Here is a 70,468-nt window from a genome sequence, read left to right on the forward strand (position 1 = left end):
GGATTGGGGACATTATTTATTTATGCATTAAATGTACAGGATCTTTTCCAAATATAGGTACTAAATATAGGTAATATAGGTAACTAAATATAATAAATCAATATTGTAAATAAATTAATGAAAATAAAAAATACATAGACATTTAGGCTATAATGTTGGTTCCTGACAACAATTCAGTGTGTATATAATGATGTTGGTGGATTTAACTTTAATTCATTTTCTGTTCTGGCATGTCTTTACACAGCAAGCCAACTCTGTTTTATTTTTTAATGCATCCATGGAGATGATTATGACTGAAATAAAGCATATGGCAGCTGTCACTTGAAAAGGGGGTCAAAAATGATAAATTATGTATCTTTGAAGTTATACTCATTAAATACACACAGAGTAGTGGGGGGGCGTACATGACAATACAGCATTGTGGAGAGCTTGTCTGTTCTCCATTGCCTCTCTACTGTTCATCCCATAAACTCTACACCATAGGAATCTAAAATGTGAAAGGTGGGAGGGAGGGTGGGTGGGGTGGGGGGGGGGGGGGCACAGAGGGGACACAGAGGGGAGGTCACAGTCTCTCTGCTGGCACCTCTCCATTACTGTGCCAGATGGATGACATCAGATCCCGGGCTGCAATATCTACCACACTGTGGCTCACCCACACCTTTCAATGGAGCTGTTTCTTGCCAGTGCCAGCCATGCCCCTGTCCCTCACCACCCTCTGCAGCGAAGAAGTGTCTATCAGTAATGTCCAAAAACAAATGTACATTTGGCCCTGGAGACATGGTGCAGTCCATCAAAGTCACCATGTGTACTGTGTGTATTGGTACATGTTGCAGTTTCAGTTTGAGTTCTGTAGCTACAGTAGCTGCTCTCAATTGTCAATTATTAACATCTCCGGACAGCGTCAAAGAGGTAAATCTCAACCCAACCCATATCTCCTATTTTTCTCCATATCATAAATCAGGACCAGTTCTAGTCTTTAACTCTGGAAATTCAATTTTAGTGTCTCACAAACTCAACACAGACACTGTTTATTTGTAAGACACCTAAATGAGATGTACATATTTTGTTATCCAAGAAAGGGCCGATGAAACATCTGCTACATAAACATATTAGGAAAGTACATGTATCAGTCAAAACTTTCATGAGCTCTTAATAACATTGGTCATTTGTAGATCTTGAGTTCATATTGAATTAAATATAAAGCAGTTGTTTTGTATAGCTATTGCGAGCCATAGCTGAGCTGCAGACATTGGAGACAGCATTCAAAGAATTTCCATTCAATTACGACTGTGCTGGTGATCTCAAAGTCTCTTTGATTGCCAGTGTAATAGGTCACAGACTATTTCATAAGTCAGTCCAGCTGTCTTTTACGGCTCCAACATTAGGGCTTGTGTAAACATGGCATCTTTACTCTCTATCCTCCAGCACATTGCTGCAACTTGGGGGAGTTGGATTTCCAAACAAAGATTTCTGGTTTTCAGCAAAGTTTCCACTCAATACATCTAACCTATTGATCACAGTTGTAGCATGTTTTGAGTGAATGAACTGGCATTATCATAAGATTACACCTGTTAGACATATTTAAAGGTGCATCTGAATCAAGACGATGTTGCCACAATTCAGTCAATTGATGGTAATGGTTTTCCAGGATCACAGAAACATGATTCATCTTCAGCAGCAATTGGGAATGTGTGGATTCAAGAAAAACATTATACAAGTGTGAAACTAAAAGGGGTGCTTCACCGATTTGTTTGAACTCATATTCATTATCTTAAGCACCATACCATTGCATATGTGAAAACCATGAGTTTCTCCATTTTGTAGTCTAAAAGATAAGAAAAGGTCCTCAGTCAATATCACTGTATGTCATCCGGTGTACTCTTTGTGACAGCATGTTTCCAGTCAGGGTGGGTGCGTTTGTGCCACTGAATTGTGGCTTGGCCATGAAAGACACATCATAGAGTGTCATTTCCTGAGGAAATTTCTTCCTTATCTTTTTGACTACAGAATGTCGAAAATTGACGTTTTCACATATGTAGACACTGTTATGGTGTTGGAGATAAAAAATAAATATGAGGTCCCAATCGGTGAAGTACACCTTTAAACAATAAACTATAATACTGCATTTCAAATATAAAATTATTTTTCTGGGTGTAAGAATAATCATATTTTTGAATTATCCTTGAAACCTGTTATCAGCAATGAAAATATAACAGTTTGGCTTTGCTAAAAGCCTCGATAACATGGTTTTCATCTAATTCTGCAAGCTCATCAATAATAACTGCCAATTTGCAAATGATTAATAAAACCAACATTGCATGTGAGAACGCATGGCTTTGCTTATCACCATACGCAGTGATAGCACATACCATATGGTGGTTGTGAGATCAATATTTATCATCTAAAGCAGTGATCCCCAACCACTTAAGAATTGATCCACTGTTTGTAATCATATTAAGGTTTACATGGTTAATACCCATCATCTATCTCCGTTAGGTCGCATTGTCTTTCATTGAATGTGTGTCTTAAGGATAATTAGGTTCACGTGTGCAAGGATCAAGCTTTGTCCAGCTACATTGTAACTGTAGTGCATCTCAAGGCTACTTTAAATGTGTGACAGTGTACAGATGAATCTGAGGGAAATAAACCAATATTAGCCCATGTGCTACTTTTTAAGGTTTAATCTGAAAGAGACCAGAAAACTGGTCAATTGTAAATGAATTACTGGGAAATGTTGAAATAATTGCGGAACTGTAGTTCTTCTACAGCTATGATGAGCTACTGTAGGCATTAAAGGTCCAGTATGTACAATATTTTAAATAGTGCTAAATCTGTAACGATCAAGGAATGAGATCACATGATAAAGAAGATTGTGTTTGGGTCCCAGTGAAGATTGTGGTTGATTGGTCCCATTCTGGCACTGGCCTTTAAATACCTATTTTACGTTTTCTTTGTGTACACGTTTTTGTGTACACGGTTTTGTTTGTGTCGCTTGCATCGATAAAAAAGTAGCATATCTACGTTTTCAACCTTTAAACATGGCATTTAATTTCTTTAAAGCATTGTACTCAATATAGCAGGAAAAATAGTCAAACTTCTAACCTATTGTCTAAACATGAAGTAAAGAAACATATTGGGCTAATCGCTGCCAACTTTGACCGGGGATGATCGCGTGATGAAGGGTACAGAATTGGAACGCACCCTAGTATAACAAGCGATCATCACCCTGTTAAAGTTTCCAGCAATTGACCCCACTGTACAGAAAGCAGTGAATAACCATATCTACATGTAATTATATGAATATATGGAGGGATATTTAGCACTGACAAAGTACTGCTATGCAACATTACACCTCTGGTCCTCTGGCACCTCTGGTACACCTACAGTCCATTCTCTCATGACAACACAATTTATTGCCTGACAGTATAAACAGATTTGGTCACTGACGAAGAAAAATCAATTAATGAGGCAGCATGTTTTGAGCAACATTTTAACAAGAGTTTAAAGAGAATTAAAACAGCAGATATAAAGTTTGAGAGCGGGCAACGCAATTGCTGCTTTGGAGCGAGCAATTAAAATATCAGCTTCAATCAGCCCATGGATCCATCGCCAACTGCCCTGACCTTGCTTTTAGACTGCAAAAAAAAAAAAAAAGGCTGTGGAATTTTCCGGCCCAGCTGGCAATGAAGCTCGTCTGCTGGAGCTGAATACATTGGTGCTCCCCAAGGATCCACCTCAGTATCCGCTTCTGCGGCACATTCAGAAGAATATATTCCAAAAAGAGAGTGAGGGAGACAGGAGCCATGTTGCTGGTTGTTTATTTTGGTTGGATACATACATTTATTTTTCAATCAATACAGAGCAAGTTTTGTTCAAAATAAATCTATACAGTAGATACATCTATACTTCAGTATGTGCAAAGCATTAAACCTGGATGGTAGCACAGACTTTACAGTGCTGTATATTAACCAAGAAAGTCCCCTACATATGATACACTACAGTAGCCAGGCCTAATACAAATTCTTGTGCTTTTCTCCCCCTTTTTCCAAGTTAAATGAATACCTTTCCCCATTGCAGTTTCTACAGTGACCGCACACAATGCTTACGCAACCACAGGTGCAAAACTACAGTACATAAGAGAAACATTCAAACTGAAATCCCCTACTCACCGTTCACACGTTACATTCATGATTTCTATAGAGCTCATGCCATCAACTTCTATTCCCAATATCTATTAAAAGTGAGTTATGCGAAGACATTGCTTGCACCCAAGAAACCCTATACGACACTACAGCAGCAATTCACAATGATAATGGTAAGAACATACTACCTCAGGTGTCCCCGAGTTATGTCAGTCATAAGCAACTGATTATGCTTTGAATGAAAATGTAGAGTCTCTTATTGGAGTAGCAACAATTCAGATTTTCTCTTACAGTTATACGTTTCCCTTAGAATTAGTTGTCCCTTCAGGCTTGGTCCCTGCGGTGAGGTAGAGTAGGTGCTGTCTGAGGCTCTGGGCCCAGGACAGCTGATGTTGATGGCCTAGCTTGGCCAGGAGGACACTGTGTTCAGCACTATTGTACACATTGTTGTCCTGCCCGGGGTCATCCTTCAGCATGTACAGCTCCCCGCCATGGACATCTGACAGGTTAGGCTGGAAGCTAGCGGGGTCGAAGCCCACCCACAGTGTGTAGCGGTAGTCCCAGGAGCGCAGCGAGTAGCCCATGACCCGGATGTCTTTCAGGTCGGGGAGGTCCGAGTTCTCCTGGGGGGTGTCGGCGGGTCGGGGGTACTGGCTGAAGGCGATGTCCTCCTCGTCTTTGCCCCTCTCGTGGCGGGTGAAGGTGTAGGCCAGGTTGCTGCCCTCCGTGCAAAGGTCCACCTTGAAGGAGATGTCGGGGCAGTGGTGTGGTGTCCTCAGCCCGGCCAAGTAGGACACGGTGGGGAAGACGTCCAGCAGCTCCACCACGTTCCTCACCACGTTCCCTGTGGAGGAGAGGGAGGGAGAACCAGTGATATAGGATTTCTATGGTCAGAAGAACGCCATTAACTTTCCGTAGATGCTAAGTGGAACCCCTTAGGACGACCCTTCCATTAACTCCAACCTTGTTTATTCATTTAGTTTATTAGATCCTGAGATCTGATGCATTGTGCCAGAATATAGCTTACAGCAAATGCTCATCTGCGGTTCCTGCAGAACCTTAAACTTAACCCTTACCCTTTTAAATCTCAACTTCAAATGGGGTGAGGTCATAGTCTGGCCATCCCAATGTGTCCCATATGTTCTGGGAGTCAGACAGATTGTCAAAGGCACAGGTAGAAACTGTCTCTCAATACTCCCATGGCTTCCTACCCTTGTAGGAATGAAGGCTAAAAGGACTGGATAATACTATATGATATTGCTTCGCTCTGTCATGTTCTGCCAAATCAGTGAATGTGACAGAAAGCACACATGGGGGGGAAAAAATAATAATACTAAAGACAGTATTGAGACAGCCGGTATACAGTTAACTGTGTGTGAGTGTACCTTGTGTAAAGTGATGCTGTGATTGGCCAAACACATCTATGTAGGGGAAGGTCTCGTCCTGCCATGGCCAATTATGAAGTGATGTCAGTCCTGGCACATAGAACATCAGGGGCACACGGGTGGACACATCAAAGTTGCTGTATTTGGCCCACTCCCCATGCTCACCAAGTGACCAGCCTGTAACAGGAACAAATCACATTTAAAAGGCCCACATTAGTCAGTTTGAAGTCTTTCAGCTGATATGACATCCTGCTGCTGCACAATGTTATTGCACAATGATTCAAGTCAGAAAATTGCCATTTAGGTCAAAATATGTGTATTTTGGGCGATACATTGTTTATTTAGCTCCTTCTGTTCTTATGTTCTCTCTCTGCATTTTATTCAAGAAAAGCCAGGGAGCAAAACTGGCTGGCATGGGACTTAACAACATGCATGTGTAAATTTAAATGTATTCTAAAGGAATGTTCCATTAAAAATACAGGCTGTCATGAATTGTCCTTTCATCTTGGCTATAGATGATTCTCACTTACAGTTTCTCAGTATACATTTAATTTTTCAAAATGATTGGGGCCCCATGGTCTGCCAAAACACGATATGGCTGTTAAGTACAAGCAAAAACACTGTCTGGGAGAATCAACTACAGGAAAATGCATGATATGTTGCAATGCATTTTAAGTGAGACATCCCTTTAAACATAGGGTCAGCCCTAATAAACAAGAAAGGAATCATTCTTACAGTAACAGTATGATTACATATGGACATGGAAAATGTTAACCTAATAACCACCAATCATTTGACATACATTGATTACGCTATATCAACATACACAGGTTACGGTCAAGTGAACATATTCTACAAATGGATTCAGGCACATATCTGATGAGGTCTTTGTCTGCTCTGGACTGTAAAGGAAGAAGTTTTATGTTGGCACGCCCCCATCTAGTGGATAAAGAGGTCCTTGCATGCAAATCTCTGTTGGAAAGTAAGTCAAAACTTGATGCACCCAAAATTAGAAATATATGTTATGTCTGTGTATTGATAGATTGCATAGAAACCGTGTGTGAACTGTGTAACACGTATTGAACTGCCATAAGCCTAGTTTCATGTATGATGCGCTATTGCACATCATAAGTTCTCTCAAGTCTCTGCGGAAAACTCTCCCACAAGATATTGGGGAGTACAGCTCCACTGGTGGACACCTCAGCTGGCTTCACACTCTCAGACAAAGAGACTGTTCTGTTTACTATATTGTACCTTTCTTTCAAGAATCTTATCGCTTGGTATGGGGTGGCGTTTTCATGGGAGTACACTTGGAGAGCTACAACTCTCGTTTTTTCATAGAACTTCACTCAGTTTCCGACTATTTGGTAAAAGGCTAACTTATCTTCTAAGAATCTTAGTCATCAGTATATCAGTGCAATTATAAATGTTGATAGTTTTGAATGTAATTATTCAACATTAAATATGGATGTCAATGTTATTATTTAATGTGCCGTGTATCGTTTAGGAAATACTGGAGAAATCAAATTCAATTGAAAATGTAACACACAAGAGTGTCATTGATTTACCATGATCCGAGGTAAACACCACCATAGTGTCTTCAGCTAGGCCTAGATCACTCAGGGCATGCAATACCCTGCCCACCTGGGCGTCCATGTATGACACGGCTGCATAATAGTGCTGTCGAATCTTGAGCTGAAACACACAAGCGCACACATTTTACAATGCATAACAACATCATGCAATCAAGAGGACTGGAGAATATTTGCTTCTTTGCTTGAAGTGAAGAGCCATACACTAAGACTAAGACTAGAAAAAATGTATTGTTTTTTAGTGCAGGACTAAGCTTAATCCGGGTGCAGGACACTGACGTTATGTCGAAAATGCTTTGCTCATACAAAAAAAAACTATTGGTAATCAACCTGGAATTCCTTGGGGATTGGTCCATATGGGAAGCTGATGTTCAGAGCATGGACATCTTCCCTTTTCCGGATGTCAGTCCAGGGATTGTAGGCCACACTAGGGAGGCGTTTGGGAACATCAATGTCTGGAGCCAGAGTCATATTTTCCAGCGGATAGAGGTTCAAGAACTCCTTGAGACAGAGTTTGCGTAGCAATTTCAGAACCAACATACTTTTTAGGAGTGCAAAGACGACATCAGTTTGTAACCTACAACCCACATTCTATTAAGTAGAAATCATTGTAATACATGAAATGGAGCCTGCTCTCCAATTTCTACCTCCACCAGGTAGGCACATCTTATCTATTAAATCAGTGTTATCTGGCTGCCCCCCTCATAGTACAGTACAACAAGGTAAGCTGGGCAGCTGAAAGTACCTGTGGAATTCTGAAGGGAATGTGAGGTTTGTGGTATCCAACAGCCATGAAAAAGCGACTGTCAGCATCTTTCATGGACTTCAGCAGCCTAATGGCCTCCTCTGTGCTCTCAATGTCTGGTAGTGTCCCTAGGGGCATCTCTGACACGTTCACCGCACACAGGAGGTTGGCATGCAGTTTGCCATCACTGCCCTTGCAAACCTAAACATACGAGCATAAGGCATGTCCCTTGGATGGCAGCTAAGCAACAGTCAATCAGTTGAGAGCAGGAAGAAAAAAAGAGCCTGTGAAGCATCTAGCCTTACAATTCATAACAGTATGGGCCGATAAACGGTAATAAGAAAAAGTACAATAAACATTAGTAATAATAGATCTTAAGTGATGTATAACATAAAGACGACAACAAAAAGGCTAAAGTGGCATAATGGGATTAGTGGGAGGCTGAACAGCAGTCAAGGCGGACACTGACCTTCCCCTTTTCATAGGTGAAAGAGGGAGGATGATAGGGAGGCACAGACCAACTGTACGGGTAATCATCCGAGTGATTGGAGGCAATGCCTTCAGACCAAACACAAAACATGTTAGCATGACAAACTCAGACAGTTATCGATTCAAGGGGGGAGACACATTTTTACAAATAAGCAGGGTCAGGGATACATTTGAGAGCAATTTAGGGTTAGCCTAACCCTAATGAATATCGGCCATTTGAATGCAGTTCTTTAATATTCACTGATTTCAATGTCTTCAGACAGCGCAGTACAGGCTGATTTGGCTCTTTATTTAAATATATGGACAAAAAAAACAAAAACTACTGGAATGTCAAATCAGTCAATTCAGTCACTCAGAGGAACACAGTGGATGGTGAACATGGTGGACAAGACAACAGAACAGTCTCTCTTAGTTTCACAAAATAATAGACTGATAAGTCCATTTATCAACAATAAAAAAGAAGGTCAAATAAGACAAATAGCTTCTTACCTGGATGGAAAACCTTTCCAACTGACATAGTAGTGTAGCCCTTTGACTTGAAGTATTGAGGGAGAGTTGTGTAGTTCCCAGCATGGACTCTCCAATAAGAATTAAAGTCATATAACCTTGTTGTGTCGGGTCTTCGACTTGTTAGAAATGAGGTCCGACTCGGGCCACACACCGCTTGCTATAAATGCAAATACATTTGCTGAAATTATAGGCGAGAATGGAATAATTACAGAAGTTGGAATTTTAGCTCATTGATTGAAATCCAATCAATGAATCTGCTTCAATTCTACACAGACCTTTACCTGGGCATAAGCGTTGTTAAAGACATTGCTTTTGGAAGCAAGCTGATCAATGTTTGGTGACTTCACAACAGGATCCCCGTAGCATCCCAATGTTGTTCTTAAATCATCCGCGATAATGAGCAGAACATTGAACCTGTCTGAGGAAAAAAACATATATTATACCTCAATGAGAAAACCGCAGATTAGTCCATGTTAAAGCCACTGTCAGCAATATGCATTTCATACATACAGTACCAGTCAAAAGTTTGGATACACCTTGCCAAGAGTGTGCAAAGCTGTCATCAAAGCAAAAGGTGGCTACTTTGAAGAATCTAAAACATATTCTGGTTTGTTTAACACTTTTTTGTTTACTACATAATTCCATATATGTTCCTTCACAGTTTTGATGTCTTCAATATTAATCTACAATGTAGAAAATAATTTTAAAAAATAAAGAAAAACCATTGAATGAGAAGGTGTCCAAACTTTTGACTGGTACTGTACATTCATACATTTCAAATGATGAAATGGCTTTAATATGATGATTATTACTTCTAATCTCAATGAAGATAGCATAACCGTTACCTTATCATAACCAAAACAACGAGGACCAAATGCTACATACTCGAATGTTTAGGTTTTTCTTGACGTGAGACAAACAACGAGTTTAGCTTCATTCATGTTTGAAATGGGTACAGCAGGGCCTATGCTGTTCTCATGGAATGTCATTCATGAATTAAGATGCACACATAGAAACCAAGTGCTACTTGCATGTGAAAGTATTTTTTCTCCATTATTTACATGATGATGGTGACCGCGTATGCATGCGGAATCACTGACTGGGGCTCTAATATGGAGGCCACGAGCAAAAACAATGAAAGGATCTTTTGCCACTTATCAACTTGAACAGGTAGCAAGCAGACTGTGAAGCTAACGTCAATCAGCTGCTTCATCAGCTAGTGACATCAGCTGCTTCATCATCAAGACGACACAATTCACCACTTCTTAAACTAAAGCTTGCTAGTAGCAAGTTACAAGTTAGTTACCTCTTCCTGCAACAGCCACAGGTGCGAAAATGGACAAACTCAGGACGCAAAGCCATTTCTGGGCAAACGGCGACATCATAAGGTAACACAGCTGTTCCGAAATTAAAAGAATGTTAAGCTAATGTAGTTTATACATTCTAGGGATGGCATGGATGTTGGCTCCAATAACAAACGGAAGGCAGTCATTCACGGTTCCTGTCAAAACATAGCAGCATGTCTGCTGAAATAACTTCCTGGCTCATAGCTCCTCCTCTTTGCTCTGTTTCCATTGGTAGACACGGAACCTGAAACTCAGACGCTCCGCCTTTCATTAAAGGTGGCGTACAGTTTGAACAGATACAATTATATATTTTAGCTATTTTGTAGTCCTATCATTTACAATTTGTTATAAATTACTCTTTATTTAAACAAATAACATTTTACACTTTCTGCTTAAATATCAGGGACGTATTGTAATTGTATAAAAATAACATAATTTCTCTTAGTGCTTGTAAGTACGTGTATGTGTATGCTTTTGCATGATTTTAAAGCTCATATGCACCAACGCACAAGAACAACTAAACGCTTTACACACATCCATAGCAACTGCATTGTTATTGTGGTTGCTAGCTACACAGTATTTTGGTAAAAATGCCTGGACCTGTCAAATGGGCTTCCTCTTCCCTTCGTTTCGACCACAGCTTACCAAAGGTTTACCAACCTTTCACAATCAAAATCCCCCCCCTCCACACACACACACACACACACACACACACACACACACACACACACACACACACACACACACACACACACACACAGACAGGGGAGGCAGAAGGGATTAAGTAACTGGGATTAAGTAATTATGTCATCATTATTGACTCATTATTCAGCCTACCTTAAAGGGTTCACATTTCCAGGAACCTCCAGTATCAGGAAATCGGCAAGAGAAAACATCATCATGGGTGAGCTCTGTTCAGCATTATCTAATCACATACACATAAACTCTTTATATGGTTTGGTTTCACAGTTTTATAATGTAGGATAATGCGCCAGTTGAAAGAACCATATCTTATCATTTCTTGTACCTAAGCCTTTCTGATTTACTAATTTGGCATAGGCAAAGGCATTGATATGGGACATGTACAAAATGTTCACATCAGGAATTGTTTATCTAGTTTTGAAATGTGTTGATTGGTCTAGACTTTTTGTGACAACTTGCTTAATTTCAGCCTCTAGTTTTGGAGACATTACAAAAGTTGACACCAGTGGTGCCTCAGAGACAACAGCCAAACAAGACAAGCTGACTGTCCAGGGTATGTCTCAGCAAACCATGATTACGAAAAAGTCATACTATAACTCATAACATCCATCTTACCCATGCAAACAATTTTACAGGCCATCATTGTAAATGATCATTTTATTTCCTAATTTGCTAATTAAGGAGTGGCTGCCTCTCACAAGCTTGCAGAGCATGACCTGAGTAGGACGAACAGATACAAGGATGTCATCGTCAAAGTGGGGAGGAAGCATGGAATCGACCCTGCCATCATCAGTGGGATCATCTCAAGAGAGTCCCGGGCTGGGGCGGTACTGGACGATGGCTGGGGGGACCACGGGAACGGCTTTGGGCTCATGCAGGTTGGCACTCTGATGTGTGTGTGTGTGTGTGTGTGTGTGTGTCTGTGTCTGTGTCTGTGTGTGTGAGGACGAGGAAGTACAAGAAATGCACATTGAAATATGATCGTAAACGGGAACAGGAGTATGAGGAAGAGACTTTCATCTCAAAATGCATTTGACTATTTACCAACACAGCCTGGAAGTGAATATTTCATGGTTATGAATGGCAGGGATAAATGCTTGCAATGTGCAATGACCTAGGACCATCGGCACATACAGTGCATTCAGAAAGTATTCAGACCCCTTCACTTTTTCCACATTTTATTTTGTTACAGCCTTATTCTAAAATTGATTAAATATTTTTTTCCCCTCATCAATCTACACACAATACCCCATAATGACAAACATAACAAACATAACGTAACATAACAAAATGTGGAAAAGGTTAAGGGGTCTGAATACTTTCCGAATGCACTGTAACTTTGCTGAAAAGTGTTTGTGTGTGTGTGGGGGGGGGGGGGGAGGGGGGGGGGTGGAAAACTTCTACCCCCCCGATTGAAAAGTGAGGTAGCAGTTGCCTCATTTGCCCTATGATGCCAGGCGGCTACGCCTAGGACAACTGACTCACAGTTGGCAGCAAAAAATAAGATTAAGCAGCTTAACCACTGTCTGAATACTTAGTGACTATTAGTGACTAAGTGACTGTATATTTATTTGACAATGTATTAGAAGTGTTATCTATTGATTTCTATAGTAGATGGATCTCTCCTTTTTGTAGGTTGACAAGCGCTACCACCAGCCATTGGGGAAATGGGACAGTGAGGACCATATCAGTCAAGGCACAGAGATTCTCATTGAGTTCATCCATAGGATTCAGAAGAAATTCTCTCAATGGCCCAAGGAACACCAGCTGAAGGGTAACAAGTGCCTCACACTCATAAGTCTGTATTTTGATTTTGTATATTTGTTATGTAAGCAATTGCATAGGCAACATGGCCAACACTTTCTATGTTTTTTTTTCAGGAGGGATATCTGCATACAATGCTGGGGACAGGAATGTTCAGACATATGAGAGAATGGACATTGGCACCACTGGGAATGACTATGCCAATGATGTTGTTGCCAGATCTCAATGGTTCAAAAGTCATGGTTATTAAGGATACTGAGGGGTTACTTTTGACTGAGGACAGACTTCAGTTCCAACCATTGTAAAGACATCAGAATCAGAATCAGAATCAGAATTATTTTATTTGGTATTTTTTTAATTATATTTGCACATACAGGAAATTGACTTGGTGAGGTTGGTGCATGGACATAAAAAACAAATATTTGGCAAGAAATGTACAAGTATTAACAGAAATAACAAATTTACAAATTTACAAAAAAGAGCAGCAGAACAATACATCAAGAGGCTGTGAAATGGTTGTGGGGCATGTACACTATAAATTAGAATAACTTTATGTCCTTTATATTCTGATTAAATACATTTGAAAATGTTGTGGTCAGCCTCATCCATTTCTTTAGGTTTTGAAGTCTTCAGTAACCTAATTCTATCATGAAAGATTCCAGACAATCCAGGCTCTCAAAGTTACATATGATATAATATAGTTAGATTCACAGCAAAATCCTCTATGGTGCATTTATTCAAAGCTGCCACTAGAGTGCATTGTCACCCACAGATGTTTTCTCACAGTTCTTCAATCTCTCCTGGCATATTTCTTTCCTAGGGATATACACTCACTGAACACCTTATTAGGAACACTATACTAATACTGGGTAGGGCCTCTCTGTGCTTTCAAAATAGCCTCAATTCTTCGTGGCATTGATTCTACAAGATGTTGGAAACATTCCTTTGAGACTCTGGTCCATGATGACATGATTGCATCACGCAATTCCTACAGATTTTTCAGGTGCACTTTCAAGCTGTGAATCTCCCGCTCTACCACATCCCAAAGGTGTTCTGTTGGATTCATATCTGGTGACTGGGAAGGCCACTGAAGAACACTGAACTCATTGTCATGTTCATGAAACCAGTTTGAGACGACTTTTGCTTTGTGCATTATCATGCTGGAAGTAGACATTAAAAGATGGGTAAATTGTGGCCATGAAGGGATGCACATGGTCAGCAACTCAAATAGGCTGTGGCATTCAAGCAATGATTGATTGGTATTAATGGGCCCAAAGTGTGCCAAGAACCCCCCCCCCACACACACACACACACACACCATTACACCACCATGAGAAGGTGTACAAGTGTTCCTAATAAAGTGTTGGGTGAGTGTAGGCTAACTGAATCTTTATTAAAATGTCCCGAAATGACCATACACAGACAAGTACATTTAATTGATTTAAATGATTTAAATGGAACAGGGGCATACTAATAGCTACTGGGACCAATAAGGCAATACATTATACAGTATTTTATAAAGCACTTTTGAAGTATTGATCCTTGAACCTAATTGCTCTATGTTGGAATGTATTGGTTTTCTGGTCAAGGACTAAAAGCATCAGACTTCGCCATTTGTGCATCTATCAAAGAGTGGGCCATAACATAAATATTATAACATAAATGGAGTGTGCATTTTCACATACCAATTGCACTTAAAATGTTTTGAAGATATCATAACAACGTCTTTTTAAAAATAACTAACTAACACAATGTAGGTCCATTTGTTAGATTATGTAAAAGTAAGATTTTTCATATTCCTTAAAATCAAGGTAGGCTACATCAAGTTATAACTGGAAAAATACTGCGGTGTGAAAGTTAAATCTACAATTCATCAAGGGTGTCAAATTCTGTAATGGCAAGATAAAAGGTGTAGTGTTGTCATTAGTGTTGAAAGTATTTGCTGTAGGCCTATTACCTTTTGTTTACGAAGATCTAAGAGCTCTTTAGCGATATCGTTGAGAGCGAAATTCCAAACTGGTGCACTTCCTTGCAGATCAGGGGCGGTCCGTAGTTGAAGACAAGAGACCTCTCTGGGGCAGTAATCACAAATCACTAATGCCTTGACTCTTTGATGGATGACTGCAAATATCCTCAGAAATATATCTCCTTTTGTAAGTACCTGTTATTTTCACGAGGAACTGCGGTAAAGTTAGGTAGCCTATAGTTAGTCACAGTCTACCATATGGACCAGTTGCGCTTTTCGCGAATAGGTTATAGTCTCTCAAACTTTACTTAGATTGATACCCCAAACTGCGCTCTCTCGTATTGCGCATTGTTACTGCGTTGTATAGCTTGTCATTGAATTATCGCTCTCATACGATCCAACTCGTAGCCTGCGAAGCAAGTGGGTCTAGCCAATGTGCCTTTCATAGACTTGGGCTATGCCATTATGTTCTGCATAGAGTATCATCTTTGCAACGCATTCATGGTTTATATTTCTCTAACTGTGTCAGATCATTCTCTTTATCTTCTTTGACATTTGAATCCGACTCAATAACAGGTCTTAAGTTATTTATTGATTTTTTGTATTGTGTGCAACCCGAATGAGAAGCAGTCGGGTTGCAGTTGCAGCTATACCAGATGTTGAGGTACAGTTGAACTAAAGTCAGTTAAGTAAGTTGTACTTCAGTCATATGAAACAGATACATTGGTATGAAACCTGAAGTGGTACAGTATATATATATATCAACATCTGTTCACAATAACTTATTTGAAATTCGTGTTGGCATTTAATCTGAACACCCCATCAAAATCTACATTTACATTTAGATTTACACAGAAGAAAAGGCTGTTGACTCAGAAGCTTTGGTTATTGTTGTGCCAGAGTGCTCTGTTTAGGTCCATGTGATCTGACTGTTTCCCCCACATTCCAGAGAGCAGAATTCACATATTTTTGTTAATGGGACACAATGGATTTTCACAAATAATATGCAGTACAGTACTGTATATCAATCTTATTATCCTATTTAGTGGGACCATTTTCATCTGTGGTCTTGTCCTGTGTAAGGGAGGGTCGCTACAGTGGTTCAGTAGGGTTGATTTGACCCTCTCTGAGGAATGAACACAAAGGGAAGGGTCCAAGCTCAGTGCAGATGTTCCAGGCAGGAGCACTAATAACCTGGAAGTTGGCTTTAGGTGCACAAGTCGGCATAACTCAACACACATGGCTGCGAACACAAAGCATGTGTAGTCATCTGGTGGTTGAGAAAGAGGATAGGTAGTGCATGGTATCCAGTCCAATTTTGTGGTTATATAAATTGAATCAAAGTATTTCAGTATATTGGCACAACTAGAATAGTTAGCCCCCATTGCACATTTCCTTATGGTGCTTTCAACAGGTTGAGTACAGTATACTTCACTGGATATGCGCCAAGTGATCAACTTAACAGTTTTGTTGTGCCTTTTCTCTGGATTGTTGTGGCAGTTATTTCTCATAATTAAAGCAACAATCTGGTGTCCTTGGCTGGGAGGTTTTCTAACTGTGGTATCCTAGAGTGTTATACCTAAGCAGGATGCCATGACGGGAGCTTATTGGCCGTGTCAGCTAGATCACAAGGTTGACCAGTTTAACAGGGGGGTTATTGTGTACTGTATTGTAGTTGCAGTTGTCCTCTGACTTGTTACCTACTCAGCTGACCAGTGTGGGATCATTAGCTACATTGAGCTTCACTAATTTCATGTTTTCAATGGACCAACCGGGGACAGAGGACATACAAAAGAGGTAAACACCATTAATTGCAAGCTGCAATTATTTGATCATCACCATGCAATTATACTGTTTGGCTAAATCACTCGCGTGCCCTCACAGCTGGCCCACACATACTGTGCAACATTTCGAGTGGAAGGAATGCCCAGTGAAACAGTCACAACTGGAGGTAAAAGGCAGGCTTGAGGGGGCTTTAGCAGTTTTAGCAAGCTATAAAACCCAGCAGGGTCTCTTTTCATGTGGAGAGCGGGAGAGCAGAGTGGGTTGTTTCAGGGGTCAGCTCCAAAAGGTGTCCAGCGCCATGAGAAGATAACCAGAGACCAGACAAGCAGTTTTTTGTTTGTTTTTTTTGTTCTAGTTGTAAACACACCCGTCAGTGGCACGTTTGGTCTCACCCACCCAGCATGGACAGCCTCTCAGAGGAGCTGTGGGGTATCATTTTTTGAGTTATTTACAGTTGTGCATACATGGCCTTAATTAGAACTCGGGCCAGCGAGCTGCCTCAGAAGATGTGTTCCAGATGTGAGCAGGAATTCCGAGAGCTTTGTGTAAAGAAAAGAAACCGTACTCTACAGGGGTTGACTAGAGAAACTTGAGTCAGAGCAAACTGTCGAGGGGACAAGGGGGTTTGAGAGAACAGGGGAAACAGGGCCTCTCACTCAATCATGGGCACAGATTTAACTCTTGAAAATAAAACGTATTTCTAGAAGTAACCATTTCGAGATAAGGTTGTGGATTCTTCTACTCTGCTTTTTAACCACCTTGGTGATCTGCAAATGTAAGGACAACAGTGTTCCCAAGGATGGCTTTGCGCTGTAGTAGAAATATAGGATTTCTAATAGTATGATAGTGCTACTCTTTGGGCGCTCACCTTTTGGGGACTGTGTGTTGTAACTCCTATTTGACATTATGTGGAAGAACGGCAACAGCTCAGGCCAACTGGAGCTGGCTGGGATGTTATTCCTATAGAACTCATAATGGAAATGATGCAACACTGTAATGCTCTTAAACACATGCAAACAATCAAAGCCTAAAGCAAAATGCCAGCATACACCATTTGCAAGCTATATTTTATATTTATTATATTTATATTTGCATTGAGAAATAATCGCACTCATTGCTACTGACACATATGTACTCTGCTTCTCACTATGGCGAGTTGCTCTACTTTCTCAGTTGAAGTCAAGCCAAGCAAGTATGGCTTTCTGTGGGGGTAGTGTAAAAATGTTTCAGGAAATACCAACTTTTTTTCAAGGAGGAAAACTGACCGACATTCCTCCTAGCTTTAAAAACAAGAGGGATGTATGATGGATGTGTTTTGGAAATTAGTTCACATATACTTTGTATGAATGGAGACTCGTGCATGATGTTGTCACTTGATGTGATGCTGATGATTAAATGGTAGAATGCTCATATGAGCTAGGAACAATGCACAACTGTCTGCTGACTCTGACTGGTTATTGAAGTAGATGTCAAACAGGCTACTTGTGATCAGAAGACATAGTTAACAGTGAGTTCATAAGTGAAGTGTTTTGATTTGCCATGTATTTATTTAAATAGTTTTTTTATTAACCCAAATAGTATTCTTCTGGAATGCCAATGTCGAGTATAACTCACGCTGAGATCACTCTCTGTGTTTACATATTCAGGATGAGGAAAATATTTGATTTTGCAACAGAACCTCATAGGTCTGTAGTTAATAAACTTAGAGTCTGGCATTGTTTACATAAACACATTCTCTTTTTCCCATGGCATTTTGGACACTCTCCGAACAGATCTGGCCATTTTAGTCGTATTCTGATCCAGCTTTGCCAAATTCTTTACATACTGGAAAATTAAACCACAGTTCTAGCTCCCAATCTCACAGACCCTTTGGTTCTCCCCTGACTTAAATACGACTACAAGTAGAAATTGTATCTCCCCAGTGTCATTTAAATGCATTTACATTCAATTTTATTTGTGCCATAGCATCTTCTTTCAAGAGAGATTATCAAACCATGTGGATCAACAGCCTCTATGTTGACTCTAAACATAGTCATCCATTGGACTTCTCCATCCCTAGACGATTAAATTGAACCAAAGTTGTTCTTAGAGCTTGAGCTGAAGACATCTGTTGCTTGTATTGTTGACACACTGGCTCCAGGCCTGGGTGGTACCAGTGGCAGTGTGTTTTCTGTTTTTTTTGTGTCTTTTTTTCTGATGAGATTTGATGAGAGTTCTCAGCCGGGACAATCCCTGTGTCTCCTCATGCCCCCTACCCCCCCCCCACCCCCTTTAACTAATTATCACCAAGACGTGGGCCAAAGTGGCTGTAAGTAAGTAAGCCGCCTGGTTCAGAGACAATAGCTGTGGGCTGTGGGCTGCTGGCCGGCCAGTCAGTCGGTCTGGGATTAGGCTCTGTGAAGGAGAGAAGAAGTGGGCGGGAGGTGGTGTCGGGGGTGGGAAGAGCAGCTTGGGGCGGGCTGTTAGTTCACACTCGTGTCCTCCCACTGTCTGCTGCTCATCATTTGGGGAGGGCAGAGCCTCAAATCCAAGTGAGCAGTGTGTATGTGTGTGTGTGTGTGCGTGTGTGTGTCTTTATCCTGCCACCAGCTGCACTGCTATCTTGTCTTAACTTGTGTGTCTGAAGAAGTGGGCTGTTTGTTTGTGTGTCGTGGTGGCCATTTAACCATTGCAGTGTGAGCTTGTAAAGAGAGAGTCTTGTATTTGTCATCAAGTCTCTGGGAGCCTGGTGAAGGATGAACTGAGAGAGAGAAGAATCCCTTAATAGCCATATCTAAGCTTTTTTTCTCCATCTTGAAACCATGGCTGGATTTTACGGCTGCTTACGGGGAAAGAAGTAAGTCTGCTCTACTTCAAATGTGTTTGATATACTGTCAGGCTGTTTTGAGGACTGAGGAGATCTCATTGGGTGTATCGCCAAAGCTTCTATCTGAAGTGAACATGCCCCTTCATGCTGCTTAGAGCACATGAAGTGTTGTTGTCTGTATTAGAAATGGTCTATCATTACTGTACTAGCCCTGATATGATAAAGTAGGCATACATTCATTTGTAAGTCTTAGCCTAGCAGGACCAATGCCATTTGCCAGTAAACCTCTCGGTTAAAGTAGGCTTTAACTACCAATGAGGGCACATTGTTGTAGCCATGTGGCCTGGATTGTGTCTTTCTTTGTATGGGTCAGTTTATTTGCTGTGTCGGAGCACGATCACCCCTTTCTCCTTTTAGTGTCATGACATTTAAGACAATAAAAGCCTTTTATAGTCCCCTTGCTTAGTTCATTGACAACTATGTGAGAGTCATCTCTTTTGTGAGCGACATCTAAACTGAGTCATTTAACAGTAACCCAGCTTAACAGGGGTCGGCTCTTCTCTCCATGGTGAATAACAGGCCAGCCATAGTTTATTCACATCCATCTCCACATCCCACACAAACCATTTCATGGTTCCTATCAGCTGTCCCACACTAGTTCCTCTTAGTAGCAGCAGTCTGATGTTGTTACTTTTAAGTGTCATCTTGTTCACAGACTGACTTAGAAACTGAGACCATTTATGTACTGTACACCAGACATGGATCAAGTACTTGTGTATACATCAAATACTTGTATGACTACACTAGTATTTAGGTGTGCCTCATTGGTTCCATTTTTAAATAGTTATTTGGAAGTATTTGACATGCCTGCGCTGTACAGTATGTGTTTGACCTAGGTCTAGTCTGTGCAGTAAAACAGGTACTGGAAAAGCGTATTTGGCTTGAATAAGATATGTCGGACACCTGTGGAGTTTCACATGGCTGTCTGCTAACCTGGTGTATCACCCAACCAGAACAGTTTGAGACCTCTCCCATCTTTTCCAAATATAACTCTCGTCTGATCTAGTTAATGCCAATATGTCTTTAAAGTAGGGCTGCCTGAAAGGGTGCCTAATGCAAAACAGAATGTCCACCCCCCTGCCCCCTCCCTTATTTATGGATTAATATGTTCAAACTAGATTAATGCATTCAAGCATGTTAAGCCTTCTTGCCCATTAACGTGCACACACAGAATGGCTTTCTTGCCACACGCCTCGTATTTGGGCCAGATGTGTAACCCTTCCACTTATAGGTTCTTTTTTAGATTATGTACAACTATGTGAAATTATTTATCAGGGTCGGGGTGAATTCTGTTTCAAGTCAGAGAATTGAATTCAAATTCAAATTCCAGAATTAGAAAATTGTTGTACATACAATTTCCAGAGATTTCAATTCACTTCCAGAATTGATGGATTTGAAATGGAATCGACTCTAACCCTGGAATACATATATTTAAAACAACTTCATGAAGCCTTTTTTTCAGTCACTCATTCCTTTCATTTAGAAACTGGGGTGGGGGTTAAGGAAATGCCATGGTTTTGTGGCTCTGGCTTTAGACAAACATCAAGGTATGTGAGGGTTTATCCAACTGCTGCAAGAACTTTGGGGAAGAAGAACTATGTTGTGATTATCCGACCGCCACTTCAAATACAGTATGCCGTCTCATATGGGCCCCACCCAAATAAAACGTCTTTGCAAAGCATTGCAGAAAGCATTTGGTTTTAGGCCAATACAATCCAAGACACATTTTCCATTCTCTGATAGCCTACCATGCTATTCAATTTTATACAGTGCAAATATTAGTAGTTCTTTCAGGCAGCAGTGGCGGTAGTCATTTTGTTTGGAATGTGCTGGTACATTTCACTGGATTTCCTGTTTGGTTGTTGTAGTTGTTTTGATATTAAATGACACAAATACAGTTCTGTGGAATAGTTTGCTGGGGCTGAATATGGACATAAGGAAATTATTTGCATTCGTTTTCAACATTGCATAAAGTCTGAAAACTCTTTCCTGTGCTTTCTAAGTTTACTTGTTCTAAATGTATCTTCAGCACCCTATGCTCCGCAGGCAATGTGTATAATTTCAACTGCCAAAAGACTCAGTCTCGCCAACTGAAATTAAAGGCATGCCCATACAAACTCCCTAACAACACCCTCAGTTTCATAGCTTGGCAGCTCCATTTCGTAACAGTCTTCACATGGGCAGTTTTATTTTTACCATCAAAAACAGCCATGGACAGTCTGAGGATTTGTGATTGCGCTATTCAACAGTTAGTGAGTGGAATGTGTTGTGAACATGTAATGTAATAATGTACTCATGCCCTTAACCCAGTATGTGGTTTGCACTGGTTCTTAATGTTTAGATTTGTCTGATACAGTACATTGGATTGACTTCAGGTACTGATTTGTTAGTTGAGGTATAGAACTCGCAAATCTCTCTCTTTTTTGCTCTACTTACTCCCTCTCTCCCTCTCCCTCTCCCTCTCCCCCTCTTTCTCTCTCTCCAAAATATTAGAAATGTCCTAGATGTTGACAAGACGGTATCCAGGGACACATTGCACAATATGTTCAGCACAGCCAATTTTGATTTGAAGTGTATGGATTTGGGCCTCCGTTTTGTCAACATCATCTGTTAAAGACTTAGGCCAGATGGCACTGTACTGGAGGTGTGTGTGTACGTGTGTCTGCGTGTCTGTATGTACGTGTGCGTCTGTGTGTGCGTGTGTGTGTGTGTTAATCAAGTTGTTGCCAATGTCTGGTGAGACAAAGAGGCCTGTAATCCTGCATTGCATAACATAGGTGACACATCTGTAGTTTGGTGTAGGGAATGGGCGAAAACAATGCACACACCTGGTTGTGTCTTCCTTGAAATAGGCAGGCGTCTACCTGTGTAGTCGGTACGCCAAATGATTGTGTCAGAACATGATGACAAAAAAGAGGAATGGTCAACTCAACACACCACAAAAATTGGGTTTACTCATAAGATCTTAGGGTTGTAGTAAAAAAAAAAAAGGCATTAATCCTTTCATTGCTTTTGTCAATAAGCATACTGAGTCTTTAAAGTTCCATATAAAGTTCATCAGATGTTTATACTACTGCAGTCACCACTCCAATGCCTCCCAGTCCCAGTGCTCAAATGCATTCTCACCAAGCAAAAGAATGTGTTCTGTTGATCTAACTAAGTGTTTTGATCCTGTCCTTCCCACCAACTCTCTCTCTCTCTCCTCCCTCCCCCTCAAATCCTCCCTCAAAGTTAAGGGATGAAACGAAGGACGTCATCGCATGGCTCCAGTGTTGGAGGCCGTCCAAGGTCAGTTCATTGGCCCCCCTGCTAGTGCGTACTCAGTTGTGCTCTCCACTTCTCTGGATGATGTTTCCCCTGTGAAAGCGGAGCGGTGTGACTGGGGGGTTTAGGTCACAAATGACGACTGTGGGAGGTTAAGGCCAGCTGTGAGAACAGCCGCAGGTGGCGTCTCACCCCGCCATCCCCCAATGTTGTTTGTCACCAGCACAACTGGGTCGCAAATAGGAGGGTGCAACGTCACAAACGTTGCAAATAGAAATGTCCTGAATAGAGCTGACATGATTCCTTACTTACAGCCATGTCTGTTCTAGATTATGTATTTCTATCAGAGCGTTCCACAACATTGTGCCCTGCCCTCCCACTCATCTCCAGATCCCTCTTCTAGATCCCCATTCTGCTATCTCCCCTCTAGTCTTTTTAATCAAGTGTGCGTGAGTGACTGCGTGTTTGTGCTAGAGATATAGACTTCCTTGTTTTTGTGGTTTGTGTCAGTCACGCATGGTCCCAAGGTAATAAAACCACGTATCTCTGAAGTATTGTTTCTCTGTGGAACTGTGAACCGCGGATTGTGGACGCTTCCTCCTGAGCGTGGCAGAGGAAATGAACGGCAGCTATCAGATAAGAGAGTAATGGTAAAAATGGCCGCCATCCAGGGAGACCAGCCTCTCATTAGGTTGGAGCTAGCTCTGCTCTCATGTGATGGAAGTCTGCTTTTGTGTCCTTGACTAACATTGTGGAATGTTTCCACTCATTAGAATACACTTTAAATATAAACACTGCCAATATAAACTTCAGTTGAGAAAAAAAAATTAAACATTCAAACAGGTAGCGCCTCTGAACTGTTTCTCAGACGTTTTGTTGTGTCTAAGTAACTTTAGCTTTGGTTGAAGTATTCCCAGTATTCCCATTCAACACACGTTCAATCTCTCCAAAGAAGCTTACTGTGTTTGAGATTTAATCTTTTCCCTTTCATACAGCATTTGCATGGATGGGATTGACCATGCTTTAAGTTAAAGTTACATCATGGAAGATTTGCCTTAGACAACAAGGGGCACAATGGATTGTTTGGTTGAATGAGTCAAGAAATTAGTTGATATTGTGTCATATGAATATGATAACCATATAGTCAACACTCAAGCAAAACATTTAGGTCAACAATAACAATAAGCAACTAAACTTCCTTCAATAGGAACAGTCCTGAATCCAGACCTCAGCTGGGTTATAACTGTTATAACTGTACATATATATCACGTAACCACACACACACACACACACACACACACACACACACACACACACACACACAGGATGCTTGGAGCTTATGTCACACATCAGGAAGTGTCTTACATACTGCAGCTGCGTATTCCCATGGGGCAGTATGGCCTGGAGTTTCTCATAGTCGTTTATATTTATTCTGTCCCTCTAGTATTTGGCCATGCTGGGTGTCATTATTAATACAAATGTCAACATAGTGACCTCTCGCCCTTTCTTTTACTGTTTATGTTGGGTGTCCCCCCCCTGTTCTCATAATCATCATTGCCAGACCTAAGATAATATGGAAATGAATGAGTCACTAGCTGAGAAACAGTCCAGAAATTGCTCTACCTTTTATTTCAACATCCCCAAGGCCATAGATATTAATTTGCACAAACCATATTACTCCAATAAAGCTGAACCTCTCATCAGGCCCTTGACAAACTGGACAGGAAATCATACATGCAGAGCTAATTGCATTTGAATCATCTTCATTAACTTGTTTTCTATGCGGGGTCGAGCTCCCAAATTGGCTCCACATCCTGTTTAGCCATTCCGTTGGGCCGGAGGCTGCCGCTGCCTGTCACTGACCCCTCTGATGGCTTCCTCCTGCTGGTCTCCAGCCCGCCCTCCAGTTATCTGTCAGAGACAGCGGCTGCTTATCACAAGCTCTTGCTGTGCCATGTGTTGGGTGGTGCCAGTGACACTTAGGGCATCCTGGGACTGTAGAGACCGTGGCAGAGTGGTAGAGACTGAGACCAGTCCTCTTCATGTAGACGGCAGGGTTAGATACGGGGTTAGATACGGGGTTAGATACGGGGCTAGATACGGGGTTAGATACGGGGTTAGATACGGGGTTAGATACGGGGCTAGATACGGGGTTAGATACGGGGCTAGATACGGGATTAGATACGGGGTTAGATACGGGGTTAGATACGGGGCTAGATACGGGGTTAGATACAGGGTTAGATACAGGGTTAGATACAGGGTTAGATACCGTAGAGCTGAGACCCACCTCAGTATGACTGGAGGGTATATATGACAATGTTCCAATAACCATACTACTCAGTCAAACTGCATGGACAATACATGACTTCACTCTAAGTGGTGCGCTAGTGTGTGGATATTGGAAGATAGCCTATGTATATATGTGGCCCTCCGTGGGGTGTGTGTGTACAGTTGAGGAACAGAATATCATTGTGCTTGTGGGAGATCATGGGTTTGGAGAGCAGGGTTACATTTGTATCTTTATACTTATAAACAGAAGAAGCCCTTTGGCTATCAGTCCTAACAGTCCATAGTCACATTCATGTTCTTCATTCAAACCCCTGAAAGGCTGAGCACTCTGAGCCTACAGATTCTCCTTTTCCTCCCCACTAAATGGCTCATTCCTTCTGATTCAGCATATTGATTTCTCTTTCTGATCCAAAGTAAATGTCTCTTTTTCCCTTTATGCCTACTGATTCTCCTTTTCTGCCATAGTAAATACCTCCTCACCCATGTGAGCCTTCAGATCCTCCTTTTCCACCATAGTAGTAACTAGAGTAAATAACTGTCTCTCTCCCTGTCAGCAGTGACTGCAGCACCATGGCCACTGGACCTCCAGATGTGATGGTGACCAATCAGGAGCCAGCAGATGCCACTGAGGAATGCCCAGGTAAAGCCCCTTTAACTGGCATTCAGATGCTGAATCCCAATCCAACCCCTAGAACCTGGGCCCAGTATTTAAAAAATGTCTTATCTGGATCAGAATGATTTGGATAATTTTTTGCATTGATCTGGCTGACTTCCCCTATACTACTCAAAATCACCCGGTTGATCTGATCCTGGATAGCAAAAAATAATTCTGATCCATATTAAATGTTTTGAATACTGGGCCCTGTAGATCTGACAGGATTGGATAGGTGTAAGTGCCATGGTATTATATAATGAGGTAATTTCATGACATTATTTCTGACTATTTAGAGGACCCCTTTTGGTTCAGGAGTATCCCCAGAGGCCAGTCTTCCATAATGTTTATATTATTAATTCACAATTTAAATGGTTGTTCCCATTTCTCTTGTCCCTGGTAAATATAAACCTCTGGTATTTCACTACAAATCTGCGTGACGACAGATCCTATCTAGATCAGATTTAGCTCCATCTAATCTGCAGAGTACAGTGACGTTACTCCCTCCTTGTCCACACAGCTTACAGGGCTTCATGCCTCCGCTGAGGATTTGTGTCTGAGAGCTGTTTTGTCGAGGGTTCATAGCAAGTTGAAGAAGTGAAAGGATTTTGTGATGATGGGAATCCCTCAAAGTGATCCCATGCAGAGGTATCAGCATTCTCCATCAGTACTTTTAGAGTTCTCTCTGAAAACCAATGGCTTCAGTGAGTATCAGGTCAGGCTTAAGAGAGAGATTTTCTTGCAGTTTTATTGGCAGGAAATGAAGTATGAAAAAAGCTCATAATTTCAGCTCACATAAGAACCATAATCTGTCTGTCCGCCAACCTCCCACCACTACTACTACTACCCCTGCTGTGTTGCACCATGGGAAACAGGAAGTCACCGGGCAGCAAGGTCACAATTAGCCTCGTCACTACGGAGGGCTAGCCGTGACATGGATTAGCCATTTCCTTGGAGAATAGGTCACACTGACAAGATGGGATAATCTCCTCTATCGGATTGAAGTACGAAAGGGGACGGGGAGGGTGAAGTCCATTAAATTCAATTAAAATCAATGGCGGAAGGTATGCTAGGCGACGAGCCAGTGGATAATGCCTCTGTAGCCCGACGGCTGCCCCGCGGCAGCATCCTTGTTGCGGCCGGAGAGGTCAAAGGGCAAGGGAGGCTTGGAGACTTACCTCAAGCTAAATGATCTGCTGAAATCTGACCAGGGAGTTAAGCTATCGTCAAGCCTGGCAGACCTTGGTGCTATACCATTGGTATCTAATTCCTCAAGGGCCCTTACTCATGCCTTTACTTATATTTCAGTGCCTGCCCAGTGCTCCCACTTCCCAAAGGTATTACTGCACCCCATGACTTGACACAACAGGATGTAATTGAATTAACTTCAACTTAAGATGGGTGACCTGGTTGGATTGCTCTTTAGACCAATGAGGATGTTCAGTGTCCAGAACGTGTCTTGTCTGTTTCTGTCCATCTTCTGTTCATGTTCCACCATCAAGCAACATTTGTTCCGTCAGCCAAAAAAGCCCATCTTCTGTCCCTCAATGTGAGAATGTTTTAGACCCTAGTCTATAGCTAGGTATGTTTATCTGTAAACTGTACATTTTTGCTTATTTTTTGCTTTACATTTTGCCCATAAATCCCTAGTCCTTCTCCTACGGGGATTTTCTATTCCCTTCAGCCACACTGAATGCCCCAATTTAAAGACTTCTATCGTGCCAGTGGCCCTGCTCTGTAATTGGATCTCAAGTGTTTTCCAGTCAAGAGCATGTGAGCCGCAGGATTGTGTGGCTTTATATAGAAATATAGTCGGAAGTACCAACCTTCACTCCTACATGCAATCGCTCTTTAATCAGAGCATTGTCTTGGCCGGTAAAGGTCTTCATCCTTAGATTGTTCACATCAAGGTCATCCCCTCCCAGATATTGACAGCATTTCTATGGATCTAACTAGCTTGACCTTCTCCTTGAGCATTGGCCTTTCTCCTGCCCCAAGTGTAAACCTTTCTCGTAATGACGTATTTCTTTGTTTTTTAAAATGGCTCCAGCAATGGGTCAGATTAATGAATGATATTGTAGGCTCCATCTTACCCCAAGCTAGCCAACAAATGTGTTTGACCTGCTATTATTCCCACCAAAGATTGGGGGGATGGGGGGGGGCGTTATTACAGATGAAAAAGTGCTTCAAGTCGTTAAAGTGAGGTGTTGAGTTTTTCCACTGTGGTGCTAATGTTAATGGAAACACTGTGAGTGTTTTTACTACCTTACTCATTTAGGCTACCTGAGCTTTATGACCAACAGAGGGTAAATTACTTCTTACAGGAGGGAATCGTTAAAAATAGCAGATAATGATAGTCTATTACAAGCTAGGCTTTCATTTAGATGGTCTTACTGTGCTGCAGGAGGAGAAAAGGGAACAATAGTGAAGAGGATTGCTCCTACTGTCCTATTGTCCTGTCCGCTGGTGAATTACATTAGTTATACTCTAACTATGACATTCACTGTTTGCTGCTCCAAAGCCTGATCTTTTGAATTATGCTTGGTTAAAGGATCATGTTTGGGGGCAGCAAGCAGTGAGCGGACATTGCTTTTACATGTTTTACCATGTCTTTACCTCCTGTCCCGCTCTTGTGAAAAACTAGATGTGCATTATAGTCTCATTTCATTGCTGTAACTATGACATTCTCTTCATATTAGGAAAGAAGAAGTCCAAGTTCCAGACTTTCAAGAACTTCTTTGCTAAAAAGAAAAGAAAAGAGGCTGCCACTCCTGTCGGGGACAGTGGGCTGAAGTCTAGCCTTTCCAGCGACAATGTCAACACCCCAGAACCCACACTCATCCGCTCTGAAAAAGACAAGGGCTCTGGGTAAGATAGTACTACCAGGACACAAACTATTATTTCATTTATCATATAATTATTTTATTAGCATTATTTTATTAGCATGTTTGAAATTGATTTAAATTACTTTAATTATTCAGGCATGAAATTTCAAACATGCTAATTCAGGGTCCATTGACTTCTTTACAAATTCTAACAGTTAGAGGTTAGTGACAGTGACCAGATAAACAGATCCAAAGTGTGGATTGTAGTTTGTCCTTGTCCATAGACTGTTTTGTGGTAAGGAACCAAATATGTGATTTTGTAATTTGGGAGAACTATCCCTTTAAAGCCGATTTACTATATATACATTATGACTACTCCTGGACTAGAAATCCCTTTTAATGGAGATTCCCTTTTAATGGATTAGACTTAATCTGTGTTGTGGTAACTAGCAACAATCTTGATTTTCTGCTAGAGAGCCTAAAGTCCTCATTGGGTATGTTGACAACTTGAAATGTGCATATTTGTCCTAATATAGAGTGGACCGCAGGGAATTAACATTCTCCCTCCCACTCATTCACCTGAATAAAAAACGGACTGTTCTCCTCCTAATTTTAGGTCTGAGTGAATTTTTGCTTGTTAAGTGTGCAGCCTTATACTGCAGGTCCTCCCTTGAAATGGCAGCAGTGACTAAGCATTTCTACTCTTTTTTGCTTTTTAAACAAACTTTATTTGATTTATTTCAACATAATCTAATGGAGATGACCCAGTTATATCCTGACTGCTTCCAAGGACATTTAAAAAATGTTGCGTTAATGTTATGTTCCTTCTATGGTGGAAAGCTCTCAATTTCAGAATTGTTATCGTATATGAAACTTCCTATTTTTTTTGTTCTGTTTTTCTCTGTCAAAGGTCAAAGATGAACATGGGAAGTAAGGCTCTGTCACATGACAGTGTCTTTGTATCTGACTTGCCGGCATCAGAGGGGAACCAGGGTCTCGGAGCCTCTCAGGACAGCATCCAAGGGAAAGTCAAATCTCTACAGGTGAGTAGTAGGACAGGAAGTGCTTTTCATTACTCCATGTGGGAGAAACCTGCACCCACTATAGTGACATAGAATAGCACTTTATTGTCCATCCAAACAGTGTCTTTACTTCAAAGATGATACAAAATCATAACACACAAGAAAACAAAACATTACATTATATGTACTCAGTCAGCATTACGTCAGGTGAAAGTAACGTGTCTCCGGCGTAGTTCATGTTGGTGTCAAATTCAAAAGTTCAAAGCTCTTTATTGTCACATAATCTACCAGCAGAGCAGCGAGAGGCTTGGTTCACGCAGGGCCTCAACAGTCTTATACACATACAATAAACTTACTAAAGCTAAAATACACTCTAACTAAATACAATATATAAATACAATGCAATGCAATGCTCAATTGCAATAGATAATGACATTATTATGTCCTGCTTTCAACTCTTTTAATCTGCATTGGAGTTGGCACTTTGTGGGACCTGGGTATAAATTTAGATAGCCTCTTGTCTGTAAGCTCTCGGACACTGGGCGCCAGCTATGTGAGGCTGATCCCTGGGTCTTACTGCCTGGGGTGTGGAGGCCAGTGTCCAACACTGGGGCCGAGGCAGACTGCCTGCCAGAGCTGTTACGTACTGTAGTCTGAAGCACAACAACACAGCATGGCCTAATATACTGTAAAGTGTGTCACAACAATAGGTTAAAACAAGGGGAGATTCATACATGTTCTGTTGTTGTCTAGTCTAAATACATTTGGAGGAGTCCCTAAACTCTGTTTTAGAAGGAAACTAGAGGGAAGGTTGTCCTTGAAAAAACAGCTCGGCTCACACAGATAAAGTATCAGTTTCTGTTTGAGTTTCTGTGATAATACTCTCACTACACTACATCTAGTGTTCAACGAGAGTGGAGCTATTGCTGTGTCACTCACTTTGACTTTGCTGACTATATCATTCCACTTTGGCAAGAGTTTTCTACCACACAGGGCATGCTCTCAGAGGACACTTGATCTAAAAAGAACAGCCACTCTCCTCAGTGCACTATTCCTGCTTACCAGACATTATTAACTGCCATCCTTCATAAACTGCCATCCCCTATGACACAACTCTTGAATGCCAGCATCTAATCTCTTGTTTTGTCGTATTTATTTGTTTGGTCGTTTTACCCTTCTAAAATGTATCCCATTCATCATGCAATTCAGAGGTCTATGAAATCTGCTATGTAAATGAAATAAACACTTTAACTTTATTAAAGTTATTATATTTTAATATTAATATTATGAATCATATAAATTATTATGATATAATATTATGTTATTACGTGAAGTTATGAAGTTAAGTCCAGTTATATATAGAGTGCATTGTAAAACAGTTTCACAACCATTGCGTTCTCCTGCAGCTCCAGTTGAAGCAGGCCATACGGCTAGGATCCCCTCCCTCTCTGATGTGTATGAAGAAGGGAGATGACGCGGGGACCCTGTCTGAGGATGATGGCCTCCCCTGCAGCCCACCAGAGTACTCCACCCTGCACACTGTCCTAGCAGGGGGGTCCCACAGGGTACGGATCAGCGGTCACCGAGTAGTTCACACCTGTATATCTGTGCATAATAGGGATATCTGAACATACCACCATGAATTTGGATGGATGGATGGATGGATGGATGGATGGATGGGTGGGTGAATGGATGGATGGAAGGATTATAGAACTTTATTAACTTCACTTTATTAATGAATATTATCATTGTTGCCGTTGAATCTCCGATGCAGTGCTGCACAGCAACAGCAGGTGTGTTCAATCAATAGGTTTATTACAAACGAGTTCCAACAAAGAAACAACGCCCTCCATGAGGACATTTGTTTTGCACCATACAAAAGTATCCTGAAATGTAATACATACTCAAGTACTTAACACATAACATAGACTTTAAAAACATGCTAGTGACTACAGATTTGTTATTGTCGGCCATCTTCCTTTCACAGTGATTCATCCTATGTGTTTTTCCTTCCAGTCTTCCAAGCTGGTGCAGCGGAACAGCTCCCTGAGCCTGGAGGGAACTGACAGTGATGAAGACCAGGTAGTCCTATATAGTCCTCGTACATCCATGTCCCTGATTAGCCTCAAAACAAACACAGGGACGTTTTCCTAGACACAGATTAAGTCTGTTTCAGATATCCAGTCATATGCTCTCTGTCCAGTGGAAATATTAGAATTTCCTCCTGATCATTTGATCGTTTGATTATTGCTTCATCCTGAACACTCAACATGAGTCATCTGAAAAAGGAGGCGACTTACCGTCTGGTTAATGAGTCAGACGTGTTTCAATGGGAATTAATCACAATGAGTGTGTTGGAACGGAATGGAGGCTGGTGGAGGTAAAAATCAGAGGACGGGCTCATTGTAATGCATGTAATGGAATGAGGAATTGTATCAAACATGTGTTTTTGATACCATTCCTACCCATTCCATGCATTACAATGAGCCTATCCTCCGATTTCTACCTCCACTAGCCTCCACCGGTGGAACACTATTGTCATTAGATTAGACTGAGAGGAATTCATGTCCCTCAGATGTTCTACAAGAGTCAAATGTTTGGAAGTGCTACAGCTGTCCTCTGGTTGGTTGAAGCTGGTACTTTTTCTCTTTGAGAAATCAAAGATTGTGTCTCAGACTGTGTTGAGCAGAAGGAGTGACTGAGGGCGGAGACATTTTTGAACTGCAGACATAAACCATACGAGACCATATGTTGGTTGGGCTCAAAGCATATACATAGGATGTGTAGACCATACGTAGACCATATGTGTACACAATGGGGTGTTTTACACATCAGAATGTAAGATCCCGAGGAGCTGGTTTTGTCTCCCTGTGTGACTGATTTGGATAAACATCTCGTGATCAGACGTAGTTACTGCAACTTACTCATGAGATCACTTAAACAAGAAGTGACTCGCTGTGTGAAGCTCACTGGATGTTAATGATGTTATCTACGCTTGCAAGGCGCGCTCTACACAATGGAGCCATTGGAATAGATAGTTGGCATACTTTACTATGAATGCTGATAGAATCTTTGTAGAGTTTCTCAATTTAACAGGATTGGAAGGAATGAGAGATGGGAGAGGAATGTCATAAAGGAAGACAACAATCAGTATTTCATCATCTCAAATGCATATTATATCCTAAAGTGTTATTTTCAACAGTAGCATCTGCTACTGCTAGGTTCTGTGTATATGGAAGTGTTTTTGTCCTTGAGCTGTCTTCCTGAGGGGTGAGAGTAGGGAGTAGGAAACCACAGAGATAACTCACTGTCTTCACATTCTAACTGTGGCCCTGTGGGATAACTGCAGGAAGATGGGGGAATTCCCATTCCTGTAACTTATTAGGCTCAGTGGCCTTGTAGTTAGAGTGTGCACCCTGAGTGTGCACAACCATCGGAAGGTTGTCAGTTCGATCCCTGCCTGAGTCATACCAAGGACTTTAAAAAATGGGACTGGATGCCTCTCTGCTTGACATTAGGGAGATTGATTGTTTGATTGGTGTCCTGTCCAGTGGGTGTACTTGTACATCAAGCTGCCTCTCGCTACAGATACAGGAGATGGATGTATATCCCATTAGAACTAGTTAACTATCTTGATGATGTAGGATTTGGAGTAGTTACTGGTTGCCCCTGACTGCCAAACACAAAAACACACACACACAGATGCACTTGTTTGTTCCCCGGAACTCAAAATAGTTGTCATGTGCTACTTGTGTTATTGCCTTGCTTGTTTGATGCCCTCAGCTGGGCCTTGGGGCTGTAACAAACTAGAGATTGTTTTTCAAGCCATATAAGATTAGATTAGATTAGATTCAACTTTATTGTCATTGTGCAGAGTACAAGTACAGAGACAACGAAATGCAGTTAGCGTCTAACCAGAAGTGCAAAATAGCAGAAAGTGCAATGAACAGTATTTACAGGTAGTGCAATATATGATCAGTAGTAGTGCAGTATGATATAGTATAATATAAGCAGTATAATATAGCAGTGCAGTATAGCAGTATGTGAGTAGCAGTAGCATTATAGCAGAATAAATAGTTACAGTATGAGCAGTGTAGCAGCATATGAGCTGTATGGGTAATGCAGTCTAGCAGTATATATGTATTAACAGTAACATGAGGTAGATGCAGAATAAATATAAAATGGAATGCCGTATAAACAGTATAAACAAGTATGTACAGTATGTGCAGTAGTATTAAAGAAAATATAGGATATGTGCATTATGTGCATTATGAACAGTATGAACAGTATGAACAGGTATGTACAGAAGAGCAGTGGTATTGAGTAAGAGCAGGGGAGGGGAGTAATAGTGCAATAGTGCAATTGTCCGGGTGGGTGGGGGTTGCGGGGGTGGTCGGTTGTCAGGTAGGTGTAGTGTTCAAGTTCAGCAGGGTGACAGCCGCAGGGAAGAAGCTGCCTCTGAACCTACTGGTTCGGGTGCGGAGAGACCTGTAGCGCCTCCCGGAGGGGAGTGGGGTGAAAAGTCTATGGTTGGGGTGAGAGATGTCCTTGACGATGCTGCGTGCCTTACGCAAGCATCGTTTGCCCTGGACAGCCTCGATGGAGGGGAGTGAGGAACCGGTGATGCGTTGGGCAGTCTTCACCACCCTCTGCAGTGCTTTCCGGTCCGATGCCGAGCAGTTGCCATACCATACTGTGACACAGTAGGTAAGGATACTCTCGATGGTGCAGCGGTAGAAGTTCACCAGGATCTGAGGAGATAGATGGACCTTCTTTAGTCTCCTCAGGAAGAAGAGACGCTGGTGAGCCTTCTTTATCAGGGTGGAGGTGTTGAGGGTCCAGGAGAGGTCCTCAGAGATGTGGACACCCAGAAACTTGAAGCTGGTGACTCGCTCCACCTCAGTCCCGTTGATGAGGATGGGGGTGTGTGCGCCAGCTTTAGACTTCCTGAAGTCCACAATGAGTTCTTTGGTCTTCTTGGTGTTGAGAGCCAGGTTATTGTCGTTGCACCACACTGTTAGGTGCTGGACCTCCTCCCTGTAGGCCGACTCATCGTTGTTGCTGATGAGACCGATCACCGTTGTGTCGTCTGCAAACTTAACAATGGTGTTTGAGCCATGTACAGGTGTGCAGTCGTAGGTGAAGAGGGAGTAAAGGAGGGGGCTCAGCACACAGCCTTGTGGAACGCCGGTGTTCAGGGTGAGGGTTGAGGAGGTGTGGTTGTGAAGCCTAACAGACTGCGGCCTGTTGGTCAGGAAGTCTAGAATCCAGTTGCAGAGGGAGGGGTTGATGCCCAGTTGCCTGAGTTTGGAGATCAGTTTGGAGGGGATGATGGTGTTGAATGCTGAGCTGAAGTCAATAAACAGCATTCTCACATAAGAGTTAGTCTTGTCGAGGTGGGACAGGGCGGAGTGAAGTGCCGTTGAAATGGCATCCTCTGTACTCCTGTTCTGCCGGTAGGCGAATTGAAAGGGGTCCAGTGTGGGTGGTAGGCAGGTCTTGAGTTGAGCTAAGACCAGCCTCTCGAAGCACTTCATGATGATGGGCGTGAGTGCCACTGGTCGGAAGTCATTTAAGCTCGTTGCAGTGGAGTGTTTTGGCACCGGCACGATGGAGGTGGTTTTGAAGCACGCGGGGACAGCTGCTTGGGCTAGGGACAGGTTGAATATGTCAGTCCAAACCTTAGTCAGCTGCACAGCGCAGGCCCTGAGGACGCGTCCGGGGATCCCATCAGGACCAGCAGCCTTGCGTGCGTTAGTCCTGCTCAGTGCCGCACACACGTCGGTGGGGGATAGAGTGAGGGGCTGGTGATCCGCAGGGAGCACAGCCTTGATGGCCACCTCCTTGTTGTCCCTGTCAAAGCGGCCGTAGAAGTGGTTCAGCTCATCAGGGAGGGAGGCGTCAACGGAGAGGGGTGAGGTGTTAGATGGTTTGTAGTCAGTGATGGCCTGGATGCCCTGCCACATGCGTCGGGGGTCAGAGTTGTTTCTGAAGTGATCCTCTATCCTCAGCTTGTGGTTGTGCTTGGCCTTTTTGATGCCCCTCTGCAGATTAGCCCTGGATGAGCTATAGGCCCGAGCATCCCCTGATCTGAAGGCAATGTCGCGTGCCTTCAGCAGGAGTCGGACCTCACTGTTCATCCATGGCTTCTGATTAGGGAAAGTGGTGATCCGCTTGAGTGTGGTGACACTGCTGATGTTGGAATTGATGTAGTCCAAAACAGATGAGGCATATGAATTAATGTCTGTGTGGGAGTCATGCGTGGCCTGAGTGGCAAACACACCCCAGTCAGTGTTTCCAAAACGCTGCTGGAGCGCTGAGTCAGCTCCCTCTGGCCAGACCTTGACTGTCCTCACTGTAGGTTTCACTCGTTTGATGAGTGCTGAGTACTTGGGCAGTAGGAACAATGAGAGGTGGTCTGATTGACCTAGGTGGGGGAGGGGAACGGCTTTGTACGCATCAGCCATACTGGTGTATACTTGGTCCAATGTCCTGTCTCCTCTGGTGGGGCAAGAGACATTTCGGTGGAATTTGGGCAGTACAGTCTTTAAGTTGGAGTGATTGAAGTCACCCGCGACAATGAAGGCTGCCTCGGGATGCAGAGTCTGTTGTTTGCTAATGGCAGCATACAGTTCTTTCATAGCAATCTTAGCATTAGCATCCGGGGGGATATAGGCTGCCGTGATAACAGTAGACGTGAACTCTCTGGGCAGATAGAAAGGCATTGTGCTGTTTATTTTTATGTCTTTTTTAAAATGGGGAGGGGCCACGGCAGTGTTCTTCTCTCGTCCTTGCACTAAGAATCCCACCGCAAATCTTCGGCTGAATGATGCTGAGTGGACAGTAATAATTTGCATGTCATTCTCTGGTCTCTGTTTCTACAGGATGTGTTGTCTCACTCTTGGGGGTGGGGGGATGGGGAGGGGGTTGCAGCTCTGGAGTCTTCCGTGTGGTCCTGAATGCATTCCATTGGTTTTTTCTGGCAGTCAGGCTGTCTGCTGCAAACGGAGATATTACACCGCTCTGAGCCACAGTGTCTGCCAAGCCCAGCACTGGCCATAGAACAAACACAGCACTACATTTCGTTTGAGTGTATATCTAATCTACTCTGGATATAATACAAACACAGAGAGAGGACTTTTCGTTTATGTCTGCCCCCCTCAGTGATAAACACATCGTGTCCAACCCAAATGGCAGTAATGCTATTTGGTGATATGTTCATGTTTGTGTTTATCGCCGTAAGAGACACATTGGCAATGACAAGGTAGAATTTTTTAGGACAAAAGCTTGAAGAAGCAGGCTTGACCTAGTACCCCAGGCATGACCTAGCACGCCAAGCATACGTTTGTCATATAATCACAAAGCAACAGGTTATGTGTGGCCTACTGCTTTTTACTTTGAGCTCTCTACCACTTATCACCTCAGTTTAGTCAACTTGTCAAGGTCACTGACCCTCTCCACACTCCTGTCCATCTCTCACCTTTAAGAGTGGTGCCCTGTCAGGAACAGCAGAGAACATTCCGCAGGCCTCAGCTCTTTGTTCAGCTAATGTGAAGGGGAGAGAGGCAGAAAAATGCCAGGATGTAGGGCTGTGTGAGACATCAAAGAGGTGTATTTTTAGTGATAATGGTGCCCCTGTCCATGTTTTTTCAGCTGGTCATTCGCCTGTCCCACTGTGTCTCCCATGTGTTTCCTTTGTGTTGAGTGAGAGACAACACCAAGTCTTAGAGAAGGGTCAGTCTGTATATTTGATAGGAACATCCTTAGTTTCTGACTGACAATGGAACATTACAGGACATCGCTAAATGGTCATATGAACTGTGTGAAGGCAAACATAGGCTGAATGTCATCATGAGATCATGAAATTGCATTTATTGATTTATCGGTTGATTGATTGATTGATATACGTTTCAGACAGTGTTAATATGGCCTCTCTCTCTCTCCTCCTGAATTTAGATGTCCTACGAGGCGGGCTCCAGATCCGTCAGTCCCCTGGTCCACCTGCCTGTGGACTTCAGCCAGGCTGCTAGCCCCATGGGCTGCCTGGACAGCACCGCCGCTCGCCACCGCCTAGCAGTCAGACACAAGGCCTGCACCAAGAGGAAACCTGCCAGCGTAAGACATACACACCCCCCCCCCCAATCCACATGCATCTGCACATGTACACACTCACACACGCTCCCACTCACTCACATTCTCTTTCTCTCTCTCACACACACACACACACACGCACACACACACACACACACACACACAGCCCAACCCCACTCCTCTATGCCTGCAGCCCAACTTTCTAATCACTAGAGCAGAACCACTTAAAAGCCCATGTCCTGAGCCAAGTGTCCAGCTCAATGGCAACATGCTAGCACCAGCATGTCATCGGTGTAGACGTGGGGCCTCATACTTATCGCTCATGAGTTTACCAGACTTGTGTAAAACATTTGTCCCATAAGACTTGAGCTGAATACGATGTTAATGTTATGCTACGACTAAATGACTACTCTGATTTTGTTCAGAGGATCGAATGCATGACTGAGGGAGAATCATTCCAAGAGGAAAGACTGAGCGTCGCCATACCAGAGGCCGATGAGGAGGGTAAATGATCATTATCACTCTATGGGGCGGTTTCCAGGGCACCAAGTCCTGGACTGAATTGTATTTTCATTGGAAAATCTTCATTGATGATGCTTTTTAGTCAAGGAGTTGGTTAACTGGCACTATGTAGATATGTTATAGTTATACAAGAACTAGAATATTGATGAGAAAATATAGAGATTTTGAAATTCAATGATGCAATGCAATAACTCTGTGAGTTTGCAGGACTCTGACATGGTTGTCTCTGTTCCAGATGTGGAAGATGAACAGACGGGTGTTTCTGTTGAGGATGTGGAGGAGTGGACAGATGGGCTGCACTCCCAGCATGCTCAGAGTGATCAGCAAATGTCATCCCCTGATAGGGAGGATGAGCAGGGTGCCGAACAGGAAGCGTCTCACGGTCTGGATGTCTGCTCCGTCTCAGCTTCATCCCCCTCCCCCCAACGGGATGACTCAGACTCTGAGGAATGCTTCTCTGTAGAGAGTCCAGCCTTGCAGTTCCAGACAAAGACCACCCCCTTGGGCTCCCTGGACTCTCTAGAACCCCCTACTGGTGACTTCCTCCTGGACGCGGGGTGTGCAGAGCCTGAGGAAGCCAGCTCGCTGCTCCAGGAGGTGCTGAGCTCACTCAAGGGGCCCCTGACATCCACCATGGGGCTCGAGGCTGATGCTGTGATGCTGGTTATGGATGAGGCGGTCTCCGATGCCAATAGTGAGGTGGATGAGCTGGTTGATGAACCTGAGCCTCTTTTGCCACCGTCAGACCATTTGGCTCCACCCACAGATCATATGGCTCCGCCCTCAGACACTCACTTGTCTCAGGACGTCTCTTTCCCCAGCGAAGGACCTCCATCCCTAGCAGTGTGTCCTGTGGAGGTGGACAGTGAGACTGATGAAGTGGTGGTGGAGGAGGAACAGTTCCATCCAAAGGAGGCCAATGAGGAGGATGCAGAGGAAATCAGACATGAACACTTGGCCAAAGAAGAAGAACACATGCCTTCAGTGTATATGAAACAGGAAGAGGAAAATGTCGGAGAGAGCGAGGAGGAAAGAGAAGAAGAGAAGGAAGAGGAGATGGAAGAGGTAGAAGAGGTGGAGGCGAAAGCAATGGAGGAGAAAGAGGAGGAAGTGGAGGAAGCTGAAGAGGTAGTAGAAGAGGAGGGGGAGGAAGAGAGGGAAGACAAGAGAGAGAAGGAAGAGGAGGAATACATAGAGGCGGTCCCAGTGCAGACAGTCATTTTGGAGTCAGAAGATGGAGAAGATGTAGAGCCAAAGTCTGTGGATGATACAAAGCAGGCTCCAGAGAGTGATACTGACTCAGAGAGAGGTTTTGAGAGCCCTGAGTGTCCAAGTAGCCCTGAGCTCTATGAGCAGGCAGTCATGGACCAAGCAGTCATGGATCAAGAACTTATGGACCAAGCCGGTGCCTCTCAGCTACCGAACCGAAGCCCCCTTGAAGACTCCATGGACCAACCTGAGGCCCTCACACAGAACGAAGAGGAGGAGCCAAGTATAACCGCTGACCAATCCAGTCCCACTCCCAGTGCTTCCCCCAGTCTGGAGCTGAGCTCACAGGAGCAGCCCTGCAGCAGACCAAACACCCCAGAGGACGCTGGAAAACAGCCCAGTGCCACTGAGCAAGGTAGAGCCAGGTTCACCATTGCCCCTGCCTGGCAGAGGTCGCTGTCAGGAGGAGCCAACACCAAAGATCCCTCCTCACCCTCCCCCTCTTCTTCCCCCTCCCCCTTCTCCTCCTCCACCTTCTCCTCCATCTCCCCCTCTGTTTCTGTGCCTGGGGCTGCTGATGGGGGGTCGACAACCAAGAGAGATCCCCCAAGTAGAGTAGAGCCTACTAACCTGGTGAGGGCTGAAGTCCCCGCTAGTCCCAGCCGAACACAGAGCACAATATCCTCACCCCTCCTTCCCCCCAAAGATGCTCCTCCAGCCCAGGAGAAAGGGAAGCCGGAGAGCCCATTTGGTGTCAGGCTCAGGAAGACCCCGGTGCTGCTGCGCTATGGGTCGGAGAGTGACACTCCAGGGGTCACGACCCCGGCACAGCCCGTTGAACAACAGAAAAGCCTCTCCACAGAGCCACTGCAGCCACCGCTGCCACTCAGCAAACCTGCCCTGCCCAAGAAGCCTGAGCTACAGGGAGATGGTAGCGTCAAACCCAAGAGAGCACCAGGTACTTAGCTACTACTAACAGGCCCTGGGTTCAGTATTTGTTTTCTTTGAAACACTTGATTGAGCATACCTCGCACAACAACCAATGGAATGGTCCCACAAGTGCAAGCCCCACCCATCTAGTATTGTAGGCAGGCTCAGTCAAATGATCAAGTATTTTAAAAGAAAACTAACTATTCGAGCCAAGTTCTTGCTACTAATACTGGATTAATAATTGTACCAGTCATTGTGTATACAGGCTGACATAATATGTGCCATATCCCTCATTTGAAAAGTAGTCTTCTTTATAGCCATTTTACAATGTTAAACAAACAAATTACAAAACATTGAGTTTGTTATGGGAATAAGGAAGTCCCTCTGACTCATGGTTGACTAATTCATAGTGAATCACCTCCATTAGTCATTTGGTGAGAATTAAAATTATTTAGAGCTTTACAGAGTCCATTTATGTTTTGAAGCAAACCATTTTGTAAAAATTAAATAATTGCTTTCATTCAGGTGGGTTCCATACATTTCAGCCTCTTTACCTAGCATATCCTATTGAACTAAGAGTAAATGGGATTAATGTAAAGATATTACCTATTTCCTACACAGATGAAGCCTAGTTCTGGACTTCTTAACTATCTTCAATAGAGAGTCTCTCTGATTTTGTCCAGGATTTGGCTTTTGGATTTTGTCCAGGATCTGTAACTGGGAAACTAGCCCATATTTAGCTGATCAAGCCAGCAGACCTGGGTTTAAATAGTATTTGAAATGATTGGGTGTGCCTGGTGTAATTGAACCAATGGAGTAGTCCCAAAAGTGTAATCCCTTTCCAGGTAGCACTCCAGCAGGCTCAAACAAACGCTTGAAGTATTTGAAAGGTTTTTAAATACAATTTGACCCAGGTCTGCAAGTCATGCCTACATCTTCTGTAGCCACTGAAGGTTCCATGTCTGTGTTCTGTTTCAGATCCGGCAGTAAGTCGAGTGCCTAGCGGGGGATCTGAGTCACCAAGCTGGATCTCAATGGCCAGACAAAAGCAGAGGATCTTCAAAGAGAACTCATTGGATGAATCTCTGGAGAAGAACACCCCTGCTGAGAAGGTATAGGCAGCCTGATGGGTATTGTTGTTTGGAGTGTTTCATTGTTTAATTGGATGAAAGACACAATGGTTTAGCTCACTTGAGGACACTGTTTCAGAGAAGAAAACTGTTAACTCATCAAGCCATCCATCCCTAAATCTACCCTTCCACCCATCCATCCATGTAGTATTTAACCTGCTACCTGGATATCTCAGTTCTTTATACCAACCTTTGTCACAATCTAATAATTTAACAACATATTGATATGGTTTGGGGTTAAAGTACAAACTTTCATCATATTTTTTGACATGAAGTTTGATAAATACTTCACAACACTGTTATTTTCAGGAGCCTCAGAGGAAAAGTTCACTTCCTACTTTATCGAGTCCTGTCAACAAAGACCCTCCCAAGCCTCCAGGATCACCTGTAAAAGGTTAGACTCATCAATATCCCACGCTATGCTGCTATTCTCATTTATATTGTGGAAGACTTTTATGTATAATTTTCTTTGAAGGGTGTTATCAGTGTTCCCAACAATGATGTATTATCAAGACACTACTGCCCCCATGTGGATATTGGTGTAAATCGAATGTGTGTTTTGAAAATGTTTCATATCTGAGAGTTGTCACTTTTCATTTACTTTCTTGATATTTACTCAGTTACTGTTTAAGTCAATTTAGCAAAAAATATTTTCTGAATTTTATGATAACAACGTACTTGAAGCACTCTCTTATGAAGTCCCATATAGCCTAATGAACATTCATAGTGCCTTATTAATGCAGTCATCTAGCATTATTACATTCCGAAATAAAGCAAGGACAGAGAGGTTGTGATCCATTGTGAATATATTACCACTAAGGCGCCTCTTTCATTAGGCTTTATTTCAATTCATAATAGGGTGCTTACAGTTACGTGTTAAATGCATTACAGTATCTTTATAAGTGAATGCTAAGTGATTGTGCCTCTAAACATTGTTTTCTGTGCTCATTGTTCATAGTGCCGTGTTCTCTGGAGATCTCCAAGCCTGCTGTGGTGAAGGAGGAGGGGAGGAGAGCTCTGGCTCACCCCAGCCCTGCAGCCCTGCCCCAGGATGAGCCCCCCTGGATGGCCCTGGCCAAGAAGAAGGCTAAAGCCTGGAGCGAGATGCCCCAGATAGTGCAGTGAAGGTGGGCTGCCTGAACCAAACCATCCGTCCTCTGATGATGGAGCAGAATGCATTTACATTTGCACAGCCAGAGTATATCTATATTGTCTTTTACTTCCTCTGCTCTGCAATACCTTCAGGCTTCTGATTGGAAAGATATTAAAATAAACCCCAAATAATGTTTTGTGGTGAATCGAGTCCTTTGGGACAGAAGCCAAGAAAGTAAAGGTTTTTGTTATTGATTCATATGGCCTAATTTTGTTGACATAATGTGTCTTCAATTCAAGGCAAACCAGTGAGTCAATATGTTATTTGTTTTAATTTCTTGGACAGTAATTTGGTCTTTGGAAACAAATGTCAGTATTACTTGTATGAGTGAGGATCAAGTCAGTCGAAACCTTTATTGTGCAGAGATATGCAGATATTCTTCTATCTAGCCTTGGTTTTTGATTTTGCGACGATGAATGAGCATAGAGAGAACGTCTGAGCTGAAGGTTTCTTTGTATTTATTAAATCTCTTTCATGTATGTTTTATGTATTTTTGTTTTATTTTTGTATCGCCTTTGACAGTGTGTCTTGTACATAAAATCTGCAGTAAAGAACAACATGCAATCACAGTTTTTCTCTGTCATCTGTCCTCAATAAAATTAAGATACAAGAAGTTGCATCTGAATGTTCAGTTACATTTCCTATTACAGCACAGAATAAAGTGGTTAACATGTTAACAATTTCTCACAATAAATCCATATTTCTATGCTATTATTGAATTGCATGGTAACACACATGTAAGTCATTTAGAAGACAGTACAAATTATATAATAAGTTATTATAAAGAAAATCAAGTCTTGCTGATAATTACCACTTAATTCCGTGCTGTAATCGGTTTTTGTGAAAACCTAAGCAGAAAAGAAGAAGAAACTTTGACAGCTTGAAAAGTCTTAATATGGTGGATAAAGTTTTGAAATTGAATTCAGGTGTTCAGCTTAAAAGATGCATTTCAAAATATATCATAGGAACCCAATAGTCCCTATTAAAACCCATGTTAATTTATGCAACTTTAAAAGGCTTGAAGTTTAAAAAGTCTAAATAGTACCACAAATCAGAATGAAAGCTCTTTAAGTAGAGTTAGTCTACACATTTTAAAGTTGAATTGAGGTATCAAAGCTTAAAAGATGAAAGAGGAGATACATTTTGAAACTTCCCCATTCAGAGCAAATGGCCATAACAATTAATAGGATTTCAGGCAAATTCAAGTAGAGCTCAAAAAGTATATATGGTATGGAAAAGTGTTTTTCAAGTTACACAAGTCTGGGCATTTAAAAGCTGATTTGAAGTTAATAGGTTAAGCGGTTTAGGCTGTGAACACGATGGTATAGGCGAAATAGGATTTCATGCACATTTGAGTAAAGCTCAAAAAATGTAAATAGTATCAAAGATCTCTTAAAGGACTTCCATTCAGGAGTTATTTTAAAGTTGAATTGTGGTGTCAAGCTTCAAAAATTAAAAAGTAGATACATTTTTTTAATTCCCCATTCAGAGCGAACGGCCATAGGAATGAAAGCAAATGCGAGTACAACTTATTTTGTTCCCCCCTGTTCCCACTGATCCAGTTCTGTGCATAGTAGTGATTATGTCTGCATTATGTCTACATACTGATACAGATTGTTATCTTATGAGAAAACATTCTGTCAAGATTCAGATTTCAAGGTTCAGATTCACTCATGACAATTGAATTGACCTGGTTTTTGTGTCGTTTTAAATAATTTAATTTGGTGTAACTGAATTAATGTTTGTCAGTTATCAAGAAAAGTTGATTGAATACCATTAACTCAATTTAAAGCAGATTAGATAGTAGTGCTGCTGACCTAAATAAAACTCAAAGCATTCAGTATTGGTCAATCACAACTGCAGTAGCAAATCAGTTTAGATAGAGGGCACTCTAACCACAGAGATAGAACAGTGTTCTATAGCTATGGCTCTTAATACTGAATGTAGCTAGTTAGCAATGGCTGCCGTCCACTACAAGAAAAATACATGTACCTAAAGCATGTATCTTTTTTGTCAAATCATTTGTCAGTGATACATTAATTTGTTCCTCTGATTTAACAGTTTATGTTACATAACCAAGCACTGTGTTCCTCGTCCATATACTATGTACAGCACATACTGTACTTAATTATAGGTTATACAACAACGCTTAGAAGGCTTGAATTTCTACACTGTGCTACCACTGCAGACCTCTGTGCCATATTCCGAGTTACACAAGCACATTACTCATATCAAGGGCTTTATTAAGTCTGCTGGTGAATAAGACATCAACACAGCCATGGAGCGAATGGGCACAGTTATATAAATCCAGGTCATCTGTAGCTGTCAAAGTGCAGATATACTGGATATGTCAACTAGATTTCCCGCGACATTGGTCACAGTGTTTCTGAGTCTCTTTCCACTGCTGCTAGATTGTTTGACCATTGAGTAACAGCAAAATCAGGCAGCATTTCTATTGACAATAATTGTGACATCCTTTCGAAATAGGCTTCCCATGCACTTTTTGACTCTTGGAGCCCCACTGACTGTCTCCTGACCTGAGAGGGGAGGGGGGAGGGGGGAGGGGGGGCTATTGGTTACATCATACACATAATACATGTTTTCAGATGACAATAGAGAGATAGGAGAGGGGTGTTAGTTGGCGCACTGACTCGTGAAAATCCCCATTGTGTTCCATAACCTCCCTTTTCAGGTCATGAGCTCAGCTCTGGTGTGGGTGCAGGGTTGTTTTGTTGGAAGCCACAGATCACACATTCCTAAACCGCAGGACTCGTTACAGTGGCAGAGAATGGTTCCTGTCCTGTGCCTCTGCTCACGTGAATCACCCCTCCCAAATCTTACTGTTGTAACTCATTTAATAGACAGCAGTCTCAGTCCTTATATCATAATTGGGCCAGTAGAACCAATTATAGCACTTGACATTTCGGGGTGGTTTCCTGGACAGGGATTAAGTTTAGTCCTGTACTAAATTGCCTAAGTTACATAATGGAGGATTGCCTCTGGGGGTGCTCTTAAGCCAAAAGGGGTCCCCTAAATAGTCAGAAATAATGCCAAGAAATGATCTCATTGGTGAAAAAGGGGGACATCTCCTAATTGTATTTTGCTAACAGTAAGCCTAAAACTAAAGTTTGGGTTTAATGCGGCAATACATATGATTGATGTTATATATGATAATAAATTGAGTATGATAATCATACACTCAACACTCAAGGCAACAATTGAGTTAAACAATGATCAGTTAAACTTCGAGGCTGAATCTGTGTCTGGGGAAACCTGCCTATAGATGGTCACTTTTAAGCAATGGTCTTTATAAAGTGGTGCTAAATGCAGGTATACTGTACTGTAGATGTTAATCTAACAGTAATGCAATTACCATAGTCTGAGCATCGCTCTGTGAGCCATCACAGACAAAGCTTCCGGTGGCAGAAACAGATCCTGTCATGTCAGCTGAGCGATCTACCCATTACACAACAATATTGTCCTCAGATTAAGCACATTAAAATGATGCATTGCCATTGATAAAAAATGGCCAGAAATGAGACATAGGGGCCGGCCTGTCTGCAGATTACACAAGCGCACTGTGTGAGTGACAGTATGGAAGTGTTCGGAGCAGGAAGGGGGCCGGCGCGGCGCTTTATGTATTATAAAAGTAGGGTGGCACCAGACGCTCTCTCTAAACGGGTGGAGAACTGATACGCAGGGGCAGTATACGTAACTCTACACTCCACCATGCTTTGCACATACGGCATGATAGCAGAGCAGAGAAAGTCCTCACACTGCATGTGGCACGGTACTAACAACGCAGTCCTCAAATGGGCATCCCAGCCCTCTGACACCACCTCCCACACAGTCCTCACGTTATTTATGACGGAGCTTCCAACACAGCCGTCGTGCTGCCGTCACATCAGCACACACTCACACTGTCACACATTCTCACATACACACACACACGTCACACACACAGACCACTTAACTTCCCAGATGCCTTTTTCTGGGTGAGTTAGGTAACATGCGCATCCCACAATGCACTGCTTTGCCCTACTTCTGTCAGTATGTTACATGTTGTTTTTTTTAAATCGCGGGTAGGTGTATCTGCCAAGTTCCCATAGCAACCCCTGCATTTAATGACCTTATCCTTTTCAGTTACATAAGCATACTTGGCAGTAACAGAGGACTTGTGTTATGTGGCCAGTTTGGCCAGGGCACGACTGATGAATGATCTGATTTAAGTCAGATGCTGAGAAAGACTGCCTTTATACTCCTCTTTTTCAGTGGGACTCACTTAGTACAGCTGAATCTGACTTCGATTCAAGGCTTTAGTTCAGACCCCATTTTGTCGCTCACTATAAGTTTGTTTCTACGCTTTTTCTTTCATATCTCAACTCTTAAATTAACAGATGAGGACATCTGATACGAAAGAACAAAGCTGAATAAAAATGAGTCCCTTTCTTTTCCGTTTTGGCATTGTTCCTGGACTGACTGCTGAAATATACCCTTTGAAAAAGGGAACAAGATACTCTGTTACCCCCCCACACACACATAGACACACACACCCCACCCCACCCCACCCCAACCCTCCCCCCTCCCTGCAGATGCTAACCCGATTTCAAACTTTACGCAACGTCTCTGACTGCCCCCATTATGTAAGCCTTATTAAACATATCCCCACCGGCTTCCCCCCTCTCTCCCACCAGACTGAAATCCTGCACATCGCATTGGTGCTTCTTGTCCTCCTCCCGTCCTTCTTCCCCCACTCCACTCCACTCCATCCCACGCTGGGGAAGGGCTGTGGTGGGCCAGGTCACCTCACAGGCCTCCTCTAGGATAAGGCAGGGCAGGCCAGGGCTGGGCTGGGATGCAGAATGTGGGTCAGTAGGGCTTGAGGAGTACAACTTCCTTACAGTTATGACCTACATTTAGCAGGCTTGCATAAAATCCAACGCAACACAGCGGTAAATAGGGCCTCTATTCTAGAAGTTGCTAATGACTTTGAAAGACACTACCTTGAAACTGAAAGACTGCTCACAAGAGGAGGAAATCAAAGAAGGTCCTTGGGAGACAAGACTTCAGAGTGAAGACCATTGGCCAGCTCTTATTCCACAAATTAAGAGCATAACCTTTTTTATTCAGAGGTTTGTTTGACTGTACATAACATTGCATACTAATTACTATCAAAACAGACATCAGATATGATATCTACAACAATACATTCATTTTTGTAAACACATAACAGTTAGAGGCAATTGTATCAATTTAATCACTTATCAATCATCTTTGATCCTGACATTTGAAAAATCAACAACTCAACCCTAAGCAAGTTTTAATGTTGTTGTTGTATATGAAAGTATAATTGAAATTGGTGAAATCACTTACTGTTGTATCAAGATTACTTCTATCTTGAGAGAAGACTAGATATAGTACCAATATGCTTAACCACAACAGGATTGGAAGATCGAACCACATATTGAACAAAATAGAGTTTTGGGCCGAACCAGCCTCCCTACTATGGAATATGCTACCTTTGTCTGACTTCTGCTACTTCATTTCAACTGCATGGTACTGGCATCATGGAAGAAATCCAACTTAAGGCACTAAATGTTCAAAAAGATCATCTGAAAATCACTGTGTGTTCGTCTGCTACAGCTTGAAAGACGAGATGAGGTGATGAGGTTTAAATTACAGAAATAAATACATAATCAGTCTCTCCTGTGTGTATTTTTGACTCATGGTTAGACATGGATCTTGCACCAGTGTCAAGAGGGGCACTGACACTCATTTGAATTGACTGTAGTGTATGCTTCAGGGATAATTTGGAAACTATTAAGGTCATGGCATGTATGCCATATAAAGACAACTGAAATGTTTGGTGCTTCAACCAAGAGCAGAGTTGATAAAAGGTTGATTATAAAGCTAAATGCTCATCTTTGTCTTGTCCACAACTGTTTGCATGTTCACATTCACTTCAGTCTTTTGTAACCTGAAATCAAGCTGCACAAGTGGGAACCATTAACGCTATTGCTTTTAGTTTGTTATTGTTACTTTTGTCATCCCTCCTTTATAAGCATATCTGGTGTAAAGGCAGACCTCTATTCAATAAATAGAATATTCTAGAATTGGCCCTTGGAATAGAAAACATCTTTGTTGTTCATTAACAGTTTTCCACAGACAAAACCATCCTGGTTCAAAAGCTTCCGTATAAAAAGGTCATCATCATCATCATCATCAACATAAAAACAATAGTAGAAAACTATGAAAAAAAGTCTGTCAGACAAACAAATATGTAACATTCAACAAAACAAAACAAAACAAAAACGTTTTCCTCATTTGAAGGCAAAGCTCACCAATCTCTTTGCTAACCATACATGAAAACAAGAGTGGATCATTAATGCTGCTGCAACAACTTTTCAACCCATTTTTCCCTTACTTGAAATGGAAGTGCAAATAGATCATATAAATACCAATAAATACTCCATCAACAGTTTGAGAAAAAAAAAAAACTGGATGTGTTTACTGCATATATCTACACCAAAACCAGGGGAATATCTCATGATCTCTGAATGAGATAGCTGAGAGCTACAGTTTTGTTTCTGGTAATTTCGTCTAAGAAATTAATCTTCTGCAGATGTGGGGGGTGGGGTCTAGCTTTGATGTAATTGATGTTCAGTAAACCCTTTGGAAATAAGTCATTTTCTAATATTCATATTCAATACCCTCAGAGTGATGTAAACAATGTTGCATGCACACACGTTCATAAATAATATAAAAACAAATCAAAACACAAAATCAACTGTCTTAAAGCACACAGATTAAAAGATTCAGTCTGCAATTAGCTTCTACACCTCGGAAGGAAGACAACAATCGTCAACACTTTGAATATCTAATCAAAGTCCAATGCCAATGTCACCTATTCACACAAAGGCTTGTTTTTATAGGATTTGGTCTTCTGGAGGAGAACAAAAAAAGACAGACAATCACCCACGTAAGGAGTCACCGAGGGCGATTTCGGGTCATGAAGAGAAGCACTCTGCGGATGCCACTCAGTCTCTCCTTCAGAGAGGTGAGGGCGAGGAAGGGAAGTTGGGCTCGACCCTCCAGGGGAAGAACCGCCAGCAGCCACCAGCACCAGGAAGGACCATTGGGACTGGCCTACATGAGAAAGGGAGTGGGGACAAGACAACCATAAGAATCCAGACATATCCTGTTAAACTTGCAAGGCTAGTTTCCCAGACCCACATAGCTAAAGACCATGTTTTCATAGGAGTATCTCCATTGTAAATTCTTTGAAGCCCAGGGATAGGTTTAATCTGTGTCTGGGGAACTGTTTCCAAACATGTGTGGAACTGTGTGTGTGGAACTTCTCTGGAAGTGTCAATAATAAAATATCAAGCTTCCTGGTATGTACCTGTGGCTCAGAGTCCTTCACCGGCATAGGCCCAAAGTGCCCCAGGATCCTGTCCTTCTGCTCTGCCTTGAGAGAGTTGACCCAGATTAAGGCCTGATCGTACACCGTATCGTGGAGAGCCTGCAGCTCTTTCTCTGCCACACCATCCACCTACCAGGCAAAAACATCCGGGATTAGAAAAGCAATTGATAAAATCTAAACATACATTTCGTTATTATGTTGTGCTATAGCATGACTCAATATTCATGGTTTAGGTTCTAAAGATGTAATGCCATCAAATGTTGGACATTCATACAAATACTCCTTGATGTGATAAGATCCGTTGTAGTACCTGGTCGTCTTCCAGATATTCAATGTCTGCTGTGTTGTAGCCATCTCTCTGATGGTGCTGAATGACCTTGAACCTCCTTTTCCCGATGGTGTCCACGACAGAGCGGCCGTCGGCAAAGAATTCCACGTTACGGATCTCTAAAAGGCAGCCATAATCTGCAAATCTATAAGGGAGGCAAATAAGTTGGAAAGTCAGGAAAACATATAACAACAAATAAATAAACCAGGCTATATAAACAAAAATGGCATTGCTTATATGCGGTAGAATGCTAAACCTGATAACTTATGATAGCCTAAGGCACTGATTGGCTCCAAAAAGAGTGTAGACACCAAGGACAGATCAATTAAAATTCACATTCAGACTTATTTCTGTGCCGAACCCTAACCTTTGTAAATTGTGCATGTCAACAGAGTTGCAGTTGATCACTCAAACTACCAACAGACCTTCCAAATAAATAAAAGTGGGGTCAAATTATTCCAACCCTGGCTAAGGAATCCTATAACCATCACAAGCCTTCTCTGTTCTGCCAGGCTTTACGGTATTTACCCTTTGAGGTTGTCACCGAGACACATGCCGAACAGCTTGGTGCCCGTCTCCATACACCTGCGGATCATCAGCCGGTAGCAAGGCTCGAAGATATGCAGAGGGCAAGGAACAGTGGGGAAGGCCATGGTGCAAACAAATATAGGCACGTTCTTGTTGAGACTGCAAGAAAAAAAAAGATACATTAATAATCTATACATTTTTATTATTCAATTACACTCTCTGCTTATCAGTTACAAGACAGGTGAAGCAGTGGCTATTCATATCAGGCATCACCATTATATTACAAAGTCATTGGTTGCATGCAGTAATGAAGCATGGAGTATGTTGCTTTGACGCTTACTTGGATAATTCTGCCATCTCCTCTTCGTTGACGTTTTGTCGGTCGAGGAGCTCAGTTGGCAGATACTTGCAGATGAGTTTTTCCATCAAAATGGTCTTGCAGTACTGCTTCTGTGCTAGATACTGCAGGTGCAAGGAGAGAGTGAGGATGAGTTAACAAGGGAAGCATTGAGGAGACATGAAGCAGGCAGCTTCTGTAATGCTATATTTTCCAGCCCTCTAATTACCTGGTAGTTACTTAGAAACGTTTTAGAAATAGTGTATTTGCATAACTATCAACTATGAATTATTCATCAGTACCTATATTATTCCCTATAGCAAATACCAGAGTATCAGTTGTTACCACATGTTACTAACCAGGTCAGTACCAGTGGTAGTAGGACTTTAAAATATATAGTGTTACTGCAACTTCCAGTTGGTTGAACATGATGATTGGACTATGTACCTCTGAGAGTTCCTCCTTGCAGAGGGGACACTTGGAGTTGTGGTCCAGGCATCGCTCGAGGCATTTCAGACAGAAGGTGTGTCCACAGGGAGTGGTGACTGGCTCATAGAAAATCCTGGGTATACCAAGGAGAGAAAGGATTTTAGCGATTTAGCATAACTCTTTATATAATGCAACCCATACAATGACAAAAACATTGCACTACTATGGACTGAGTTGACAAAGACAAAAAAAATGGCAAGCTCTCCCACTGATACAAACAAAATACCTCAACAGTCATAGAAATCTAGAACTGAGAATCAAATCTATCAGATATTCCTCTGGAGGCTACAGTAAATTTCCATTATGTCTTGAGAAATAAGTCTCACCTCATACAAAGAGAACACTCCAGGTCCGTTGGGTCTATGAGGTTACTGACCACAGGACTCCAGGATGTCACCTCTTCTTTCTGTGTCACCTCTGTAAGGATAGACATGTATGGCTGTTAACAATGAGTAAATAACATTACTTGTTACACTGTACTTACAATGGTCATTTCACAGTAAAATGAGCACTTACAAGTGTGACCGTTAATCTCAACATCTATTTCACTTGAGAGCATCTCAAGAGGCGAGGCAAGTGCATCTCAAAGCTCACCTGACTTGGAACGCTTGCACACATCGCTGCTGTCCAATTGGCTGCACTCATCTGTGCTACGCTTGCGTTTGAGGAAGAGGCTTCTGTTGATGACGATGGGATGGCAGACCTTCGCGCCCTCCTGCTTTTCGCCTTTGTCCTTGTCACATGCGGTTCTCTCACTCGCACAGTCTGCCTCTTTAGGGTCATTGAGAGTTGGCAAAGACGTCAACTCCTCAGAGGATACTCTGATGATGTTCTTGCAATCCTGTGAAGAAGGGTGAAGTTGAAGCACGTGAGCAATCACAAGCTCAAATGGTCACGCACTGAATGGTGATATACTGGTATCTACACCTACTTAACTACAAAAACATTTCTCTCACCTTGTAAGACTTGGAGGAGGTGGTGATGCAACTGGGTGAGGTTGATGTGTTCATGATGTTGCCTTTTATTCTAGTTCTGGAAGATAGCAGACTTGACCAGTCCAGGATTTTGTTGTGTACTTGATCAGTAACAGGGGCTAAGAGATCACTCAGAAGCTGAAATAGACAGAGAGGAACGTAAAAAGGGGTTGCTGACACATACTGTACATACATACTGTACTGCTGGCATACACATATACAGTTTTTTTCTTTCTTCCCATGTAGCTTTACTAGTAACTGTGCACTTATTTCAGAGTATTGACATTAAACACATAGGAGGACATTTTAAGTGATATATTTACCTTTTGAGCCTCTGATTTTGCTAGTTTACTTTCTGGCTCTAAAGAAATACAGACGAGATACTCTCTTAAAGCCTCTTCTGTTTTCCCCAGGGTGATAAGAGCTTGTGCTTTCCTAATATGTCCCTGTAAGAAATAAAAACAGACGTTAAGAACAAGCCATGAGGTCCAGCCATGGCGGGAGAAAAACATTCACTCTTATAAGAAACAATATCTCTGATCCAAAAAATATAAGGCTACATTTGAGACTCATATCAACACCTAAGTGATTTAAGCGGTGCTTCCTAACACTCCATCATAGAACATCATATGTGCATTGAGAGTATGGGATAACATTGATTACTTCTCACCTTTAACCAAAGAGGCATTAGTTTGCATGCCATCTCTGCATCATGGAGTGCAGCCTCAGAATTCTTCAGACTGGAATTGATCTGTGATCGGTTGCTGAACAACACATGGTCCCTTGGAGCTAGGAAACATCAAAAACACATCTTTACTTCAACTGGTCAAGATTGTGTCCGAATTTCTACTAGACATAATCACTTATAGTTTTGATTTTTTCCCCTATACCACATACCAACACCATTTTAAATGATCATGGTCAAGCTGCTGTGATTTAGGATTTCAATCTCTGGGGGTCAAATCTGATTCTTAATCCACCTCAATAGGTTACAACCTCATGACATAAGAGCTGCATTGGCAGAATCGTTCGTTCTACCATGATCCTTCATTCAACATATTTTTACTATACAGATATTGCCTATTAGAACCAATTGTATTTTAATAATCAGAGAGTATGGGGAATTTCAGTTTATGACGCTATTAAAATCAAGTGTGTATGAATAATATGAGATGTGACACCAAGTCAAGTCACTGAAACCTTAACTACTGCAACTGGTGGTGAACTGAGGTACCCTTGACCTACATTCTGATTTTTATTGTTGTTATACAATAGAGAAAATGCATTGCCGCACGCTTATGCAACGCCTGGTCCCTAGGCTACGTAACGTCTTATTCAACACTCACGCACTGCCCATGACCACCGTGAATGTCTGTCAATTATTCGCGGTAATCGCATGATACATGTTACAATACTTTTACCTCTGAATTGTTACAATGTAGCGGTTATGACAGACAATACATCTTGACTCAGCTGAAGCTACCCCATGTGAGATATGCTACGCAGTTAGGGAGTTTCTTTCGCATAGCCGGCTTATATAATAACGAAAATGTCATACCTATTTGTATTGCCTCGTTGTATTTTTTCAAAGCATCTTCCATTCTTTTCTCTGCATATAGTCGATTCCCCTCACGCCTCAATTGAATAGCATGTAATTGAATTGGAAACCACTTTGACAGCAAGCTGCTGAGAACGACATTGACTCTGTAACTGTGTACATCGGTGAGTTTGGAACTGTCATTACACTCTTTGCAGCAGACGGGAGTCTTTTCTCTGTCCAGGCACTTTTTGCAAAAGCAATGTCCACAAGGCAAGGTAACTGGCTCATATAAAAAACCATAGCATATCCTACAGGTAAACGCATTAAATCCACTGCATTCTGTATAGTTCCCCTCATGCATGTTGTTTAGACTGTCTGTTCCATCGTTTCTTCTAATGTTGCTGGAAAGATGTTCAATAAGATTGTTCAGTTGAACTGGACGAAGTCTCTCGATCACTGCCGCTTTGCGGTAGATCTCGAAGGCTTCGGTTAATTTGCCACCAAACGCAAGTGCGTCGGCTCGCTTCACCAAGAGCTCCTGCTGTGTACCACGGTCGCAGAGGTGTTGGAGTTGGCTTTCGTATATGTCGGCGGCGAGCTCGAAGTTTTTAGCTTGAAAAGCATCGGCCGCAAGCTGCATCATGACATCCGTGCTCTCGGTCCCCATGTCGGAGAAGGTCGAATGCCCTTACAGAATCAGGCTTCCCTTTTCGGAAGTAACAGGTTCGATTCCTCTCATTTTCTAAAGGTCCTCGCCCCGTGTTCAGCTCACTACTTTGAAACGAAATCACCGTTCGCCACGATATTCTCAGCGAGAAAAAAAAAAAGTCTTACATAAACTTGGTCACGTGACCGTAGCCAGCTGTTCCCATTGGACAAGTTTTTAAAACTGTTACGAAACAAAGTCGGTTGTAACACGAAAGCGTCGGGACTGAGATCAGAAGTCGGTCAATATCCTGAAGTGGGACAGATCGTTTGCATAGATTCTGCGTAGATTTTCAATCATGACTTGACGGATATATGTTGACTGTCTAATGAATATAGCAAGGGATACTGTTTCAATATAGAAACATCTATAAAAAGAAAATCATTGCGCTTAAGCGTTACCCATTGCAACTTCATAATGTGCTAAAGCTCTATAATTGAATAAGAGATTCCCGTTTAACGAACGACTACGGATAGGCTATTACAATTGCTCAACACACTATTGGTATATATAGGTCGTCTGGCCCGGCATGTGAACTAAATCCCTTTTCAAACAGGGTTGTATATCAGGGTCAGGGCAACCTTCTTCGTAACTTTTGTGACTATGGAAGTGGGCCATCAGTGTAACCCAGACTGCTCGTCTAGACCGTGTTTAAGCATAATGGGTGACTTACAATTGTTTTCAATGTCACCCTACTAAACCTTAGAGTGAGACTATTTGTAAATATTTAATGAATAATCAGATAATTGCCTAAAATATAAGGGCTAATAAAGTAAGACCTGAGGTATTTCAAGGATACAAATATACAGTTACAATTTATTTCACATATCTAATTACATCTCTAGTATGACATAACACAATTATATACATATTTTTTCAGGGAGAACCCAGAGGACCCAACCTGTCATAATAAGCAGTTAATCTTGAATCTTCAAAATGCTTCTCTTCTCCAGATCATTCATCTCTTTAAGAATAAGTGCAACATTGTACCGGAGTTCTTGAAACTTGGAAACAGGGACCTAGAGGGGGGGAAAGTATTATTTTAGTAATCCAATTTGATTGACAGAGATAACAGTACAGATGCAGACTACACCAATCGCTCTCATATTCAACTACTGTTCTCTGAGTAAAAATTATGTCAGTCACTGTTAGTGACATTTTCTGTATTTGCAAAAACTAAAATATGCTCCTACCTTATGATGAATGTGAAAAATACCTGTCTTATCTCATCATAACCGAAGCAATTAGGACCTATTACTTCATTGTTTGTTTTGTGTCATTATAAGAGGACTTTTTAAACAAAAGTTTTGTATAGCTTCAAATCATGTTTTAAAATAAGTAATGCTGCTCTCATGGAATGCCATTCCTTTAGTACAACAGGTGTGTCATACAAATAAAGTGTTATTTGCATGTTAAAATGCAAATCCTCCATTGTTTACATTTTGCTAGTGGCACTGCATGCAGAAATGCTCGCAAACAAAATAAGTTCACCTTCAAAAAACACTTGAACATTCACTTCATGAGGCTGACCATATGTCTGCACACATATTTCATATACAGTAATTACTCCTGATACATGTATGTTCATTGTTGCCACACTTTCTTTGTATGTCCTTCATTTAACAATGTTTGTGTTATAACAACCTGTCAGTCTCTTTGCTTTGTGACTTTTTAGTTCATTTTATTCTGCTACATTCCGTGATGTCTGTCATTGTCGTTCTTCTTTGTCCTTATCGTAACATTGTACGTCTCATGTTCATTGTTAAGTCTGTAATGTCTTTTTTGAGGACGCCAGGAAGACGAGCGGTCGCTTCGGCGGCAGCTAATAAATAATAAAGACCGCAAAGACTTCACACAGCGTCAAGGATAACTGCCGAGGCTGATCAATTGTTGTGGCAATTCATTCTCCTGTGACCTGATTATGTAATAACTGGAGCAGATTGCCATAAACCTGTCCCTTGATGAGAACAAATATCAGTTTAACACGGCATCCATCTTAGAAATGAACAATAGCAATTCAGATAGTTTTTACCCTTGGGATTAAGACTATAGGCGCAACTTTACATTTAGGTGCACTATTTATATAACAAAGTAATTGCTCTAGGAACCACACTATTTGAATGTTTTGTTAAATAAGTAGCTTGGTAATTGTTTAGTGATTACACAATGACCATGACTTCATGTTATTGTCATAGAATGCTAAATGTTGTTATTGATTGTAATGGACAGTTCTCTAACTTGATGTTGAACTTGATCTTGAGGGAGTGTACTACTGTATGAACCAACCAGACCAGCCAGAGGAGAATGGCCCTTGCCACTGTGTTTCTGCTTGCTCTTCAGGGGTCACTGTTAAGCACTTTGTGACTAAACAGTTTTGTTAAAAGTGCTTCACAAATAGAATTTGATCGATTGATGTAGTTGAGTGGTTTTATTATTGTTCCAGAGGATACGGGAACAGGCAATATTCCGTTAGTGTAATACCAAAATTTCAAAGCAATTGCAATGTAATAACAATAAATATATATATATTTCATATATCAATTAAATATATCATATATCAATTAAAGTGTTGGCTACTATGGGCCAACTAAATGTAGAGACAGACCCAGGTTTTTTTCAAACAGGCACATTCAACCAAGTGTGTTTACCTCAAAGCGATGTACACTTCCATCTGAGAGCTTCATATGCATTAAAATGGAGGGTTGCAACGCACGCGCCAGGGAGCTTCCAAGAAAAGCAAGAAAAAGTGAATGTATTATCAATCAGAGCCTTCTTCCAAACGGTATTGAAATTCTCATCAAACTAAGATCAAACCTATTAAGGATTTGTCAAACCATTCATTGTACCACGATGATAACACTGCATTCCATAGACATTTTCTATTTTCTCATTATGTTTTTTGAAGTTGATTCCCCTTCGGTTCCTCCTCCACACTGATGATTGTCTACGTTCTGTTTAAGTTCAGTGAATCAGGTGTACCTCGTTGAAATAGCCACGTCCACTCTCCATCTGAAATCCTCAATACCAGGTAACCGAGGCCCTTGCTGTGTCGCCAATGCATCCAGTGCTGCACGCCTTGAAATAACCACAGATAAAGCAATTTAGTCATCCACTCCCTAAAGAGTGAGCACCACGGATGTCTATGGTAAAAATGATGATGATAAATGTGTTGCATTTGTTAGGAAATACATTCTGTGTTATATTGCATGTAGATATTCACGTGGACAGACATACATAACAACACAATATTTGCCCACATGTACATACATAGGTTGCAGATATTGACATAGATGTTCAAATTTACAAACATACGACATCATTTTACATACAGAGGTTGTACACACTCAGTCATAGTCAGGGCTACATGTTAGTAAGGAGATGCTGGATTGCACAAAAGCCTGGTTTGTTTTTCATAGTGGTGGTCCTATACCTTTCCCCTGATGTTTACTCTGATGTTTATCTTATTCTTGAATGACTATTTATTCACATGGTAGTTGCATAGCCAGGTAAACACATCAACTTACCGATTTCCAAAAACCACACTTGCAAAATCTGTGATGAATTCCTCAGGTACCCTACAATCAGAAACAAGTTCAACCCATATTTCAACTATTCCACAAATGAAGAGAAATTAAAACACTGTTTTATGTTTTCATTTTCATTATGGCATAACTCATTACCGGGTAACTCCTTGAACACTGCTGCAGATTAAATCACCCTAGTAACAACATTGTATTAACCTGCTATTGCACTTTAATAGGTGGCTGCTGGCAACCTAATTCCATTGCATTATAGTATTTACTTAGGCCTAGGTGTTTTTGGTTATTACATTAGTGTTCCATATTTCACTTGCGTAATAAAACACTCAACTACATTACAATTGCATAGCAACTACTGTTCTACAGTATAATGTAACAACATGATGACAAGATGTTGTTACTACAGTAATTCTAGCAGTGCTACAGGTGTTGTGGTCTGGTCTCAAGGGCCATGTAATTCTGTGAAACTAAGGTTAACCTGGTCCCCTGGCTAGTGTGCGCATATTCTGAGCAAATTGGCCGTGTCTGGGAACAAGATTAGTGAAACACCTACTTGGTAAACTTGGATTGCTTAGACAAGAATATTACGCAGTAGTTAATTAGCCTTCTCATTTGCCAATGAAAATTAGCATGAAGCATAGCTCATAGTTCATCAAGTGCGATATAAAAGAGCATATAAAAGAGCATACCTCAGTTCCCTGAGATCTTCTTTGAAAGCCTAAGAGATGGGGGGGGGGAAACAATGTTGACATTCTATGCAAGACTCATGCACTTTTACTCTCCCAGACATAGCGAGCTCTCTAGCAGTCAGACCACAACAAGACAGGACAGGAGATTGTATTTCTTTATACAGATACAGCATTTTATCACTGCTTACCTCTTGTTTCAGAGACGAAATAGGGATACGTAGTGCTTCTTTCAAGAGTCTATACATTCCTGCCACAATATGACTCAACCGTTCTTCAGGTATGGCGCTACTCTCAGCGATTGCCTTCATCGAGTCTCTGCTGTCCTTGCCCTCAATAGCATTTACCACCGCTGGGAATAAACAAACACACGTATGTATGAAAAAAAGTATGAACAAAAAACATACGTTAAGCCAATGTCCCTAGTATTGAATAAGACATAAAAGTTGAGCAAAGGGATTACAGCCACTCACTGATTTCAGCATTTCACCAACAATGTCAATGAATAGAGCAAATACATGTTTAAATGCAAATCGCACTTGATTTCTATACATTTGTTTACAAAGTATCCTATGAAAACAAAAACATAAACAGTCGAGTAATGGGTACTTATGTTCTGATTATGATATGGTCGTTCAGGCCAATCATATTCATTGAGGCAGTTTTAAGTCATATCATATTTCGGAAATATTGCTGACAGTGGCTTTAATTAGATAGCTAACGAACAAAGTTAACTCAAAATGCATGCAAGGAAAGTACCCAGCTAGCTACCTTTGAGTATTTTTCTGAACATTTCTTGGTCCACATCCTTCAACTGTTTAGCCATAATTTCGATTTCTTGTGGTATTCGCCCTCCCAAAAAACTCGTGTCTGTGACCGAAGTCTTAGCATGGCTTGAAGACATGATTATTCATTTATTGTTAGACGTCTTGAACAAATCTAAAACGATGATAAATTGATAGATGGGGAGACAGACAAACGGGGAAATGATTTCTCAGAGAACTTCCTGAAAATCACGTGCTTCTCCGTGACACATGTCACGTGTCAGGTAGCGCCTGTGGTTCCACTCGGTGGTCGGTAGGGGGCGCTGTAGTTTAAAGAAAAATGTGTCGCTGTGACGTCTGCGTGGCGGCGGAGGAGTTGTGTTGTCAAAAGCTCGGCGAGAAGGATTTGCAAATGGAGGTAGCAAGAAGTGTTATTTTCTGAACAACGGCAGGTGTGTTGCTTCATCAACAACTTCGACGTAAAAATGTATCATGCTAATCATTACTTTGTGGAAGTAAATGTATTTCTCGAACGAGCTAGCTCGCTGCCTTGACAGATTTTACGCCGCGGATTTGGAACGCTAGCCGCTAGCTAGTAACTATCAAGCTTACTGGCGTGTAGCATAGCCAGGCCTTGACGGATGCCTTCGAGTTAGCTAGCTAGCATGGTTTGCTTTATAGCTTGCCGTCTATCGCAGTCGAAAGCGTAATATGTTTGAACTGTGACAATTTTGCAGGTTTTATGTTTTGTGATGGTTGTAGTAGTAGTAGTAGTACTAGTACTAGTAGTAGTAGAAGAGATGAGATGAGATGAGATGGTTTGGCTTGTAAGTTGCCTTGATGCTACTTACCTAGCTAGTACTATTTACTGGTTATGAATATTATCTACCCGCTATGTTATCTCCTTGCTATAGACTGGTTTTGTTTTATCCTCACACTCGCAGAATTATAATCTGATAATGCGTACTGGCAGCGCACCACTACTGGCTACAAGTTCGCTGTTAACCACTTCCCCTCTATAATAACATTTTCTCTCCTAGCTGTTTGATGCACTACGTTATGCAACTCGAGCTATACCATCCATGTTGCTCTTTAGTTTAAGTAGCATGTTAAGCAGTTCATGACCACCATCCAAACAAAGTCGTGGGCTGGCTCTCTAGCATTTCTAATAATCTTGCGTGCATTTCAGATTTGTTGTGGGATTGGTTACAACTGCGCCACTCATGGCATTGCCTTGGTCACTATGTTCGCAGGTTAGGACATTAAACATGTCTGAAGCTCTTTATGAAAAGTTCCTCGCCCCTGAGGATCCCTTTCCACTGCTTTCGCAGCGAGGGAACTTCAGTGAGGCGGGCACGTTGGATGTTAGTGACTTTGGCTGTCAGCTATCCTCGTGTCATCGGACAGACCCCCTGCGCCGCTTCCAAACCAACAGGTAAGGCGACATTTCTTTGACTGACGACTCTTTGACTGACCACTCAGTGTGACACCTTCACACAGAATGTACATTCCTCAGTGTACACTACCATACCCCCAATGCCATTCATTCACGTTTTTCAGATGGAATCTCACCTCCTGTGGAACGAGTGTGGCAAGCTCAGAATGCAGTGAGGAGCTCTTCTCCTCTGTATCAGTGGGGGACCAGGACGACTGTTACTCTCTTTTGGACGACCAGGAGTTTACCTCCTTTGACCTGTTTCCAGAAGGCAGCGTCTGCAGTGATGTGTCCTCCTCCATCAGCACTTACTGGGACTGGTCAGACAGCGAGTTTGAGTGGCAGGTATGTGGTAACAGATAAAACGCAGGCCAAATTTCCAACTCGAAGCGCAAGATGTGTTTATATTTTGCCTTTATCACATGATTTCCCTTCACCTTTGAAATATCACCCAGTATGGTTCTGTGTTAATGCTGATGAAGGCTATGTTGAGCACAGCAAGTTTTTGACATATTTTTATTTGTTCCATTTTGGGTAATGACAGTGTTTTCCTTTCAGTTACCAGGAAGTGACATAGCCAGCGGAAGTGATGTCCTCTCTGACATCATACCAAGTGTTCCCAGCTCACCATGCCTTTCCTCCAAGAGGAAGACCAAACCACATAGAAATTTGGATGAGCTCCCCTGGAGTGCCATGACCAATGATGAGCAGGTATTGCAGGAGTCTCTCAAACCCAGAATTGTCAAGCAGCTGTTTTGAGAAAAAGTTTAAAAAAACATCTACTGTCTGGGGCATTGAGTTGCGTGACATATTTTGTCTCCTATTTCAGGTGGAGTATATAGAATATCTAAGCCGTAAAGTCAGCACTGAGATGGGACTACGAGAGCAGTTGGACATCATCAAGATAATTGACCCATGCGCTCAGATATCCCCCACAGACAGTGAGTTCATCATTGAACTGAACTGCCTGACGGATGAGAAACTGAAACAGGTAAGTCCCCTGCATCTCTATTGGAGAAAATAGTGGTTATGAATAGCAGGCTGTTGCCAAGTGTCTAGACTTTGCCCAATAAGAACACAGATTTTGCTAAATTGTGCCAACCAAACAAGACTCTAGAAGTCTAGCTAAGCATTCTTCTGTGCGGTTTGTGAGAGTGTGCCCTGTAACACTCCTCTACGACAGGTGAACCGACTCAGCAGCCTTGTGCTTATTGCCCGCCATGAGATCCGAAGATTGCGGGTTCGGTTACCCGCCTGCATCATAACAAAGACTTAAAAAAAATAAAAATAATGACCCAATTCCTCTCTGCTTGGCACTCAGGAGTAGGTGTATTTGTACATCAAGCTGCCTCATGCTACAGAAACAGGAGCTGGGCTCCTGCCCATACGGGCCATTCTAGCTTGTGCAACCTGGCCTCGCACAAGGCTTACTTTACTGTCCTTACTTACAACAGGTGAGAAGCTATATCCGAGAGCACAGCCCACGGCAACGCCCCAGCAGCACCAGGGACAGCTGGAAGCGGAGTGGCCACAGCAGCGCTAGCACCAGTGGGGTGAGCGGGGCCAGCAGCAGCAACGCCAGCATGGTCAGCAGCGCCAGCAGCTCCACCGGGTCCACAGGCTCCGCCTCCGCCTCCAACTGCAGCGCCGCCAACATCAGCCGCGCCCATAGCGACGGCAACCTGTCCAGCGCCGCAGAGCGCATCCGCGACTCCAAGGTACGAGGCGGATCTATCGGCACTGTTTCTGTCGTTTACACAAGCGTAGTAGGATCTGAAAAGCGTCTTAACGTTTAGATGGAACTTCCATTTTGGGCTGCACTGATTATCCAAATGGATGAAAATTGATCGATTGTAATTTTTTGGCTCGCTTTCTCATAATCAGTCGTATGCTCTCTGAAATACGTACATGGCAATAGCCACTGTTGAAGAGAGGATCATCTCAGAGTTTTAGGATACCGTTTTCCAACACCCACAGTTTAGACAGTCTTTTTAAGAATTATGGTGATATTGAGATGAACATATTTTCTGCACACAGAGGCAAGAGACCTGAAGGGAAAAGTTTGTTTTGTAATCTAGCTTGCTGGCTAGTGTGCCATTAGTTACCATAGGTCTATAAATACAATGTGATGGGTTACCTGGTGGACTCCTGGCTGTGCTAGTGGGTAGAAGCATTTGGATAGGCTATAGCATTATTTCAGATAGCAGCTTCATCTCCTTTTCACCTTTTGAAAGTTCTCTGCATCATGATGTTGCACTGTTGCTCCAAAGGAGACAATGTAGAAACAGAATATTTTTCTGTGTGTGCCAGTCAACTGATTCAACTGAAGATTCTGCTTAAACGTGTCCACATTTTTTAACTTGTTTTACATTTTTCATTCAATCTTGATTATATAGAATATTCGATTCTATAGAATACTCAACTTCAAAAATAGCTGCAGCCCTACTTCAATAAATTTGACCATCTATTTCACTACGCTTGAGAATTACTTACATTAAGTTTTGTACTGCTTGATATGTTATCTTTTGTTCTCTTTCTATTACTTAATTCGCCACGTGTTGATTTTGCCTCTTCTACAGAAACGGTCCAAGCAGAGGAAGCTGCAGCAGAAGGCCCTGCGCAAGAGACAACTGAAGGAGCAGAGGCAAGCCCGCAAGGAGAGGCTGAGCGGCCTCTTCCTCAACGAAGAGGTGCTCTCCCTCCGGGTGACCGAGGAGGAGGACCGCGGAGACGACGTCGACGTCTTGATGTGACAAGAGTGAATGACTCAGTGTTCCCTCTAAGCCTCAGAACCATCACTCACAGGTGGTCCCACATCCCAGACTAGAGCATCATCCACACCTAAGCAAAGCTGCCCTATTGGAATTGTTCTAGAGTTCTAATTTTGTCTATTTTGGAGACCTGCACAGAATTCTGAAATTAAAGCACCTTATGTTTTGGAGAAAATCAAGTGTTTATTTGTTTATTGCTAGATGCAGACTTATTTTCATTGTACAAATATGCCCCTGCAGAAAGGTGCAGTGGGCATTATTGAATATAAGTATTCAAGTAAAAATACCAATGTAAGTCAATGTAAGATTAACTTCACAACCCTATGTGGTTCATGTCATCTTGAAGGCATAGAGGGAACACTGAATCTCTGCATGTGAAGTCATCACCATCTGCATTATGGCGAATTAACAGTTGACATTATGATTTATAAAGGCTTCAATGTATTTAAATGGCTTGTTAATGTTGTTCTTTTGTAGATAAAAGCAGTAAATCATAAAGAACAGTATTTGCTTAAATTTTCCCCCATTGTTAAAAGTCTTAGGCGCAATTTATGTTTCTGAATTTGAATTCGATATACGGTCATCACCACAATTGGGACTGTAAGTGAGTGGTAATCAAAAACCTAACATACAAAGCTTAAAGGTGTGCCTCGTAACAGAAATGCAGAAAATTGCTTTTGCCTGGATGTTGTTCAAATCATTTGAGACGCACAAGTCTGGAACATTGTATCCAGCACTGTCACAAGTCTGATTTGTGAGTCACAGAAATATTTCCTTGGTTTTATTTTCTTCTTTTCCTTGTGTTTGTATTTTGTGCATGGAGGGGTTAAGGATGGCATTAGGCAGTGGATGAAATGTGGAATGCAGATGATCATTCTAACTGTGCATGGGAGGTATTCCTATGTAGTCGAATGCCGTTGAACTGCATGACTGCATTTTCTTTGGATGGGAAGGTTTCTTTTCTGACATCTTGGCTCACTCTCCTTGGATATTGTGGTGGACCCTATCCTGTGGACATAATTAATCTTTCAACTTGAACACTTAACACTAACTGCTGTACATTAGAAAATGTATTTACCTAAAGATGCTTTATGATCTGTATTCTTCGCTTTGTCTTTTCTCCTGTATAAAGTAAAAACTTAAAGTAATTATGAAAACATATTAGATTGTGTAGATCTTTATTTTGGAAAAATGAACAGCCATGAAACAGAACTATTTCTGTATATATTGTACCATTGATTCAGAAAATAGGTTAAAGGACCAAGATCAGGACTGTAATGCTGGTGTCTTGGAAGTCCAATTTTAAGTAGTTGTATATGACAACAATGTCTTATTTACATGGTAGTTGGAAATATAGTGTACCAGGACAAGCATACAGGAATGCAATTGTTACTCTTGTGATCCACTCAATAGAAATGTAACTCAACATAATAATAAATAAATTGCCATTGATGCATCATATTTTTGTTTATGATTATTATTAAGTTTCACCAAACTGAACAGGTGAACAGATCTCACTCTTCATTGATTGTTCTGCTTGATTGACCCTTCATTTTCTTCAATAAAACTTAAGAACTAGAAGAATTTCCTTTGTACATATTCATGGAAACATACTACTTAATTATATTAGGCCACTTCTTTGTAATTTTTCCATCAAAATTAGTAAATCAGTCATAGTTATTTTCAATTTTTTAAGGTTTTGCAACTTCAAGTTGGAGATACACATGTCCACAAGGGGGCAGTGCCCTCCAGCATGCCTCACCCGGTTTGGTACCTCAGAGATGCCTCAGAAACCTGGATCCTATAGTGACAACGATATTAGTAAAATATGTTTGCTAAATTAAAAGTTTAACAATGAGGAAATTAAAATCCAAATGTGTCCATAGTATGTTTAGTGATACTGAAGTAGTACTTAACATTCATTCTGGTTTCTGCTTTTGGGGATGTCAACTGTACAATTCTAATCATTGTATTTGTGTTTACACAGTGGTTCAAGGTATGATGTGGAACAGGATACAGCACAGCACTAAGAGGCACATCATTTTAGCTTCATTGCAAATCAATTTCCTCTATTATCAGAGACTGAATGTCAATAGCTAGTGCATTAGCTAGAATAAATACATTACAGGTATAAACTGCAGTTATGCAAGGAGAAGATGGTGTGTAAACAAACTGAGTTAAATAGATCTGTGATTAGCTTGGTGTCTTAGAGACTCCTCGCTGGCCAGGGTACATTAGCAATGTGTTTGCTTAGCTACATCACCGCTATATAGAGAATGTACAGCTTGACAGTAATGGTGATAGATGTTCCATATAATTTTTATTGCATCCACTAGAATGGCAATTCCGACCATTCAGCAAGAACATTGCCCGCAGAATTAATAAAACTAGTAAGAGGATAAAATAACTAAAATACATAAATAGTTTAAAATGTCATTTAAATTTAGAAAGAAAAAGAAAATAATCCAACTTGTCTTTGAATAACAATCCAGCTCTTGGACCCTGTTTTGGTACTTTTGTCTGCACTGGGAATGTGGTCTGGCAACTTGACCACATAATTCCATTTTCATACTTTTTGATTGGAGGGTTTGAAGTAAACCTTGAAGATAATTGGCAGCAGTGCATATTTCACTGTAATTAACTTCCAGGCAGACTGGCCATTGCCCAATAAGCAAGAACCATAGGGTGACCATTCTCCGTTCGTATCAGGCAGCCAGGTCTGGGAATCTCTGCCAGGCGCCATGGGACCATTGTTAAGTCCTGGATGCATTCTGTACTTGTATACTGCTGCACCAATCACTTAATCATTGTTTCAAATTATTCTGAGCCTTATGTAATCGCTGGCTTCCCAGCAAATTCATATTTACATATTTTAGTGCACAAAAAAGTGTAAAGTGTAAACATGTAAATAAAAGTGTCATTAATAAAATCAAGGATTCAGATGAATGGTATACATTGATCAACAGTAGTTAACAACTAAGGTGACACCAAACAGGTGATGTCAGTCATGTAGTTGACTATAAAGCTTCTCATGTCCCTGGAGTCATAGCAAGGAACATTGACATCTTGTAGAGGAATGGTTCCTTTTCTCATCATCCTGTCCTTTTCCTCTAAGGGCAACAGATACTGATGCACTCACACTTTCTTCAACATGTGCTGAATGAGTTGAGGGTTGGACTTTATGTGGTGAAGTATGCATCATTAGAGGAAATTCTATACCGGAATGTACACAGTATATGTATGAGAAGAAACGATTGTCAATGCAGCAGTTACAACCTTTGTTTTCTGTGGTGCACATGCTGTACATACTATACATCTGTATGTGAATATGTATTTCATCATGCACCATTTGCTTTCTGATGGCTCTATTTTGTCTCCTTCGAAGTTGATAGGTAAATCAGAGCCACAAGATTTCTCCCTGCACTACTTACTGAATACTTAGCACACCGGCAATGTTTACAACCACAATCAGAAGCAATAAAATGCACTATTCATTTTTTTTTTTTATTCAAACTTCCATATGACACGTGTAGGAAAGCTACCACTGACCATATCAGTTGGAGCTGATAGGATGAATTGGCAGAGATGCATATGTGTGACGTTTATTTTGATAATGAGTCAAGATATGGTGAGCGTCTGTCTCCTCACCCATGAAACATTTTGATGGCTCTTCTCTTCATGGCCAGTTGAACAATGATCGTCACAAATTCACAATAGGTGTGTTGTTTGTCTGGTAAGTGGTCCGGCCAATAGATAAGGCTGGTACTAAATCATTCCCATCTGATTTCAGTAGGCATTTTGAAGCTTTATCAATTGTTTACCTATTGCGTGTTTCTTGTTGACAAGTAGGTTGCTCCTGAAATTCAACCTCACTTTTGTTTGGATAGAGGAGCTAATGGACTCCCATGGCGGAAGTCTTTTTCCAGTTATCTCTTCAATTTATATTGGTGTTCCTTATTAACTGCTCTATTGCTTTTGAGCTAATATTTTGAGATGGGGACAAAAGAAGGAGGTTTTGATTGACCAGAAACTATTATGATATAAGAGATTAATGGGTCAAGTTTAGCTTATTTTACTCCATATTACTCATGCTAATGAAAATTGTTGGAGTGTTTGAAACAGCTAATGTTTGGTGACCCAAATACAAAGTTAATGTCTCCAAAGTGTCTGTCAAAGCAAACTTTACTGTTACATTACACCTACATTACAAAACATTACACCTATCAACCCGCACCAAAAAATGTTTTGTATGACTTTACACATTGACAGTAAACTACAAATTGGCGCATCAACACACACAGGTACAAACATCACATACAGCTGACATATCATTGCCCATATTGAAAGTGGGTATAGATTTGGTGCACACAACAATGCCCTGTTACTGTTTTAGAGTGTTTCAAGCCATGTGAAAAGAGTTGTCTTTGGTCTGGGCATTGCTGAGTGATCTCCTCTCACTGTCAACTAGAGTGGCTGGGATTAGGGACAGTCGGGCTGGTTTGGTCATCAGGGTTGCAGTGTTACCCAATGGATTCATCAGGGTTAAAAACCTACAGAGGGGGAAAAACAACCGTAATTTAACAGTTTGTACCAATGGAAAATATGTAAATTAAGTGGGCAGAGACGTGTCAATTACAAATTACATGAATTAGTAAAAAACATTAGCGACCAAATCACCTCAAATAAACTCTGACTTTGTTGGAAGTTACTTTGGTGAAACCTTTAACTGCAAATTCTCCCATAAGTCGAGGGGAACAAATGTGCTGGGTTTTGCTCAAGATTCGGTCAGATACTGAATAGCACAGACACTGACATGTTCTCAGAAAAACATATCGTATTTCGTAATTGACGTGTCGTTGGGGGTATAGCTCAGTGGTAGAGCATTTGACTGCAGATCAAGAGGTCCCAGGTTCAAATCCTGGTGCCCCCTTTAACTGGAAAGTCTCCCATAAGTAGAGGAGAACGAATGGGCTGGGTATTGCTCGAGACTTTCGCTAATACAGACGAACACTGACATGTTCTCAGAAAAACATATCGTATTTCATATTTGACGTGTCGTTGGGGGTATAGCTCAGTGGTAGAGCATTTGACTGCAGATCAAGAGGTCCCAGGTTCAAATCCTGGTGCCCCCTTTAACTGCAAATTCTCCCATAAGTCGAGGGGAACAAATGTGCTGGGTTTTGCTCAAGATTCGGTCAGATACTGAATAGCACAGACACTGACATGTTCTCAGAAAAACATATCGTATTTCGTAATTGACGTGTCGTTGGGGGTATAGCTCAGTGGTAGAGCATTTGACTGCAGATCAAGAGGTCCCAGGTTCAAATCCTGGTGCCCCCTTTAACTGCAAATTCTCCCATAAGTCGAGGGGAACAAATGTGCTGGGTTTTGCTCAAGATTCGGTCAGATACTGAATAGCACAGACACTGACATGTTCTCAGAAAAACATATCGTATTTCGTAATTGACGTGTCGTTGGGGGTATAGCTCAGTGGTAGAGCATTTGACTGCAGATCAAGAGGTCCCAGGTTCAAATCCTGGTGCCCCCTTTAACTGGAAAGTCTCCCATAAGTAGAGGAGAACGAATGGGCTGGGTATTGCTCGAGACGTTCGCTAATACCGACGAACACTGACATGTTCTCAGAAAAACATATCGTATTTCATATTTGATGTGTAGTTGGGGGTATAGCTCAGTGGTAGAGCATTTGACTGCAGATCAAGAGGTCCCAGGTTCAAATCCTGGTGCCCCCTTTAACTGCAAATTCTCCCATAAGTCGAGGGGAACAAATGTGCTGGGTTTTGCTCAAGATTCGGTCAGATACTGAATAGCACAGACACTGACATGTTCTCAGAAAAACATCGTATTTGGTAATTGACGTGTCGTTGGGGGTATAGCTCAGTGGTAGAGCATTTGACTGCAAATCAAGAGGTCCCAGGTTCAAATCCTGGTGCCCCCTTTAACTGGAAAGTCTCCCATAAGTAGAGGAGAACGAATGGGCTGGGTATTGCTCGAGACTTTCGCTAATACAGACGAACACTGACATGTTCTCAGAAAAACATATCGTATTTCATAGTTGACGTGTCGTTGGGTGTATAGCTCAGTGGTAGAGCATTTGACTGCAGATCAAGAGGTCCCAGGTTCAAAGCCTGGTGCCCCCTTTAACTGCAAATTCTCCCATAAGTCGAGGGGAACAAATGTGCTGGGTTTTGCTCAAGATTCGGTCAGATACTGAATAGCACAGACACTGACATGTTCTCAGAAAAACATATCGCATTTCGTAAATGACGTGTTGTTGGGGGTATAGCTCAGTGGTAGAGCATTTGACTGCAGATCAAGAGGTCCCAGGTTCAAATCCTGGTGCCCCCTTTAACTGCAAATTCTCCCATAAGTCGAGGGGAACAAATGTGCTGGGTTTTGCTCAAGATTCGGTCAGATACTGAATAGCACAGACACTGACATGTTCTCAGAAAAACATATCGTATTTCGTAATTGACGTGTCGTTGGGGGTATAGCTCAGTGGTAGAGCATTTGACTGCAGATCAAGAGGTCCCAGGTTCAAATCCTGGTGC

At 41.8% G+C, this 70,468-nt stretch overlaps 6 protein-coding genes across 11 annotated transcripts; 3 read left to right on the top strand and 3 right to left on the bottom strand.

The window, feature by feature from the left end:
- Nucleotides 1-3,802: 3,802 nt before the first annotated feature.
- Nucleotides 3,803-10,361, bottom strand: ids (iduronate 2-sulfatase). Its single transcript, XM_083685758.1, has 9 exons — nucleotides 10,170-10,361; nucleotides 9,145-9,281; nucleotides 8,843-9,020; nucleotides 8,334-8,422; nucleotides 7,865-8,065; nucleotides 7,450-7,620; nucleotides 7,096-7,222; nucleotides 5,528-5,704; nucleotides 3,803-4,986 (listed from the first exon to the last, which is right to left on the bottom strand). The coding sequence occupies exons 1-9, from the start codon at nucleotides 10,246-10,248 to the stop codon at nucleotides 4,436-4,438; spliced, it is 1,710 nt and encodes a 569-aa protein (XP_083541884.1). The 5' UTR covers nucleotides 10,249-10,361; the 3' UTR covers nucleotides 3,803-4,435.
- A 574-nt stretch (nucleotides 10,362-10,935) lies between these two features.
- Nucleotides 10,936-13,266, top strand: lygl1 (lysozyme g-like 1). The gene is made up of 5 exons (XM_083686560.1): nucleotides 10,936-11,113; nucleotides 11,381-11,464; nucleotides 11,593-11,789; nucleotides 12,547-12,685; nucleotides 12,792-13,266. Exons 1-5 carry the CDS (start codon nucleotides 11,014-11,016, stop codon nucleotides 12,923-12,925), a joined length of 654 nt encoding a protein of 217 aa, XP_083542686.1. The 5' UTR covers nucleotides 10,936-11,013; the 3' UTR covers nucleotides 12,926-13,266.
- A 1,479-nt stretch (nucleotides 13,267-14,745) lies between these two features.
- On the top strand, nucleotides 14,746-42,948 carry LOC310816363 (uncharacterized protein; the record flags this gene model as incomplete). 6 transcript variants are annotated; one of them, XM_083686526.1, is made up of 12 exons in its annotated part: nucleotides 14,746-14,828; nucleotides 25,400-25,485; nucleotides 28,197-28,365; nucleotides 29,233-29,365; nucleotides 30,751-30,909; nucleotides 31,361-31,426; nucleotides 37,301-37,459; nucleotides 37,861-37,939; nucleotides 38,193-40,124; nucleotides 41,075-41,208; nucleotides 41,536-41,620; nucleotides 42,185-42,948. In XM_083686526.1, the coding sequence occupies 11 exons, from the start codon at nucleotides 25,416-25,418 to the stop codon at nucleotides 42,349-42,351; spliced, it is 3,153 nt and encodes a 1,050-aa protein (XP_083542652.1). In that variant the 3' UTR covers nucleotides 42,352-42,948. The 6 variants fall into 6 exon arrangements, with proteins under 6 accessions (XP_083542652.1, XP_083542653.1, XP_083542650.1 ...); XM_083686527.1 differs by having other exon boundaries at nucleotides 14,783-14,828; nucleotides 25,403-25,485; XM_083686524.1 differs by lacking the exon at nucleotides 14,746-14,828 and adding an exon at nucleotides 19,035-19,262.
- Nucleotides 42,949-47,985: 5,037 nt separating this feature from the next.
- On the bottom strand, nucleotides 47,986-54,760 carry LOC310816525 (LON peptidase N-terminal domain and RING finger protein 3-like). Its single transcript, XM_083686773.1, has 12 exons — nucleotides 54,017-54,760; nucleotides 53,129-53,247; nucleotides 52,782-52,904; nucleotides 52,441-52,596; nucleotides 52,079-52,325; nucleotides 51,811-51,901; nucleotides 51,443-51,557; nucleotides 50,999-51,120; nucleotides 50,659-50,817; nucleotides 50,113-50,275; nucleotides 49,782-49,931; nucleotides 47,986-49,525 (listed from the first exon to the last, which is right to left on the bottom strand). The coding sequence occupies exons 1-12, from the start codon at nucleotides 54,663-54,665 to the stop codon at nucleotides 49,367-49,369; spliced, it is 2,253 nt and encodes a 750-aa protein (XP_083542899.1). The 5' UTR covers nucleotides 54,666-54,760; the 3' UTR covers nucleotides 47,986-49,366.
- Nucleotides 54,761-55,497: 737 nt separating this feature from the next.
- commd5 (COMM domain containing 5) lies at nucleotides 55,498-59,919 on the bottom strand. The gene is made up of 7 exons (XM_083685897.1): nucleotides 59,701-59,919; nucleotides 59,121-59,281; nucleotides 58,933-58,961; nucleotides 58,229-58,279; nucleotides 57,684-57,779; nucleotides 57,353-57,428; nucleotides 55,498-55,723 (listed from the first exon to the last, which is right to left on the bottom strand). The coding sequence occupies exons 1-7, from the start codon at nucleotides 59,831-59,833 to the stop codon at nucleotides 55,622-55,624; spliced, it is 648 nt and encodes a 215-aa protein (XP_083542023.1). The 5' UTR covers nucleotides 59,834-59,919; the 3' UTR covers nucleotides 55,498-55,621.
- Nucleotides 59,920-60,051: 132 nt separating this feature from the next.
- Nucleotides 60,052-65,360, top strand: fam199x (family with sequence similarity 199, X-linked). Its single transcript, XM_083686783.1, has 7 exons — nucleotides 60,052-60,145; nucleotides 60,947-61,128; nucleotides 61,254-61,473; nucleotides 61,687-61,839; nucleotides 61,958-62,119; nucleotides 62,583-62,846; nucleotides 63,708-65,360. Exons 2-7 carry the CDS (start codon nucleotides 60,962-60,964, stop codon nucleotides 63,879-63,881), a joined length of 1,140 nt encoding a protein of 379 aa, XP_083542909.1. The 5' UTR covers nucleotides 60,052-60,145; nucleotides 60,947-60,961; the 3' UTR covers nucleotides 63,882-65,360.
- Nucleotides 65,361-70,468: the final 5,108 nt, after the last annotated feature.

This window comes from Argentina silus (genome assembly GCF_951799395.1).
Source record: "Argentina silus genome assembly, chromosome: 15".
NCBI classification, from domain to species: domain Eukaryota; kingdom Metazoa; phylum Chordata; class Actinopteri; order Argentiniformes; family Argentinidae; genus Argentina; species Argentina silus.

Excerpts from the sequence above, each read along its gene's own strand:
- LOC310816525 (XM_083686773.1), bottom strand. The coding sequence starts at position 54,665 with ATGGGGACCGAGAGCACGGATGTCATGATGCAGCTTGCGGCCGATGCT. Across the intron at positions 52,905-53,128 it reads TAATGCCTCTTTGGTTAAAG|GGACATATTAGGAAAGCACA; the intron begins GTGAGAAGTAAT and ends TATTTCTTACAG. Across the intron at positions 50,818-50,998 it reads GAGATGGCAGAATTATCCAA|TCTCAACAAGAACGTGCCTA; the intron begins GTAAGCGTCAAA and ends TTTTTCTTGCAG.
- ids (XM_083685758.1), bottom strand. The coding sequence starts at position 10,248 with ATGATGTCGCCGTTTGCCCAGAAATGGCTTTGCGTCCTGAGTTTGTCC. Across the intron at positions 9,282-10,169 it reads TGTGGCTGTTGCAGGAAGAG|ACAGGTTCAATGTTCTGCTC; the intron begins GTAACTAACTTG and ends TTTTTTCCTCAG. Across the intron at positions 8,066-8,333 it reads TCACCTATGAAAAGGGGAAG|GTTTGCAAGGGCAGTGATGG; the intron begins GTCAGTGTCCGC and ends TCGTATGTTTAG.
- lygl1 (XM_083686560.1), top strand. The coding sequence starts at position 11,014 with ATGTCATCATTATTGACTCATTATTCAGCCTACCTTAAAGGGTTCACA. Across the intron at positions 11,114-11,380 it reads AAGAGAAAACATCATCATGG|CCTCTAGTTTTGGAGACATT; the intron begins GTGAGCTCTGTT and ends GCTTAATTTCAG. Across the intron at positions 11,465-11,592 it reads AGACAAGCTGACTGTCCAGG|GAGTGGCTGCCTCTCACAAG; the intron begins GTATGTCTCAGC and ends TTGCTAATTAAG.
- fam199x (XM_083686783.1), top strand. The coding sequence starts at position 60,962 with ATGTCTGAAGCTCTTTATGAAAAGTTCCTCGCCCCTGAGGATCCCTTT. Across the intron at positions 61,474-61,686 it reads ACAGCGAGTTTGAGTGGCAG|TTACCAGGAAGTGACATAGC; the intron begins GTATGTGGTAAC and ends TTTTCCTTTCAG. Across the intron at positions 61,840-61,957 it reads CCATGACCAATGATGAGCAG|GTGGAGTATATAGAATATCT; the intron begins GTATTGCAGGAG and ends CTCCTATTTCAG.
- commd5 (XM_083685897.1), bottom strand. The coding sequence starts at position 59,833 with ATGTCTTCAAGCCATGCTAAGACTTCGGTCACAGACACGAGTTTTTTG. Across the intron at positions 58,280-58,932 it reads GAAGATCTCAGGGAACTGAG|GGTACCTGAGGAATTCATCA; the intron begins GTATGCTCTTTT and ends TTCTGATTGTAG. Across the intron at positions 57,780-58,228 it reads AGTGTGGTTTTTGGAAATCG|GCGTGCAGCACTGGATGCAT; the intron begins GTAAGTTGATGT and ends GGTTATTTCAAG.